We start from the raw sequence: 71,359 nt of genomic DNA, 5'->3' as shown, positions 1-71,359 counted from the left end.
TTCAGGTACTTTTATATCATTCATCATTTGTTTATTTGTTTATCTAGATAATGGGATCTTGCCACATCAACCAGGCTGGTCTCGAACTCCTGGCCTCAAGCGATCCCCCCCCATCTTGGCCTCCCAAAGTTCTGAGATTACAGGCATGAGCCACTGTGCCCAGCCCATTCATTGTGTGTTCTTTACAGCATGTATCAGTGTCTGAAATGCTTGTTTAATTGTTCATTTCATCTTCTCCCTACCTGCCAGAGAATGTAACACCCATGAAGCAGAACTTTATCATTTTCCTCATAATATCCCTAGCAACTGGACAAGTACCTGGCAAATAATAGAACATATATACCAAATGAATGAACAAATGAAGTGAAAGTTAGTGGAAATATTTATATTCTTTCATAAAACATTTACAAGACTTATACTTCTTATGTATCAATCTATTTTATTGTGCTGATTCTGTAGTTCTTGATGGATTTCTGTCATCTTCAAATTAGATTGTAAGGTAACTGTCTTAGTCTGTTTTTTGTTACTATAAGAAAATACCTGAGGCTCGGTAATTTATAAAGAAAAGAGGTTTATTTAGCTGACAGTTCTGCAGGCTGGGAAGCTGAAGATTGAGCAGTTGAATCTGGTGAGGGCCTCATGCTGTTTCCACTCATGGCAGAAAGTAGAAGGGGAACAGTCATGTGCAAAGAGATCACACAGCAAGAGAGGAAGCAAGAGAAACCAAGGAAGCCAGACTCTTTTACCAGACTCTTTTAACAACCCACTCTCATGGGAACTAATCCATTCCTATGAGAGCAAGACCTCACTCACCCCCGGCCCCCAAATTAATCTACTCATGAGGGATTCAACTCACCTGCCTGACCCAAACACCTCCCACCTCCCAACTCCACCACATACTGGGGATCAAATTCCAGCATGAGTTTTGTTTTGTTTTGTTTTTGTGGTGGTGTTGAGACAGGGTCTTTCTCCATCACCCAGGCTGGAGTGTAGTGGTGTCATCATGGCTCACTGCAGCTTTGAACTCCTGGGCTCAAGTGATCCTTCTGCCTCAGACTCCTGAGTAGCTAGGAATACAGTCACGTGCCACCACATGCAGCTAATATTTTTTAAAACAATTTTTGTAGAGACAAGATCTTGCTATGTTGCCCACAGTGGTCTCAAATTTCTGGCCCTAAGTGATTCTTCCACCTCAGCTTCCCAAAATCCTGAGATTATAGGTGTGAGCCCCTGCACCCAGCCCAACATGAGTTTTGAAGGGGGCAAACCACATAGAGACCAAAGCAGTAACCGAGGTAAAAGAAAAATATTCCTAAGTAACTTGTTTACAAATGTGCCAATCTGATTTGAGGGGAAGCATTTTGAATTTTTATCTTACGTCAGTACAGTGTCACAACATATCCAAAATGCTTGCGGCATTGCTTATTCTTTAGGCATTTTGTGGCCTGTTAACATTCAGAGGAAGAAAATCTGCAGCACCAATTCATAGGGATGACCAAAAGAAATGAAGATGGATATGTGTAATCCTCTAGTTACCCTTTCTTAATCTGCAGTAAACTCTCAGGGCTTCATGCATAAATAACCAAATAGCATCAGAGGTTTGGCTGACAGATCTCAGGAATTACCTGTTCTTTTCATTTTCATTTGGGTTTAATATTCATTCTACCATGGGAAAACCACCATATCTCAATCTGATGATGCTTACCTGATTAAGGAGAACCCTCCATAAGAAGTTCATAGTGTACCCTAAAGCTGACATTGAAGACTAAATAAGTTACAATGAGATTTTAGTTGTCTTTTAAAGGAACAGGGAAGCTTTGAGGAAGAAACTGTCTGAATAAAAAGCCATGATATCACAGGCCATGTTATAGCTAAATCTAAGAATTTAGGAGGTTTGTTCATTCAGGATCATCAGTACCCCTGTCCATACTCTTCATCCTATTTGCACTCATTAATCAATGAAATAGTAAGGTGTTGGCATGACCTGACAATAGGCATGTGTGTATAATAGGTATGTAGTAATAATAGCTTAAAAAATAATCTGCAAATTATTGTTTACATTATTTAACCTACTTGCTTCTCACAGTCATCTGAAAAGCATGCTATTATCCCCATCAATTACACAAACTGAATTTGACAAAATTGAGGAATCTAAGGTTAAATATTGGCTAGGATGTTGGAATTCAGATGAGGAAACTGAAACTTACAGATGCTTGGTTATGTCCCAGTATGAGAGATTTTGTGAACCTTAAACCCAATGTTCTTTGTTACCTCACACAGAGCTAGCTTCTAGGAACTATTTAATAAGTCTGCCAATGAGTTATGTCTGTGTAGACAGTTCAGTTCCAGACCTGTGCCGTCTTCAATAACAACACATTGTAATGATGTTAATGAACCCAAATATCCAACAATATGAGAATATATAAGAATGCCTACTCAATAGACTTCAGAGGGGAACCCTCTGAAAAAGTTTCATGTATTCAATAAGGTCTGTTTGTTTGTTTTTGTTTGTTTGTTTCGAGACAGACTTTCACTCTTGTTGCCCTGGCTGGAGTACAATGGCATGATCTTGGCTCACTGCAACCTCCACCTCCCGATTTCAAACGATCCTCCTGCCTCAGCCTCCTGAGTAGCTGGAACTACAGGTGCCCGCCACCATGCCTGGCTAATTTTTGTATTTTTAGTAGAGACGGGGTTTCGCCATGTTGACCAGGCTGGTCTTGAACTCCTGACTTCTGGTGATTTGCTCGTCTTGGCCTCCCAAAATGCTGGGATTATAGGCATGAGCTACCACACCTGGCCTCAATAAGTATTTACTGAAGGCCTTCTAGGTATTCTGGAGGGAACAACACCCAGTCTCTGCTCTTGAACAGCATTGTTGTTAAATACAGGGAGATAAACACTGCCATTGTGGGGGTCCTGGGCGCTAAGGGAGAATGTGGGAGGGCAGGAGAGATGGTCTAGGCATCCAGGAAAAGCATTTAGAGGGAAGTGAAGTCTAAGCTAAGAAGGTAGAGGAAGTGGGAATTAGCTGTAAGAAAAGGGTGTGTAGAAGACAGTCTGAGCAGAGTAACACAACTTGCAAAGGCACAGAGACACAATCTGAGTTCAGAAAGTTAAACAGGTAAAGTTGGATTATAAAATGAAAATGAATCAGTTAGAGTGGAGAAAGACGAAGCTACAGTGATAAAAGAACTGAGTGATGGGGGGTCTTAGAAGCCACGTTAGAGTTTGAACTTTATCCTTAAAGTAATGGAGGCATTGAATACTTTTAAGGAAAATAATTGTATCTTAGAAAGGGCATTCTGGTAGCCAGGTAAAAAAGATGTCTTCTTAAACTACACATTACGATCCATTGGTCAGTTATGAAATCACTGCAGTAAACCCCAAATACCTGGGGTTTTAGAAAGTTAAATGCATAGAATAGAAAATATCAGCATATACTGCAAAAGAGTATGGCAAGTATTGTTTTATGAAAGTTTTGTTTCAGGAGTGTGTATTCCCTAGATTTTGACGTGAAATGTATTTCTTCCTACGGATCTCAATGAAAAATAAAATTTGAAAGTTTAGAGAACAGACTAGAGTTGAATACAGACTCTAGCAGTTCAAAATCGTGACCTGAAAAGAGATAGTAGCAGGGAGATGTAATGGAATGGAGGGGTTACTCTAGAGGTAGAAAGAATTGGCAGGAATTGGGGATAAAGTAAATGTGGTAAAGAGGTAGAGGTCAAGGATGACTCTTAGTGGGAGGACGAGGTATATGGTGATGCCAGCCCCTAAAGACAGGAACACAGGAAAGCAGCTTTGTTGAAGAAGGTGAAGGTTCACTTGCACAAGTTGACTATGGGAAATGTATTAGTTTCCTACTGCTGCTATAAAAAGTTACCACAAACTTTGTGGCTTAAAACAACACAAGTTTATGTTCTGGAGGTTCTAAGTCCAAAATGGGTCTCGCTGGGCCAAAAGCAAGGTGTCAGCAAGGCTGCATTCCTTCTGGAGGCCTTTTCCAGCTTCCAGACCCCACCCATATTCCTTGGCTAATGGTCCCATCTTTCCACCTTCAAAGCCAGGAATGTCTGGCCAAGTCCTTTTCATGCTGCCATCTCTCTATTCTCTCTCCTGACTTTTTCTTCTGCTTTTAAAGATGCTTGTGATTATCTTGGGTCCAACTGGATAATCCAAGGTAGTCTCCCTATCTTAAAGTCAGCTGGTCAGCAAGGTTAACTCCATCTGCAATCTCAATGCCCCATTGCTATGTAACCTAACATATTTGCAGTTTCTGGGTATTAAGACGTAGACATCTTGGGAGTAGAGGGGTGCATTATTCTGCCTAACTCAGGAAGTATTGAGTAAGTGTTAACTAGTTTTCATGGTATGAAGCTTAAAAAAGACACTTGGGCTGGAAATATACCTTTATTAGGAGTCATCAATTAGAGATAGTAGTCAAATAAACAGAATGGAGGACCCATGGAGAGATTGTAGTCCAAATAGCAGAGGACCAGGGATAGAATTATAATGATCACCAACATTTAAGTGGTAGTCCATGAAAGAGAAGTGCACGTAATAGACTGAGAAGGAACAACCAAGAGGAAAATTGGGAAAGCAAACATAGTGGGCACTGTTGGTTTCCTACTCAGCAACTATCCTTTCTTTGCAAAAAGCAAAGACAGTCCTGACTCTGTTCAGATATTTGCTCCCCACATACATAGCCGTGAGACTCAGCCAACCAGTCTCTGGCATTTCTCTGGTGACTGTTATTGTTCCATAGATGGACATGTGACCTACTTCTTCTAAAAAGATCGAGGACTTTATTTCACGATTGGGAGGAGATGTTCCCCCATTCTTCTGGTTAAGAACCAGGAAGCATGCTGCCCTAGTTTCTGCTGGCAGTCATCTCATGATCATGAGAGAAGATAATCTTAGGAAGAAGCTGACGCTGTGGATGGAAGAACAAAAAGAACATAGGTCCTTGCTAATGCTCAGCCGCTGAGTCGATGGGCCTGGGAGCCACCCCTCTGAGTTTATGTTATGAGATAAACTTTATCGTTCAAGCCAGTTGGATCAAGGTTTCTTTTACCTGCTGCCAAAAGCCTCCTAACTGATATTGAGCAGCACCACAGCAACCCAGAAAAAGAGTTTCAAGGAGCCTGCAAAAACCTGCTTTGCCAAAAGTTGCAGAGAAGACAAGTAAGATAAGAACTAAAAGGGTAATTGGGTAGCAACAAAGAGGCGGTTGGTGATATTAGGAAAAGCTGTGTCAGTTGAGTGTGAATTGGGGGTGCCGTATTTCAGTGAATTTGAGTGCATTGGAGGTGAGGAAAAGGAAAACAAGGAAAGAAAAAAGATGAAGTATCATTGGAAGACATAAGGTAGGTGGAGTATTATTTGTAAAACATTTAAGATGAGCATGTTTACCGGCCTGGGCAACATGGCAAAAAACATCTCTATAAAACATATAAAAATTAGCTGAGAGTCGTGACACATGCCTGTAGTCTCAGCTACCTGGGAAGCTGAGGCAGGAGGATCACCTGAGCCTGGGAGTTTGAGGCCGCAGTGAGCCATGATCTGATTGCGCCACTGCACTCCAGCCTGGGAGACTGTCTCAAAAAAAAAATAGATGAGCCCGAGCCTGTTTAATAGGATGGATGATAATAACAGCTACTGATAGCCTGTTATGTGTTAGGCACTATACTAAGCACTCATATGTTAATGTTTTTAATCCTCATAACACCTGTATGGGATAGACATTATTATTCACAATTTACATACGAAGAAAGCGAGGTGTAGAGAGGTTAAAAGTAACTTTCTAAAGATCACATACTTGGGAACTGGCAGATTCAAGTCCAGGTCATTTTATTCTAATACCCTGCCCTTCACGCTATGGCTTCCTCCCTAAGAAGCCAGTAGAGAGGAACAGATTGGAAAAAGGGATAACTTACAAGGCATTTATCTAATAATTTAGAAGATCCATGTAAGAGAACCTTAATACATGGCAGTGTTTAGTTGAACCACTGCCCCGGCAGTCCAAGTGTGGAATCAGAGCTGTCTCCTCTTCTCCAGTATTGGTCCTTTCATAGCCTTCAATTACCCTATATTATATACTAAACAAGGTGATAACCCGCCTTTATTTATTTATTGAGACAGGGTCTCACTCTATTGCCTAGGCTGGTGTGCAGTGGCATAAACACGGCTCACCGTAGCCTCAAACGCCTAGGCTCAAGTGATCTTCCCACCTCAGCCTCCCGAGTAGCTGGGACTACAGGTGCACACCACCACCCCTAGCTAATTTTTTAATATTTTGTAGAGACTGGGTCTTGCTATGGTCCCAGGCTGGTCTTCAATTCCTGGCCTCGAGGGATTCCTCCCACCTCAGCCTCCCAAAGTGTTAGGATTATAGGTGTGAGTCACCATGCCCAGCCTGCATTTACTTTAATTACAATGTTTATTTCCCTTCAGCTTGATCCTGGTGGACATGTAAGATAGATGTAATTTTGGTATTTGCCTGAAATATTGATGTTGGTCAAGGGGGAGCACGGGAACAGAGCTCATGGTACCAGATGTGAAGTCAAGCCTACAGCCATTGGAAACGCTATGGGGTTTGGGGCAAAAGTCCTATACCATGAGGTCTTGAGAGTTCACAAGAGGCAAGTAAGATAAGGCCTCCAAGGCCAGAGTAAGGAGTGCAATGGTCTTTCTGACTGTCTCTCCTAATAAGCCCCCCCGTTCTCATAGGATATGAGTTATAATGGAGCAGGGGGAGCATACAGAGCTTGGAGGAGCTTGGGAAGTAAAGTGCTGGGAGAAGAGATTGGCTTGCATAGCCTGTTCAAAATGTACCCTTCTGAACAAAGAGACAACTTATGACACATACCGTGGTTGGTTCCCCCTATGTCCATTCCACCCCAGATGATAAATCTAATCATGGTAATCCTATCCCCTTTGCTACTAGTTATTTCTAGGCATGGGCAGAACTACACCAATTTCAGCTGATAAAACATCAGCAGGAGTTGGATATTAACAAGAAGGAATGGAGCCCTCATGGCTGCTGGCAGCCATCTTAGAACCAGGAGTAGGACTTATGCCGAAGCCAAGGCTAAGGACAGCAGAGCAGAGCGAAAAAGGAACCTGGTCCTTGAAGACATTTTCTTACTATGTAAGACAGTACATTTTCTTGCTATTTAAACTATTTTGCTTCAGATTTTCTATCACTAGTAGCTGAGAGTATATCCGATGTATCTGCCACAGCGCAATAAGCATGATAATGCCAATAACATCTCCTAAGAGTGTGTAGGTCAAACTGGATGCTTAGGTTACCCTCAGTTCCCCAAGGATTCATGGCCACTCGAAGCCAAGGAAGAGGAATTGGTGGGTCCTTCTGTCAGTCAGGAAAAGCAGAAACATGAAACTGGTTACAATGGTTATCTCTGGGTTGTGCAATTGAGGGGAGGTAAGTAAGAAGAGTTGTACTTTTCATTTTACACCTTTTATTTATTCCCTTAAAATTTTAAAATCATGGGCATGTATCACTTTTATAACTAAAAGCTTTTTTATTGTAAACCATACACAGCATGCAATTTATCATTTTAAGCATTTTCAGTGTATACTTCAGTGGTATTACGCACATTTACATTGCTGTGTAACCATCACCAGCACCCATCTCAGAAACTGCTTCATCTCCCCAACTGAAACTCTGTCCTCATTAAACAATAACTCCTCATTTCCCACTCCCACTAGCCACCATTCTACTTTTTGCTTCGACGAATTTGACTACTCTAGGTACTGCGTATAAAAGAAATCTTATATGTCATTTTGTGACTGGCTTATTTCACTGAGCATAATGTCTTCAAGGTCCATGCATGTCATAGCATATGTCAATACTTTATTTCTTTTACTGCTAAATAATATTCCACTGTGTGCATATGCCACATTTTGTTCATCTATTCATCCACTGATGGACATTTGGGTGGCTTTCACCTTTTGGTTATGGTGAATAATGCTGCTATGAACACAGGTGTACAAATATCTGCTGGAGGCTAAAACCTTTTAAATTAAGCCTATACATGGGGTAGGGGAAAATATGGGGGTGGGGGGGTTACTGAAAATGCTAACCATGGTTGTGTTTGTGTGATGAGGTTATTTCCTTTTTCATCATTCTAAAGTCATAAGCTTTATTTAGCAATCATATATTACTTTAAAAGAAAGAAGATGTACATTTTTTCAAAAGAAAAAAACTTTAAAAGAGAATTAAGGTAAAATTGACCTTAGAATCAGAAAAGTTAACATAAGGAAGGAAATCAACATTCACGGAGTACCAATTATGTGAGGTGTTTTAGCAGGCCTTAGTATTCTTTCTGGTGTGATGGAAGCTTTTAATGGGATAAATACTAATAAATAAGCCAATAAGTAGTTCATTAAGTACAGTAAAAGAAAAAGTCACCTGAGATAGAAATTTGCTGATTTTCATAAAATATTAACCAGTTAGTACATTTACAAATTGCTTACCCTGATGCCTAACTGGATATTTAAGCAGGGTTAATTGCAATCCATCACAAATAGCCCCCAAAGTCCCTGTTTTCTTAGGATTTATTATGTAGTTCCTGTTGTTGCACAACAACATATATTTTAATACTGAATTTTCATAAACTCCTCTCCCCGCTTTTTAATACTTCAGCTATTTTCTAACAAGGCTTTTGGTGTCCCATGCTCTCAGGTCCCTAATGTATCTTCATCTCTAATAAAGTTCTAAATGTTTTTCCATAAAAAGACTTGCTTGAAAGTGACTATTCTTTAAGATGATAGATTTCACAGTTCCCTGACTACCACTGGATAATATGTTAAGAGGAAAATCTCTTTCCCAGCAAAACATGCATCAAATTCAGTTTCTTCCAACTGGCATCAGAAGAACCCAACTAAAGGTGGGAGCAGAGTGTTTTTTTTTTTTTTTGAGATGGAATCTCGCTGTGTTGCCCAGGGTGAAGTGCAATGGAACAATCTCAGCTCACTGCAACCTCCGCCTCCCAGGTTCAAGCAAGTCTCCTGCCTCAGCCTCCCAAGTAGCTGGAATTAAAAGTGCGTGCCACCATGCCTGGCTAATTTTTGTATTTTTAGTAGAGGCGGGGTTTCACCATTTGGTCAGACTGGTCTCGAACACCTGACCTCAGATGATCCGCCCATCTCGGCCTCCCAAAGTGCTGGGATTACAGGTGTGAGCCACGGCACCCAGTGGGGGGACAGAGTATTTAAATCAGCAGACAACATCCTCATCTAAAGCCACCTTCTGTTAGCTCACAACCTGCCAATGAAAGAAAATAAGAGAAAAAATATTTAAAATCATATGTCACTAAACAAAATTAAGGGAATACTTCAAGAAACTTATCTCAAATGAAAACTTGCTAAATTGAGCTTTCTTTGAAAACCTGTTAAAGCAGACTGGGCGCAGTAGCTCACACCTGCAATCCCAGCACCTTAGGAAGCCGAGGTGGGAGGATCACTTGAGCCCAGGAGTTCAAGACCAGCCTGGGCAACATAACGAGACCCTGTCTCCATAAAATATAAAAAACCAAAACCAAAAAATTAGCCAGGTGTAACTATGGGAGCCTATAGTCCCAGCTACTCAAGGGTGGGGCTGAGGTAGGAGGATCATGTGAGCCAGAGAGGTCGAGGCTGCAGTAAGGCATGATTGCACCACTGCACTCTTGCCTGAGTGACAGAGTGAGACCCTTGGCCTCCCAAAGTGCTGGGATTCTAGGCATGAGCCACAGTGCCCAGCCCGCAATTTTAAATATAAGGATAAAAGAAAACCTCACTGGGAAAAAAACACTTGAACATTTGAGTAAAGACAGAATGAGAAGGAACAAGCCCTACAAACGCCTGGAGGAAGAGCTTTCCAAGCACAGGGTTAGTAATTACAAAGTCCCTGGCCCATTCTAGTTCATGTTTATGAAACAGCAAGGAGGCCATTGTCCCTAGGGTGGAGTGAGGATGGGGCAGAGCAGTATGAGAAGAACTCAAACAGGTAACAAGGTCAGAATGTGTAGGGCTCTGTCGGTATTATAAAGACTGTCTTTTCCTCTGAGATGCGGAATCATTAGAGGGTTTTGAGTAGAGGAAAGCCATGATATGAGTATGACCTAGTATTTTACATTGTGTGTTAGGGAAGGAAACGAGGGATAGTAAGAGCAGAAATAGAGGGTAAAGTTGTTAAAGTTTGAAAGCAGCTCCACCAGAATTTACTGACAGATTGTAAGGAAGAAATCAGTGAGAACTCCAAGGTTTTGGACCAGACCAACTGGAAGGTGGAGTTGCCTCTAGTTATGTACAGAGATGGAGAAAACTGTAATAGGAGCAGGTTTGGAAAAAAGCATCAGGAGTTCAATTTGGGACACCTTAAATTTCAGATGCCTATTAGAAATCCAAGTGGATGGCCAGGTGTGGTGGCTCATGCTTGTAATCCCAGCACTTTGGGCAGCCGAGGCAGGTGGCTCACTTGAGGTCAGGGGTTCAAGACCAGCCTGGCCAACATGGCAAAACCCCATCTCTACTAAAAATACAAAAATTAGCTGGGCGTGGTAGCACATACCTGTAATCCCAGCTGTAATCCCAGAGAGGCTGAGGCAGGAGAATTGCTTGAACCCAGGGGGCAGAGGTTGCAGTGAGCTGAGATCACACCACTGCACTCCAGCCTGGGCGACAGAGCAAGACTCCATCTCAAAAAAAAAAAGAAAAAGAAAAAAAAAATCCAAGTGGAAAATTCAACTGGACATATCAACCTGGAATGCTGGACAGAGGTTCAGGGTAAAGATACAAATTTGGGAGTCAATAACATCTAAATTTTTTTATTTTAATTTAAATAAAATTTAAGATATTTAAAACTGCCAGATTGGATGAGATTACAGAGGGAGACAATGAAGGTAGGAAAATTGAAACGATCAAAAAATTGAATCCCAGCCAAAATCCATAATTATGTGTAAATGTCACTCATCACAAAACTGGCTCCCTCTCTCCCTTTCCTAAGAGTCTGAATACTCCATCAGAAAACTTTCTCTACAAATCAAACTATCTTTGTGGACTAATAAAAACCTCTAAGGCACTAAAGAGGAGGGCTTTGAGTCCTATATCCGGGAATGATCAGTAGCTCTACTAAAAGAAATTGGCAAAATACAAATATTATGTATTTGTATTTTGTATTTGTATTAAAAATTGGCATAATACAAATATTATGCTTAGCTTATACAACCAAGGAGAACAAATTTAAATTGATCAAAATCACTGTTGAACTAAGGGGAAGGAGCAGAAGCAGCAATTAAACATATATTGAACACCATTAACTAGGCACACTTGAGCTTGCTAAAATGGGTTCTCTTTTTTTTTTAAGACTGAGTCTTGCTCTGTTGCCCAGGCTGGAGTGCGGTGGCGCAATCTCGGCTCACTGCAACCTCTGCCTCCCAGGTTTAAGTGATTCTCCTGCCTCAGCCTCCTAAGTAGTTGGGATTACAGGCGTGGACAACCATGCCCGGCTAATTTTTTTTACTTTTAGTAGAGATGAGGATTTCACCACGTTGGCCAGGCTGATCTCAAACTCCTGACCTCAGGCGATTTGCCTGCCTCGGCCTCCCAAAGGGCTGGGAATTACAGGAGTGAGCCACCACGCCCGGCCTAAAATGGGTTCTATGAGCATCAAATAAGATAGCCCACAAGGCTGATATTAACCCCCATTTTACTTAGAAGTAAACTTGGAGCAGTCAAACAATAGCCTATAAGTAGAATCTAGATTTAAACTTAAGTCAGACTGACTTCAACGTTTTTGCTTTTCTCCCAGTAAAAGCTGCCTTGAGGGCCTCAAGAGGTTCTTGAGTCCATGGTATTTACAACATGAGAAGAATCACCAGTGAGAAGAATCACAAAATACCTGTAATAATAAATTGTTTCAGATGAATGAAGCCTCGTCTGGTCTTATCTTGTACCCTAACCCTCCCATTATGGGGATCTGGAGAGATTCTGTGATTTTTCCAAGGTCAAATGATTATTATGTGACAGAGCCAGAAGGCTTCACTGAACAAGCACAAGGCACTGGGACTGAGGGAAGAAGAAAGCATTTCCAGCCCCCTGCGCACTAAGCGTGTGGTCTGGGAAGTCTTGTAGCCTCTCTGGACGTAAGTTTCCTCATCAAGAAAACAGAAGACCTCAGGTGATAATGAACTGAGAATTCATACAATAAACACACCACACAATTTCCCTGAGACTTATTTCCTACCTCTATGAGGATAATTATTAGTCATGTTGCTAAAGAGAGAGAGACTGCGAGAGAGACCAAGATATATAGAGAGAGGTCTCTAATGTCCCTCACAGACCCCAGCACCACCACTGTTGGCCAGACTGGGCTCACAGTAAGCAATTCTGGGCAGCCTATGTCAGACTTTACCCTGAGTTCCACCTTGCTCCTGCCTTGGCTTTTTTTTTTTTTTTTTTTTTTTTGAGACAAGAGTCTCACTTTGTTGCTCAGGCTGGAGTGCAGTGGCACGATCTCGGCTCCCTGCAACCTCTGCCTCCCGACTTCACACGATTCTTGTGCCTCAGCCTCCCAAGTAGCTGGGATTACAGGTCGTGCAGCACCATACCCAGCTAATTTTTGTATGTTTAATAGAGATTGGGTTTCTCCATGCTGCCCAGGCTAGTCTCGAACTCCTGGCCTCAAGAGATCTGCCTGCCTCGGCCTCCTAAAGTGCTGGGATTACAGGCGTGAACCACCGCGCACAGTCCCCCCTTGCCCTTCTTGGTATAAGAGAGTGTATTCGTTAGCTATTGTCACAATATTTGATATAGTTTGGATGTTTGTCCCCTCTAAATCTCGTGCTAAAATGTGACCCCCAATGTTGAAGGTGGGGCCTAATGGGAATGGCAATCAATCATGCACCCCTTCTGTTAAGGTTCCAGTTTCCTCCCCTGAGTAACTGGACAGGATTAGGGGAAGAAAACTGGCCTGGAACAGAAGTTTAAGTTATTAGATTCTGCACAACTAAGTCAGAACTTTCCAGAACCTTTTCACAAACAACAGTCCCAGATACCTATGTTTGAAAATGGGAACTAAATATCTGTTATTTTAAATAGTTCAAGAGCTTTTATGCTAAAAGAAATGAATAAAATATTACTCTCGTCAGTCTCCCATGAATTCTGTATTTCACTAAAGCATCTCAGGTGGGAAATCCTCCTTTTTGCATCCCACCCTTTTGGGGAAGGACTGATTTTGCCTTGGTTTTTGTTGAGATCAGAAAACACAGATATACCTTTAAAGCTCCCCATCAGAATTACAATCGAGAACTGTATTTCCTTGGTTTCCAGTTTTGCAGTGAAACAGTTTCTTGCCTAATATTCAAAGGTTCACTACATTTGAGACACAGCTAGGTGGGAAAAAAACAGATGCCATGCATCCCGTAGTCTTTCACCAAAGGGACACACCACCCTGGGTGTTTCAGGTCACTTCCGGAGCACTTCTGACCATTTGAAAAGGCCCTGCTTTGTGAAATATGGCAGGGATGAGTATGAGCCTGCATTCTTCCTTGAAGAACTGCTCCCTGTTGTTTCTTCTCAGAAATTGTAATCTATTGCCACCTGGTGGTCATTCTGTGTTCGTGTTTGGAATAGCAAGAATTGGACGTTTTAAGATTTGCACAAGATTTGCCCAAACACATATCACCCTGTCCTCCTTGATTCATTTCTTTGTATTAGAATATTTTCATCTTCTGACTATCAAGGGGGAAGGACCATTTGCCAGTTATCCGAAGAATCCAGCTCTCTTCTTTAGAAAAAGTGACTGTAATTCCTAGAGTCCTCTCCAGCCTTCCAGCATTCTGCTGTCACCCCTCCCAACCCCTCGCACGCTTTTAACACTTTCCTGCCTCCCAGCTGTGAGTGTTGTGTGGTCTCTTGGGATGGGAGTGTGGATTTAGCTATGGTCCTTCAAGAAAGTCCAGAATAATTCAGGGAACTATCTTTAAAGTACAAAAACAGCAAATGGACCTTAGCTCCGACTTAAGCAGAATGAAAGGTTAAGTAACGCTTCCCCCAGTTCTCGTCTCGGGAGACAGACGATTAACCGGTGAGCACTGCCATTTTTTTTTCCTTTTTGGTCATAAATTAGACACTTAAAATAGATTTTAAGGAGCCAGCTGAAACGAACCAATACCGTGGCTCTAAATTACGTTTCCTGGAGGCTAAAAATTCTAAATGCGTCAAAAAAAAAAAAAAAATTGACCTGTCCTGTCTACTCACCTTGACTGACTACGTTTTAGGCATGAAGATCTCCCCGCAGCCCGTTTGGGCGCTCCTTCAACGCCTCACGCTCCTGCTACCCACCCGTTTTTCCCTTTGCAGAAAAGGCTTGGCCCCAAATCCGGTTGGAATATCTTTAAACAATCCCCCACCCACCCACGACGGGGAAAGGAATAAAGGGCATTGTGGGCGGAGGGTCGTGTTCCCAAGTCCCAGCCGTGGTTGACCTAAGGAAACGTTATCCTCGGCAGACAGGGTGGCGTAGCCGGGGCTGCAAGCTTGCAAATCCCTAACGCCCGAGAGAGACTGGAGGGGTCGCACATCGCCCCCTCCTTCTTCTGCCTTTGAGCGCCGCGTTCCCATTTCTTCAAAGCGCTTCAAATACAATCGAAACAGCTGGGCGGACACCACTCCCTTCCGGGCCACCCCTCATCACCGGTTCGAGTCCCTGGAGAGGATATCTTTTTTCCACTCCCATTATCCCAAGAATCCTCCCCCAGGAGTGATAAAAGATTAAAGGAAGAGTGAAAGACATAAACAAAAATAAAGGTTTCAAATGTTTTTTAGAGCCGAATGACAACCACGGCCACTCTTAGTTCAAATTCCTACCGGCGAGAAGAGCAGTGGGCGAAATACCTCACCCCCCAACTAGGCAAAACAAACACAGCAGTTACTGCCAGGAGGGAGGAGGGCTGGGGCGAGCCTGGTGGGTTGGCCCATAGCTATTGGCGGAAGCAAACGAAACAGAGGCGTGGGGACCAGAAGGGCGGGCGCTGTCCTTCGTGCTGAAAGATCTATGCCCTACCTCAAAACTCAGTATCTGGATGGGGTGGAATTCCAGGCCTTCAATTCCTTACCATTCCTGCTGTGCCCAAGAGTCTGAGTTGGAGGAGGAAATCATTGCAAATTAAATCAAATTTATGAAGTTTCTAAGTCCGCTCCTCTCCCTGCCTCACTGGAATGTCCACTCCCGGCGTGCAGGATAATATAAACCGCAGGGACAATGCAAGCCCCCAAAAATAAGTGGTTGTCACATAGTAGGGGATTAATAAATATTCGTTTAATCAATTGTTGCTAATATTCAATTAAACATTCTAAACAAGGACGGGCAAGAGGCTTTATTCCTCCCCTACTCACCATAAAGGAGAAAGAGAGGGATGTCCTCGAAGCTGGACGGACTCAGCTTCAGCTTGCGATACCTAGCCTTGCAGAAGATTCCTTCTCCAACGAGATTATTTTATTGGCTAAAACGTAAGGGGTGTTTTGAACTCTGGGGTCAAAGGAGGAAATGGTTGGAAATGTCTCAATCTCGTGCCACAGGTGAAGTAAACGAATCTTCCTTTCCAGGGAATCACGGGTTTTGGGAAAAGGTTGAGGAGACAGGGCGAGCGGGCGTCTATGCTGGACAATGAAGAACGAGCGGCACCAGGAGATATGTTGCCTCCTCCCTCCTGTCTCCTGCCCCGTGCGTCTTGAATGATTTAGCACTGGCACCTGGCTCCCTGATAGGTGCGACCGTCTCGTTTAGGGGAAGGCTCTAGGAGGGCCGGTGGATGGAATTCCGAGCTTCACCTGGTTGTATGCCGCCCACTTCAAGCGGCGCAGAGCAGCTGCCGGTTGAGTGGTTTGGGGGGACGTTTCCTACGTGGAGCAGGCACCCCCAGCCTGTCCAGCCCCAAGCCTCAGTGCCCAGGGCTGCAGTCACCGCGCGCCCCGCCGTTTAGGATGTTTTTTGTGTCCTAAAAAGTGCCCGGGATTTTATTGTCAGGTGGAGACAAGGCGACAAAACAGTAGTTTCTTTAGTACCAAAGGCAACGAGATTATTTCAAACCCCACAGCGAGATCCCTCTTGCTGATCAGGCCATGTCTGCCCAGGGCGGACCCTTCGATCTCCCTTATGGAACTCTCGGTGATTTATAATATTTTTGTGTGTGTGTTTCCATTGTGTTGTGGTGAAAGGCGATAAGGCATTCAAAGAAAACGCACGGGCCTTGGTTGAACCAGTGAGGCCCCAGACGTGCGTATAAATAACCCCTGCGTGCTGCAACACCGGGGGAGAGGGGGAGGACCATGGTAAATACCAGTAAAGGAATCATTACCTACACGGTGTCACCCAGACACGCACAGACATCAACTTTTTTGCCCTAAAGAAAAAGAAACTGGGGGAGAAGAAAGGGGAGAACTTAAACTAGTGACAGGGCGGTGAGGGAAGGCATGAAGAGGCAGGCCGGCGCGTAACCGCCTGGCCGGCAGCTCCAGGTGTGGGCTCTGCTCGGGCGCTGGAGGAGAGACCCGGGAGAGCAGGGCTGCTGGGTCTCTGGGCTCTTGGCGCCCTCTGGTGGGAATTTCTCTATCAACGCATTTTTACGGTGAGGGGCTTTTCCCAACGCAGCGGTTCTTTCAACTACGCCTATATGTTGCAAAGGGAGAATCCTTAAAGCACGTGAAATCGAAGGGGCAGTGGGCCAGGGCAAGGGGGGCTGGTCCTCCCCTCCCGGGGCACCTCTGTGCTCGGGTTCCCCATGCGCGTGCAGCGGCGCTTGTGCGTGTCATCAACCTTCAGACGTGATTCATCAGGAGGCCTTCTTTTCCCATCACCAGGGCCAAAGCGAGGGGCGAGCGCATAGCGAAAGGGACGCGGGGTCCTTTTCTCTGCCGGTGGCACCGGGTAGCTGTGGCCAGGTGTGGTACTTTGATGAGGCCTAGGGCAGGATGAGGAAACTGTAATTCCTCCATGGTCTGAGAGGTCTCCCCTCATTTCTGCCTCCTTTGCCGTTACAACAATCCCAGCTCCGTACAGAGTCAACGAGGACACGACCCAAAGCGCGCTTTCGCTCAAGGAAGCGTCGCAGGGTCACAGATCTGGGGGAACCCCGGGGAAAAGGACTGAGGCAAAACCGCCGCTCGTCTCCTACAAGATATGGGAGGGGGAGGGGAAATGGGAGAGGGGAAAGGAGGGGAGGGAAGAAGAAAAGCTCAGAAAGGCAGAACTCTTCGTAGGAATTATCTTTTCCCTCCTCTCACCCGACAGCCTGCCTATTTCCAAAGGAAAAAAAAAAGCGTGTTGAGTACGTTCTGGATTACTCATAAGACCTTTTTTTTTCCTTCCGGGCGCAAAACCGTGAGCTGGATTTATAATCGCCCTATAAAGCTCCAGAGGCGGTCAGGCACCTGCAGAGGAGCCCCGCCGCTCCGCCGACGAGCTACCCCCGCGAGCAACGGCCTCGTGATTTCCCCGCCGATCCGGTCCCCGCCTCCCCACTCTGCCCCCGCCTACCCCGAAGCCGTGCGGCCGCCTCTCCGAATCTCTCTCTTCTCCTGGCGCTCGCGTGCGAGACGGAACTAGCGAGAACGAGGAAGCAGCTGGAGGTGACGCCGGGCAGATTACGCCTGTCAGGGCCGAGCCGAGCGGATCGCTGGGCGCTGTGCAGAGGAAAAGCGGGACTGCCCGGCTCGCTGTCGCCGAGCCGAGGTGGGTAAGCGAGCGACCACCTGGATTTCCCAGCGCCCAACCGTGGCTTTTCAGCCAGGTCCTCTCCGCCCGCGGCTTCTCAACCAACCCCATCCCCAGCGCCGGCCACCCAACCTCCCGAAATGAGTGCTTCCTGCCCGCCCTAGTCCCTGCTCTCCATGGGTGCGCTGCGCAGGGATCCCCCCGCCCTCGTCACTCTTCTTATCCCTGCCCTCCGGATTCACCCCCCGGGGACGCACGGAGGCTGAGGCTCTAGTTGAAGTGGGGCAAGAGCGATTTTCTCTTGAGCTTCCATGCTGCGAGCGCCTGTCCCTCCAAGGGGCGCCTGGGCAGTAGCAGCCGAAGGCGCTACTAGGAACGGTAACCTGTTACTTTCCCAGCGGCCGTGGTCGACCCGCTGCCCGAGTTGCTGTGCCAGTGCGCGCGGGGGGCTAGGTGTGAGGTCGGAGGGAGGGTGTGGAGGCGATGGCCGGTGGGCGCTCCTCTGCGGGGTCCTCGATCTACCCAGATTAGCCCGCACTCTCTCTGTCCCGGGGCCTTCGGGCGCCATCGCGCCAGCGCCAAGAGTCCAGCAGGGGCGCCGCGCAAGATCTTTGTCCGCCGCCTCCTGCGCGCTGCGCGCAAGTTCGTTTCCCCGGTGACGTTCCCCATTCTTACTTACCCCACCCTCTCTGGATCTGTACCGCGAGAAATCTGGGGTCCTCAGGGGACTAGGTAGAGGAGAAACGCTGAAACCGGACTGAAACCTCGCCCTAGGCTTAGCGATGGCTAAAAACCGGCTGGGATAAGAGGGAGACAAGCAAGGTGCCGACTCGCTGCTTTCTGGCTGTCTGGAGTGCAAGGTGACTGTGGTTCTTCTCTGGCCAAGTCCGAGGGAGAACATAAAGATATGGGCCTTTTTCCCCCTCTCACCTTGTCTCACCAAAGTCCCTAGTCCCCGGAGCAGTTTGCCTCTTTCTTTCCAGGGAATTAGCCAGACACAACAACGGGAACCAGACACTGAACCAGACATGCCCGCCCCGTGCGCCCTCCCCCCGCTGGCCCACACGCCGGCTGCTGAGTGCCCAATGGGGCTTGTAGCGGCTCGGCTGGAAAATCGCTCACTGAGCGCTCCCCTGTGCTCCTAGCCCAGTCCCCCACACCCCTGCGTCTTGTACTGGCCTTGGACCCCCACCCCGACACCGCCTCGTCTCGGCGCTTCACTCCAGGTCGCGCCGATGCACTGCCAGACTCGAGAGCGGCCCAGGGCTACGCTGCCCGCGCCCCAGTACCGGAGCTAGCGCGCAAGTCTCCTCCGCTGCCCCCACCCCTGCGCACCCCTACCAGGCAGGCTCGCTGCCCTTCCTCCCTCTTGTCTCTCCAGAGCCGGATCTTCAAGGGGAGCCTCCGCGCCCCCGGCTGCCGAGTCCCTCCGGTGTGCAGGACCCCGGAAGTCCTCCCCGCACAGCTCTCGCTTCTCTTTGCAGCCTGTTTCTGCGCCGGACCAGTCGAGGACCTCGGACAGTAGAGGCCCCGGGACGACCGAGCTGATGGCGTCTTCGACCCCATCTTCGTCCGCAACCTCCTCGAATACGGGAGCGGACCCCAATACCACTAACCTGCGCCCCACAAGTAGGTCCCGCCCCAATTTTCTATCAAATGAACTGCAGGGAAGATGGGGGCGCTGGGACGTCGGGAGGCTGAGCTGGCAGAAAGGGAAGGGGGAGCGCGGAGATAATGGAGGCTGGGAAATAAATGGGGCTCTGACCCCGTCCCTGCCAGAGGTCATTCGGCTGTCAGGGACGCTAGGTGACTCCCAGGGCACCGGAGAGCGAGGACCACGCAAGGTCCGAGCGGCGGCGATCGTTGAGGGCTTCGCGGCGGAGGAGGGGCGCGCAGCCAGAGTGTCGTTTTTATTCTGTTGTGTGTGGTTTCTTTGCTCCGTGGGACGACAGGGGTCAGGGCAGGGGGCGGAATGAAGAGCTAGGAGCCCCAGCAGGAATAAGAGTTTTCAGTCCCCGGCTTTCGTTGAGCCAAGATCTGACCTCCTCCTTTCCCCCTGCGCTGTGTTCAAAGTCTATAATCAGCGGAAATTTCGACGTTAATTGCAGCTTTTAGAAAACTCAAGGTCCCTAATTGCTCCAAATTTGCATCAAGCTATTGACGAGTTAGGGAGAAGTCAGGGGCGGGAAAGGTGCATAAAACTGAGACTGAGCCTTGACATTTCATATAATTAATTACATCTCAGAGAAATAAATAAATAAATAAGGGAGCGGGCAGCATCCTGAGTGGCAAGAGATGGGGAACTGGGAGGGGGCAAGAAGATTTATCATAGAGAGGAGAGAGCACCTCTCTCCTTATCCTAGGCAAGATATCTGTCAGGAGGTGACACGTCCCGAAAAGAGAGAAAGAAAAGAAACACCAGATAAAAGAGAGGGGAGGATTTATGCTTCCCTGTCTTAAGTGCGACAGGCTCCTCAACCCATTTCCAGAATCTATCTTTATTTCCTACCTCTGTAAAGGCTTGAGATGAGAAAATTGTTTTTCTTTTTCCTTGTTGAAGTGAAGAAGTGTCTCCTGACCCCATCCCCCTAAAAAAACTATCAGCTTCAGACTGTAAGAGTTCCCGCTCCCCCCTTTATTTTTGTTTCTGAGATGTAATTAATTGTATGAATTTCCAGAATTTGTGTACAGAAAGGGCTTAAGAAGGATAGTGTGGTTACAGGGAGTGCTTATTGATGCGCTTTTATGGCACTTTATGTATGAGAAAATAAATATCCTCATCAATAAAGTGGGGATTATTACCAGAAAGCCCCTTTAGACGCTGGCATTGGCTCCCGGGCAGGAGGTCTTGTGTTAAGTCCTCAGGTCTCATTCCAATTTCCTTTGCAGCTCCCTCTTCCCACCACCCAGGAGGGATACAATTACCCACACAACAAAGAGGGCCTCGGGAGAGTCGCCAGCCCTGGTAGCATATGAACCAGGCACCGGCATTGGAGCTGGCCAGGGCAGGGCGGGAGGAACGCGAGGCCTGCTCGCCTTTGTGTGTTGCTTTCGCCTTGATGGATTTCTTTTCTGACGCTTTCCACATTTCCCGCCCCCTTTTGCCGCCTGGGGGTGGGGGTGAGGGGTTAGCAGGCAGTTGTGTTAATTTACCCTCCACTCCCGGCACCCTTACTTCCGGTGGCCGCCAGTCGTCGGGCGCAAATGCCCAGTCACAGGTAGGAGACCCAACAGAGGCGATGACCTGAATCCGCATGTGGCCTGGTTCGCCTGGAAGCTACCAAAGCAAAGGCAAGAGAGCCGGGGACCCTGCTGTAAAACAGCAAGCAGCACGTGTCCCGGGCACACTGTTGCAGGCCTTTAGCCTAGCTACCGCATCAGCACCCCAGGCTTCAAAGGCGCGCTGGGCGCTCTATCCACTCTCACCCTCCCTTGCAGACAATACCTTTGCCCGCCCAGCTAGCTCTACTTCTCTGCCCCTTTAGAGTCTCCTGGGAGGTGGCCTTAGTGCAGGCAACCTTAGGTACTCTCTTGTTCCAGCAACCCTTGGGTGGGCTTGGAGCCCTCCTTGTCCTCAACCGCTAGGTCTTCCCGACCCTTGCTACATCAAAGGGGCTCTCTCGCTTGCTCTCCCCGTCTCCCTTTCCCTTTCTTTCGTTGCAGCCCCCAATTCTGAAAGGCAGTGCAATGTGTCTGAACTCCACCTTCCCTGCTGAGTGACCTTGGAAAACTCATGTAACCTCTCTGAGCCTCGAGGTTTTTTCTTTGTCAAATGACTCTTAGATCAACACTCCTGCCAGTTTCATAGGACTGTTACGAGAATTAGATGAGATGATGTTTAAAGTGAAAGCACTTTATCAGGTCCAAATAGCTCTTTATCCGCCAGGTATTATTAGGGTTTCGCTTTTGCACTGATTTCCTGTCTGTCACTGGAACTCCATCTGTGACATGTCTCACCGACCTCAGGCTGTTTCGTCTCCCCGCTGGGGCTCTGTTGTGCCTCGGGTTTAATGGATGTCACTCTCCTTATCGCCTCCAACACTTGTGTGAAGCTGGAGGCACCAGTCAGGGTAGGGTAAGGGAGTGCTTGGAGAGCTTTGCTTTGAGCGATTGGAAGGGGATTTCATGCTGGGCTCACCACAGCAGCCCGCTTGGGGGCTTAGCGGGGATGGGGTTGCTTTCCACACTTCTTGCTGGAAGTTGAACCCCGAAGGCAGCAGGTAGACCTTGAGGGGTTTGAGAACAGCCTGGAAAAGAAGGAAAATCCAGCAGCACCTCCACCCTCAGTTGTGACTCAGAGGAAAGGTGCTTGATTCCATTTACCTTTGCCTGCTCCAGACCCAAGATGTCAGAGGGAAGGGTTAATGAGGGGCAGGTTGGGAAGAGGGGCCAGGGATGAGGACCCGAGGCGCACTATTGTCTTCCCCACTCCCCAGTCTGACTGAAGAGCAGCCATGCGAGCCCGATCATCTAGTCAAATACTATTTTTCACCCAATTAATTCTTGAACTCTTCCGCGACCCCATTTCATGCCAGTTTATTTTAAGCTGCCACTAGGCTGGAGACCCGCCAAGAAATTATGAGACGTTTCGGTCCCAGATGCCTGTGTTCCCTTTCTGGGCTGCTGTGGTCGCCCTTTGAGTCTGCGGGGCCTGGCCAGTGGGTGTTGGGCGGCTCGATCGGAGCCTGGCCCTTCGCGTGTGGGTCAGCCTTCACCCAACTCCGACTCCACCTCCGGGGCTGCCTGGCGGGGGTCGTTTGGGGGCCTGGAGGGGCGCCGGGTGCCCTGCCTCTCAGAGACACCGTTCTATATTTGAAGCCAGGAGCAGGAAGGGAGTATGATGGGGGCTTAGAGGATATGCCTGTCGGCTCACAGATTTGGCTCCTAGCTCCTTTCAGGAAGTAGATTTTAATGAAAAGCTCTGGCAAAGACCTCATCCTCCCCCAAGAAAACCATTGCCCTCCACCCATTTCCCCACGGTCGGAGCCTCCCTGACCGAACCTCTCTCCGTCTCTCTCGTCCTAGCGTACGATACCTGGTGCGGCGTGGCCCATGGATGCACCAGAAAACTGGGGCTCAAGATCTGCGGTAAGTGACAGGACTAACTGGGGCCCGACTGGGCTGCGTAGGGGGCGGACCTTTGGGGCTTGGGAGACTGGGACGCAAGCGGAGGGGGATCCGGGCTCTTGGGTCTGATTTTCTAATGTAATTACAGCCAGGACAGCCAGCGACCACGCTCCCCTACAGGCCCTGACCCTCCTCTGCCTGCCCCAGACCTGGTCCCCTGGGGTCTTTTCCTCTGGAGTCCCCAATCCCCAAGACCCCGTGGAGCGAACGCCGGGTGCCCTGCCTGGGCGCAGAAGCGGGAGGAAAGCGCCCCCGCGCGGCAACCCCGCTTTCCTAGCCCCGCGCGCAAGCAGCTCCCACCCGGTGCCGTGCACTCTGCCCGCGCGTCCCAAAGGTGGCGTAGAAAAGGTAAACTGATCTGGCTTGCTGGAGAGCAGACCAAAGGCGCGTGTATCTGCCTGAAGCTGTCGCTGACACATTTCCCCCATCCCCTACATCATCGCCTACCCCTCACTCGCATCTCCACCCGCGCAGTCGGGTCGCATTGAAAGTGGTCTCTCCACCTTGAGGGGTTTTGCCCTGAGATGTCATAACGGATTCAAGTTTCTTTCTTTGGGGCCTCGGAGGCTAAAGAAAAGGATTGCCTGGAGCCCTCCATGGCCTGCCTGAGGGAGGCACGAGGGTTTGCCTGGCGCATCCTTGAAGGCGAGGAAGGAAGGGAAAGGGGACGAGCAGGGACGAGGAGCCGCCGGGGGCGAAAGAACCGGGAAGGAAGAAAATAGATCAGGGAGCTGGAGAGGAGAAAGAACTGCTCTCTGGAGACAGGAGGGTCTGAAATGAAATCGCCCAAAGGATGTAATTTTTTTTTAAAGGAAAAAGGGAGATTTGTTCGAAGGGGCACAGCTGAGTGACTCTGGCTGAACAATGAGGACTTGCTTTCCTTGCTACATTTCACCAACTAAAATTCTCTAGCCTTATCGCGCCAGAAAATACGGATTTCCCCGGGCAGAGGTTGGAGAGGCGCGGGAAGATTAACGAGGGGCTTATTAAAGAGTCATCCGTCAGCTGCTGCGCGCGGGAGATAGCGGCAGAGCAGGCACGGGACACGCCCGCCCGCCCCAGCCCCGGAGCGCCGAGAGCCGCCGGCCGCCTGGGTGCTCTCTGCACCTGATCTTCCCAGCCTCCCTGGGTCCTGGGGCGAGGGCGGTGGCAGTTTGCAGTCAGAGCAGAGTAGCCGCTTTGGGGAACTACTCCCTTCCCTGCTTGGCCGCGCCGCGCCGCGCCCTCCCTGCGTTTCTGGGGCTCTGTCCTCTAGACCCTGGGACTCGGCGTTTAGGGAGGAAGGGGCGCTCGATTCCTAGACCCAACCATTTTCCACCGAAAGCCCAGCCCTGCCGCCGGGCGGCCTGGGGGTTTGGCCTTCTCCCCTGCGCGGGACGCCCGTGGGGCGAGGCCAGGGCTGCATCCCTGTGCTGGGGCAGCCGGCGGCCGCGGATCTTTGTTCTATAAATAGCCCAGTCCCACTCCCACCCCCACCTCCACCCCCACCCTGCCGCCATTCTGGGCTTAATGGCGCGTTTCGCGCGAGGTCCCTTCGGCGGCCGCAGCGCTCGGCTTCTGCAGCCGTCATTGTCATGCAGCCAGCCGGGCAGGCAGAACTGAGCGAGCCCTGGGCAGCCGAGGACAGGGTAGGGGCAGGCTCTGGGTGAGGGCTTCTTATCCGCGGCGCCTGGCCTGCTGAGGGTGGGGGGCAGCCCTCATTCACCCCCATCCTGCCCCCTGCTGTCCCCTGCTCCTCTGGCTGCAGGCGCTCCACTTCCGCGGGAATAAAAGGTCTAAGTGCTTCTTATGGGGACATAACCGACGAGTTCAGAAAGGGTAAAGAGGCGGGAAAGAGTGGGGCTTCGCTGGGTCCGGAAATAGGGAACCCGGAGTTGGCCTCAACTCCCTCTCCCCCACTGTCAGCCAAAGCTAGGAGGGAGGGCTCCTGGGGGCTGCAGTCCTCAGAGAGTTTCCTCCCTGTGTCTGCTCCCCACAACCCACGGTAGTCTGTTGAGGAGAAATTGCCTTGGGCTAAAATGCCCTGCTTTTGGGGCCACAGGTTAGGAGGCTTCCCATTACGTTTGATTCTGAAAGGAAACCAAACACCAAGATTTATTTTCCACACCTTGAGACAACTTTGGCTTTCCATTTTAATCTAGTGGAGGCGGAGTGCAGTCTTTGGTGTTGGCCCTGGGTCCACAGCTCCCTGCCTGCCTACACACACACACACACACACACACACACACACACACACACACACACGTGCACGCGCGCGCGCGCACACACACACACCCCTCCCTTCATCCCTGGAGGGATGGACCTGGAGAGTCCCTTCTTGGCTTGACACCATCCAGGTTGGTTTACCCTTTCACATTAAGAGAGCAGAGGAACTCATGGTCCTCTTCCCTCTTCCACACCCACTGCCCTGGATGACTCTCAGAAGCACCCTCAGTGCCTTGCCAAAATTCAACCCCCACCCACTCTCCCCCTGCCCTTCCCCAAAAGCCACAGAATGAAGCTGCAAGGAAGGCCCTGGGCCCCACTAGTGGTAGGTACCCTTAGCTCTGGAGGCAGAATCCCCTAGGGAGAGTAATCAGCTAGAAGAAACCCATGATCTTGCCAAGAGCTGGAGAGTGCTGCAGGTATGGTGGCATGACCTAAATATGATGAGTTGCAGGGATCCCTAAGTTCTGGCTCTGGGCTCTGCTAACTTCCCAGGGTGTCCTTGGGCTTCCATCACTTATCTCTTGCTGCCAACTACAGCCCCTGAACTGTTTTATGTAGCCTACGCTGTGTGTGTGTGTCTGTGTAATTTTGTATCAAGTGCCAAACCTTAAAAATAGAGAGATTTCAAGTGCTCTCTTTTTCTGGTTTCTCTTGAAAAAACTTGGGGGTGGGCAATGGGGAGGAAAACATGGCAGGTGCTGTTAGCCCAAGAAAATCAGAAAAAGAAATCATGGTGGCTCACATCTGTAATCCCAACACTTTGGGAGGCCAAGGTGGTAGGATCATTTGAGGCCAGGAGGTTGAGACTAGCCTGAGCAGCATAGGGAGACCCCATCTCTACAAAAACTTTAAAAAAATTAGCCAGGTGTGGTGGCCACATAGCTGCAGTCCTAGCTACGCAGGAGGATGGGGCAGGAGGATCGCTTGAGCCCAGGAGTTTGAGATTACAGTGAGCTATGATGGCGCCACTACACTCCAGTCTGGACAACAGCAATAGAGTATGACCCTGTCTCAAAAACAAACAAACAAACAAATGAAAAAGAGCCCCTCTGTCTATGCATATGCAATTCCATGCCATAGCTTGGTGAACAGAGAATGTGCTGGGCTTCAGCTCCCACGTGCCCTGTTGGCCATAGGTGCTTATGCCATGCACAGCTCAAAGCCCCACTTGGCAACAACTGCCTGGAGCCAGGTGCTTTCTAGCTACACATACATGTGCACACATGCACACACACATACACAGACACACTCTCTCACTGGGCCCCATAAGCCTTTGAGTTTGGCAGCAGGGGTGAGGAACCCACAGCAGGAGCTCCCCTCAGCTCAGAGGTGGAGTCATGACTTTTTCTCCCCTTGCGGCTGGCCAGTGTGCTGGCACCCAACCGAACACAACTGCAGCTTTGCCTCTCCTCTGCTTTCCTCTTTGCCTCTAAGAATGTAGAGCTCTGTGACCAGTTACCCACAGGCTTAAACTAGGTCCTCGAAGCTGGGGTGTAGAGCAAGAGGGAGTACACTCGGCTTCATTCTCTGGGACCCCTTCTTACAGGACCCCTTGCTAGCCAGGGAAATTGTCAAGGCACTGACCTCCAAGTCATCCACCACCTCTTCATCCTTGGAGAAGCAGTTCCTTCCAGGGCCTCTCAGAGCCAAGGGAGGCCTGGGTCACCTACCTTTCTGAGGATCCCAGTATTTTAGAAAACAAATACCTTCCTAAACAAAGTGAAAGACATGACAACATAGATATGTTTATGTTAGCAAATTAATTGTTTTAACATAAATTATAATGCAGTGTAAGTGTGCTATTCATAACATAATTACAGGATTTAGAGAGGATTCTGATTCCTAGTACATTACTGGAAGTGCAGCCCAAGGAATGGGATGCAGGTTTAAAGCTGTGTTGCAGGGCCGGGAATGGTGGCTCGCACCTGTAATCCCAGCACTTTGGGAGGCCGAGACAGGTGGATCACCTGAGGTCAGGAGTTTGAGACCAGCCTGTACAACATGGCGAAACCCCCATCTCTACTAAAAATACAAAAATTAGCCGGACGTGGTGGTGGGCGCCTGTAATCCCAACTACTTGGGAGGCTGAGGCAGGAGAATCACTTGAACCCAGGAGATGGAGGTTGTGGTGAGCCGAGATCATGCCACCGCACTCCAGCCTGGATGACAGAGCGAGACTCCGTCTCAAAAAAAAAAAAAAAAAAAGCTGTGGCGTAATGATCGTTTCTCAGCCTCATCAGGGCATCTCTGCGAAAGCCTGTGGCAAAACCTCAAGCTGAGTTTCTGCTTCCTGCAGCTGCCCAGAGGGAAGGGGCTTCAAGGTGGGGAGACTCAGGGAGTGAGTCAGAAGCCTAATCAGACATCAGGGACAACAGAGTGGAGGTTCAGCTGGGTAGGATCTCACTGCATGAGGCCACAAGGGTTTGATCTTTCAAGTCTGGCAAATTCCACAGCTCAATGTTCTGGGATGAGAGGAGCAGTCTCAGAGTTCAGGTGCCATCTGATCCTGCATCCCTCTGGCAAATGAGTGCTGGCTCCTGGTTCTGGACTTTGAGGATTTGGAGGAGGAATTCAGGAAGTAGGCAGAAGATATGGAAAAGGATACAACCCCATCTTTATACCCAAGTGTGGAGCTCTATCATAGTGTATTTCCCCCCTTCTCATGTCCTTTGGGCTTTAGTGATAAATGTAAAAGGTGCTGGGAGCAACAAAAAGCTTGGTGGCTCTGCTTTCCCATTCTTCCCTCCAGAAATAGCCCCTGGCTCCCTTGTGTGGGAGGATTCTAATCACCACAGCCTTCCCATGCATCCCTCCTTCTCCCACCCATCACAGTTGAATTGTAGTCCTGGGAAGCAAAGTTGAATTCTCCAGATTAACTTGCCTTTTTGCACCTCTTGGGACTTTCTTCCAAGTCTGCCTTGTGACACATGTGACTCCCGAAGGATCTTGGTATTTACAGAGACAGCTTTGGGGTCACCAAGAAGCTTAGAACTTTTTCGTCTTTTCAGTGTGCTGCATTTTGGGCTAAGACTGAGGCTGAATTGAAGGAGGAGAAGCCAAGGGAAAGAGCAGACGTGTGGGCCAGGAGCCCCACAGGGGATGGTGGAGATGTGGAGGGAGTGTGCTCCACTCTGGCAGGTTCTCCTGCCCTTTTGGCTCAACTCTCCTTCCCCGTTTGCTGCTGGAGTTTGTCCTGCTCACCTCAGGCAGGAGAACTTTCCACTCCCCCCGAGGGGCAGAGGTGAGGCACTGAGAATCCCGCCCTGGGCTCAGATCCCTCCTGTCATCTCTGGAGTTCTTGGATGACTAGTTTTATTCCAGCATTGGTCACTATCTGCCAGGCTTGTAGGCTCCTGGAGGGCAGGGGATCTGTCTCACTAGCTTTATCAGTCCCCAGTCCTAGATGCTTATTAGCAAACTGTTTTTGTACAACAGGTGCTCAATAAGTACTTATAGAATTAAATGGCAACACACATAAGATTGAAGCTTTTTTTTGTCTCGCAATACCTTCATTCAAGGAGAGGGGGTGGTGCAAGAAAAGCTGCATTCAGGTTTGCATTCAGAAAAATACCACTTATGTTCAACCTTGTGAGCATTACCTGGTGCTGGAGGAAAGTGTCTGCCCGAATCCTCTGTGTTGGACCTCACTCCTTCTCCTTCTGCTGTCCTCACCCCTCCTCCTTCTGCTGTCCTCCCTCTGCTGTCCTCACCCTCCTCCCTCCGCAGTCCTCACCTTCCTCCCTCTGCTATCCTCATCCCCTTCCCTCTGCTGTCCTCATCCTCCTCCTCTGCTGTCCTCACCCTCCTCCCTCTGCTGTCTGCACCCTCCTCCCTCTGCTGTCCTCACCCCTCCTCTCTCTACTGTCCTCACCCCTCCTCTCTCTGCTGTCCTAACCCCTCACCTCTCTTCCTCTGTGTCCTTGCTCTCCTTCTCTGTGTTCTCACCTCCTTCTTGTGTCCTCACCCCTTCCTCTGCTGTCCTCCATTTTCACCCTCCTCCCTCTGCTGTCCCCACCCTCCTCCCTCTGCTGTCCTCATCCCTCCTCTTCCCTCCATGGTCCTCACTGTCCTCCCTCTACTGTCCTCACCCTCCTCCTCTGCTGTCCTCACCCCTCCCCTTCCCTCTGTTGTCCTTGCCCTCCTCCCTCTGCTGTCCTCACCCTCCTCCCTCAGCTGTCCTCCCCTCTCCTCCTCCCTCTGCTGTTCTCTCCCCTCCTCATTCTGGTTATACAGCCCATAAACAGTGTTGGCAGCATCTTCTCTGATTGTGTCCCCTCCTTTAAAGCCCTATCCTGGGGCTGGTCACTGGAGTGGAAGCTGTCTAGCTTACTTAATTGTGAGTTCACTGTCACATTCGGAGAGGAGAACAGGCTTCACTTACTGTTTTTCTCTCTTGCATGACTGGGTCTCTGCCACTGATGACACTTGGCACTGCCCCCCTCCCTGCCTGAAGGCGAGCAGTGCCAGAGCCACTGTATTTAAAACACAGACACTCGCTTCTTTTCTTAGGAGAAACAAGAGCCCTGCTTGGAGAGTTAATCCGCTCCGCAGCTGACCCTCAGGGACCGGGCAGTTTGCAGCACTCTCTCTGACCAGCTTCTTGTGCCATAGGCTTCTTGCAAAGGACCAACAGCCTGGAAGAGAAGAGTCGCCTTGTGAGTGCCTTCAAGGAGAGGCAGTCCTCCAAGAACCTGCTTTCCTGTGAAAACAGCGACCGGGATGCCCGCTTCCGGCGCACAGAGACGGACTTCTCCAATCTGTTTGCTAGAGGTAGCCCCTGCCCCACTCCCACCCCATGCTAGCCAGCAGATTTCTTATTTGAGTTTCTTGACTTTTTCCTGCAATTTTACTTCTTTTATCAAGAAATGTCATTATTCTCTCTGAATCCACATGAAACTGCTTTTGCGACTTTGGGAGAATATAATTGACTCCCTCCCTCCCTGCTGCCCAGGTCTCCATCATTTTGGAAACTGGATGAAGGCAGTCAATAAAAGTCAACTCTAAAGACACTCAAGGGAACAAATATGGATTCATAGACTCTCAGAGTCGAAGGAACCTTGCATATAAGAAAATCTAATGATTTCCTTAATAACATTTATCTTGCAAGATTGGCCACACACATACACACAAAATCACACTATGGGAAGTTGCATGCTGAGCCTCATAACCAACGAGTGTCCTGGAACTTGTTTTCCTTTCAGAGATGTTTCACTAACCCCTGCTGCCCCACAACTCTCGTCTTAGGAGGTGCTTTACCAGTCTCTCCCAAAGAGCTCACAGGTAGATCCACTGCCATCCCCTTCCGTGAACTTCCCATAGGGCCACAGAAGGCAGACCAGAGTATTAAACAGTATGTCCCTAAAACCCTGGAGCTAACCCAGGGAGTCACAGAGAGTATCATGCACAGCTGCACAGCCTGCTTGTGAGCTACAGAATTGGGCCCCTACAGCTTTTTTCCCTGCCTAACCTCCAGCCTGACTACTGCAGACCCTGTCACCCAAAGTCACCTCTGGATATCTCAAAGTCCAGGCCTAAAAGGATGGGGTCAAGAAAGAGGCAGGGGTTCCCTGTCCCACCTTCTTGAGCCCCATCTTCCAGCTCCAGTTTCCTGTCTAAGGACACCGCCAAGGACCACCCTCTTCAGGGGGGACCTCAGCCTCTACCCATAGAGGCCTTACCCTCTGATGCCAACAGACCAAGCACATCACAACACCAAACCCTGATCCCACGGGAGCATGACAGATGCCCCCTCAATCACACTCCTCACAGGTGCCCATTCAACCTGCAGATGACAACCACAGTCGCAGGTTGTTCACGGCATCTCAGAGCACTTAATTCCATATCTGAGCAGCCTGTCAGAAAGGCTGTGAACCCCCAGGAAGCATGTGCAAAACTTCTGTGTATATGCATTTTTCTGGGGATGTGGTATGTCAGATTCTCAGTGCACATACATATCCCGGAATGAAATCAGGCCTATACAGATAGCATGGTTAATATTAGGGGTCTCTGGGCTGAAAAAATCTAGATATGAGTCAGGTGATAACCATTCATTGCTCTCCTCAATTCAGATCTGCTTCCGGCTAAGAACGGTGAGGAGCAAACCGTGCAGTTCCTCCTGGAAGTGGTGGATATACTCCTCAACTATGTCCGCAAGACATTTGATCGCTCCACCAAGGTGCTGGACTTCCATCACCCACACCAGTTGCTGGAAGGCATGGAGGGCTTCAACTTGGAGCTCTCTGACCACCCTGAGTCCCTGGAGCAGATCTTGGTTGACTGCAGAGACACCTTGAAATATGGGGTTCGCACAGGTAAGGGGGAGAGTTGGGTAGACAGGTGGTGGCAACTTTGCCCTCCATCTCACCCTTGCCAGTTGTGAGGATATCAAACTTGTGTTGGAGGAAAAACACAGCCCTGGTGAGAGAAGGCGGCAAAGTACCCAGTGACCACAAGAACAAGCTTGGGCAGTAATAGTTGGTGGAGGGACCCAACCCAGGCAAAAGTTCATCAGCATATATCATGGTAAAAGTAGATAAAAAAGATACAAATGCTTGGTGCTAGGTCAAGTTCTGTATAAAGAGTTTTCATTCTGGCCAAGCAGAATGGCTCATGCCTACAATCCCAGCACTTTGGGAGGCCAAGGTGGGCAGAATGCTTGAGCTCAGGAGTTCAAGACCAGCCTGGGCAACATGGTGAAACCTTGTCTTTCTCTATATATACATATATAATATATATATGTTTATATATATATGAAAATGAGCTGGGAATGGTGGCTTGCACCTGTAGTCCCAGCTACTCAGGAGGCTGAGGCCAAGAGGCAGAGGCTGCAGTGAGCCAAGATCGTGCCACTGCACTCCAGCCTGGGCAACAGATCGGGACCCTATCTCAAAAAAAAGAATTTTCATTCTTGGATTTAGGCTGTTCACAACCTAAAGAGAGCAGAATGACCCATCCTCTGCTTCTTTTCTTGCCTCCATTTTCAGGTCTATTTCATTCTGATAAATCCTGCCCTTGCCTGTCCCTGACACTGGGGAGAATTGGGCTATTTCCCCTCCCTTTCCGTATTAGTTTCCCAGGAATGCCATTATAAATGACCACAAATTGGATGGCTCAAAACAATAGAAATTTGTTCTCTCACAATTCTGGAGGCTAGGAGTTTAAAATCAAGCTGCTGGCTATGCTCTCTCTGATGGCTCTTGGAGAGGATCCACCCTTGCCTCTACCAGCTTCCAGGTGTTGTGGATATTCCTTGGCATTTGTTGGCTTGTAGATGCATCGCTCCAACCTCTGCCTTCACTTCACATGGCCTTCTTCCTGTATGTGTGTCCAAATTTCCCTCTCCTCATAAGAATGCCAGTCGTTGGATTAAGGCCCACCCCAATCCAGCATGACCTCATCTTAACATGATTACATCCGCAAAGACCCAATTTCCAAATAAGGTCACATTCACAGGAACCAAGGATTAGGATTTGAACACATCTTTTTGAGGAACACAATTCAACCCATGATACCTTTTACCGGCTAGGCCAAAAAGACACATGCACACCCACCCACACACACACACACATACATGCCTTCTCATTCTACTGCAACTTCTGGAACTTAGGACACTCTGAGTCACCAAATTCTATTTCCAATGGGAGTCCTTGAGGATGTCCTCTTGCCTCCTTTTCATGTTCCAGGAGCCCTCTCTAATCAGCAATCCTCATCAAAGCAGTTGCTTTCCAATTGCCTCAAGTTCAAGGACTTTGGGGCCTCTGTCTGAGATGCTTAGAAACAGCTCAGACTGTGGACTAAGCCCAGGAGTGACGCAGTGGTTTCTTCTCCCTATAACTCTCTCCACATTACAGTCTGGCTTTCCTGAGCTCTCAGGCAGACAGATCTAGAAGAATTGACAGTCCCTAGCATAGTTGCCACCACAGGGGAAGCCCCAAGGCCACAACTGGCAATCCTGTGTTCTTTCTTCTTCTTTGTCTCTCCTTCTGTATTTTCCTTCTCATTCTTCCTCGTCATTTGAAGATAGATTTAAGACTGAGACTAGGAGGCTGGTGGTGATAGAGCTGAGTAAGACTATTGGATGTCAAAAACAAAGTGTTATAATGAAATAATGATGCTGGCCAGAGACGCTTTTTAAAATGAGGAATCCCAGAGAGCTGCTGAGGTCTGCCAACACCACTGGAATAAGTGTAGCTTCATTAAATGACTGCTGGTACACAAGACTCAATTATATGTACAAAATTTATGTTGTTTGATTTTTAAAGAAAAGCACTCTATCAATTTACATTTAGTTACTTCTCATCTTGGTCAGATGGCTAATATATTCCTGATGGAAAACAAATGTGTTATTTGGCTGCATTTTAAAAAGAGTCAGAATTCCCCATGTATGTTTAGCTTGACTTGCTTTGGTGTGATATTTTGAACTTTGAGAAAGAGAGATGAGAACTACATCATTTTATTATGAAAGCCCAGAATGGTGTTGTCCCTCAAATAAAAATACGTGATTTTGTCATAATATCATCTAATATTATCTACAAAACCAAAGCATCTTGTGGTCAGAGAAAGTACTGACGGGCCTGGCCTGGTGGCTCACACTCGTGGCCCCATCACGTTGGCAGGCTGGCAGGTGGATCACGTGAGCTCAGGAGTTCAAGACTAACCTGGGCAAAACCCCATCTCTACCAAAAATACAAAAATTAGCTGAGCGTGGTAGTGTGCACCTGTGATCCCAGCTACTCTGGAGGCTGAAGTGGGAGGATCACTTGAGCCCGGGAGGCGGAGGTTGCAGTGCGCTGAGATCACGCCACTGCACCACTCCAGCCTGGGTGACAGCAGGACCCTGTTTCAAAAAAAAAAAGCAGAGAGAGAGAAAGCATTGACTTTTATTAGTCCACTGTATGAACCCACTTAGGTACTTAGCCTGCAAACATTCATTTTTGTTTCTCAGAGTTGCTTCTTGGGACAGATATTTGTCTTTACAGAGTTCACAGTCTTCCAAGCAATGTGAAACCTCCTGCTATATCTCAGGATTTTGGCCCTGATAAAAGCATGCTGTTGCTGCCATGTCAAAACAGCTCCTGGTTACTGATGTGGAAATTAAGCATAGATAAGGAGCAATAGGGTAAACCCCACAGGTAGCTAGACACAGTAGAAAGTATTTTTTCAAGGATATTAATGCATTAATAGGCTCAGCCAAAATAATGAATTGGGTTTTAATAGTGAAAACATACAGATCCGGGTATAGTCTGTGAAGAGATGATGGCATTTAGAAATTTCTCTATAAATTAATAAAAGACTTCTTTTAAAAAATGAACCAGCCTATAGAGATTTCCCATGAACTAACAGGCACCAGTCAGCCTTCAGCCACAGAAGCTACTTAAGTGATTTGTAGATATGCTGGATTCCCTTCGTTGTTCTTTTTAAAACTTTTTCTTATGGAAAATTTTAAACTTATACAAAAGTAGAATCCTATAATGAACCCTATATACCTAATGCCCTGCTTTATTATCAGCTTTTACCTGTACTGCCATCCACTCCCCATCACCTACATTACATGAAAGCAAATCCCCAACATAATATTATTGTATCCATAAATATTCATTCATTTTTTTTTTTTTTGAGATGGAGTTTCAGTCTTGTTGCCCAAGCTGGAGTGGACTGCAGTGGCGTGATCTCGGCTCACTGCAACCTCCCCTCTTGGGTTCAAGCGATTCCCCTGCCTCACCCTCCTGAGAAGCTGGAAATATAGGTACTTGCCACTATGCCTGGCTAATTTTTGTATTTTTTTAGTAGAGATGGGGTTTCACCATGTTGGCCAGGCTGGTCTTGAACTCCTGACTTCAGATGACCCACCCGCCTTGGCCTCCCAAAGTGTTGGGATTGCAGGCATGAGCCACCATGCCTGGCCCAATATTCATTCTTAAGAACTTTTTTTAAAAATCCACAATGTCATTGTCATACCTGAAAAAAAATTTATAGCTCCTTAATGAAATATTTAGTCAGTTTTCAAATTTCCAATTGTATCATGAACGTCATAAATGCTTTAATTTAGTTAAACTCATTTGAATCAGGATCCAAATAAGTTTCTTACATGCAGTTGTTTGCCATGTCTCCTAATCAAGAGCTCTCCCCCTCCAACTCTTCTTTTTTTTCTTGTAGTTTATTTGTAGGAAAACTTTACTTTAAAAAATAATTCTTTCCTTCTCCCCCTACCTGAATTTAGGCCATGAGCGGCCCAGCACCATATCTATCATCTGTTATTTTCATCCAATATAGAGAATTGAAATTGAAATTGAAATTGAAACTATTTTGTTACTCAATAGAAATTCTGGTAGATATAAGATTTGGGGGCACAAGGTTGTAACCATAAGCTAAAAATAAGATTTTGAAGGACTTTGTGTCCTTTATATTTTAATGGACAAAGAGATACTATTTCACTTTGTGTTAATCTCTCTGTCTTTGTCCATCTTTTGTTTCTGCCAAGCTGTATGGTTTTGATACATTATTAAATAGCGTTATTGCATTTATTTACCATTCAGTCTTGTCTTAAAATGAAGTGTTATTGTTAAAAGTTTTTAAATGGATATTGCATATATATTTTAATGGCTTTCAATAAATGTGTTGTTTCAAAAGACCTCAGATTCTGTTGGCAATGAGCAAAGTAGAGTAACGTGGAATCATTTAACTATCTAGGATAGTCCACATGAATATCTAGAATATGGCCCCATACTTAAACTAACTTTACTAGTTATGCTTCTTTTAGTTTTCTCTAAAAGCCAGTATTATTTTGTGAGGGCTCTTAAGATGCAGAGATTGGTATCTTCTGATATAAGAAGTCATAGTCCAGATGTTCTGAATCACATCTAGGGAAGAATAGAGATTCTCAGAGAGGAGAGTCAGACCAGGAACATTCTAACACTAGCTATTTGACCGTTTTTTTTTTTTTTTTTTTTTCAGAAGCAAAGGCAATTTCTACTGGAAACACAGCAGTCAGCATATCTTTCTAACACCAGTTCCCAGCTACACGTCCCTAGATAATCTATTGCGTTGACTCCTTCCTGACAGCTGAGCCAAGCCTGCTGATGTGGAGTTGAGTTTTCTGTTGAATGCTAAGTTGGCAAAAACTTGGCAACAATCCTGAATTTGCCGAGAGCAAAGCCTGTTAAAGCATACTGTGGGTTGCACAGGGATTTAGATTTACGTAGCAAAAGCAATTATTTCACCAACAACTGAATGAGTGAAATAGGCTGCCCATTTCACAGAGGAGAGCTAAGTTATCTCAGCCATAAATTTAATTTGAAGGTCATTTGACTATATATACATTGGCAAAACACATCAAAACACAAAACACTGGAAAGCATGATTTGTTTCATGATATTGGATATTATTCTTTAAAAGCATGATGCTTTAGAAACAGAAGTTTGAGGGACATCATGAATGTTAATGGTTGGTATAGAGTGGGTCAACCTGCCCTTCCTTCTTCAATATCCTTGAGCAGCCTTATTCGACATATCACTGGGATGGAAGCCCCAACAGTGTGACCCAGTGGGGCAGGCCATTTGCCTTGAAGATAGGTTGAGAAATCTGCATTTGCCTTGATGCTTTTCTGTTTCCTCTCTAGGTCATCCTCGATTTTTCAACCAGCTCTCCACTGGATTGGATATTATTGGCCTAGCTGGAGAATGGCTGACATCAACAGCCAATACCAATATGTAAGTCTCATATGTTTTCATATAAGCAACCCTGATGTATGACTATGGCTTGTTGCTTTAAAAGTTCAATCCCAGTGGTTCTATTTAAGTTTCCCTGGTCATTTTTTCTCTTAAAATCCTTAGGTTTATCATAGTTCTGATTTAATGGTAAATACTTGATAAACTGTTGTTGAATTTAATAATGGAATTCAAGAAAAGCATGGTCATGAGAAATAATAACTCTAACTTCCAAAATGTAGTGTTGAAATTTCATGTTAAGAGACCTATTTCTCTTGATGGTGTATCTAAAGAGGTTATGTTTTGAGGTATGATCTTGGTTTTACCTTTTTCCACCCAAGCACATTGGTCCTTATCATTTAGGTCATATTTCTTCCATAATTAAAGCAGCCATAAACCTACAAACCAATCTGATCAACCTATTGCTTAACTAAAAATTCTAAAACAAAATTCAGCCGGTACTGATACAGTATATATTCTTTTCAAAATAAGTGATTGTTTTTCTAAATGTGACATTTTTTTCATACTTGTGTAGGCAAAGCCTTTCTTTGTTTCTAAGTTCTTGAAAATTTACACAAAACTGACTCTAAGGTCCTGTAGGGTATGGGGTGCAAGTACTACCTGGGTAGTCTTATAGCAACCATCCCAGATTTTCCTCTACATACATGTGCCCTCTTTTAAGAAAATGTCAGATTACTAATCGATGGAGGGTCATCAGAGTACTGCCTTTGCTCTCAACACTAATGACAATGTTTTACCAGTATCTATACATCCAGACAATGGCACTACATTCTATTAAAGTATCCAAAGGAAAATAATAAAACAAATATCTTATAATAATTTAAAAACAACTATATAAGAATTATATGGGTGTCCATCACTGTAGAAATATTCAGAAAATAGCCACTCACTTTTTATGTTCATAGAAAAGTAGATTCCAAAAAATGAATTTAGGTAAAATGGTAGTATTGCTTAAAATGAGAAAATCCATTTGATATCAAGATAGAATGTAAATTATTGAAGTTTAAGGTAGTCTGTTTTTCTTAAACGGCTCTCAGCCAGAAAACCTGAAGGCCATTTAAAATTATATAGTGACCCATATGTATTCTAAAGCTGTTTAATGCTGTGACTCAAAATACTTAACTATATTCAGAAAAGTTTCTATTAATTAAGGATTCCTGTTTTCTTGGCTAATTTAAAACAACAGTGACAAACTTTAAAGAGCAAATGTGACAAGAGAAGCCTTTGGTAATAAAAAAGCATAAAAGATTAAACTGATTGAAAAACTAAAATGATTTTCATGCTCTCTGCTTGCAAGTCATGGTTAGCTTCACAGAGTGTCCATGTTGGGTCACTGAGATTTGGAAGGGCCAAGAGGAATACAGGTCAAAGATACAGTTGTTTGGAATTTGAAAAAAAAGCTCCATTTAGCAATCTTTACTGTATTGTGATTTTTGAGATAAAAATATACCAGCCAGCACAGACATCATAGTAGAGTTAATTATAATTTGAGAAAAGACACTAATGTTTAATTGTAGTATCTAGCACTAAGAACAATTTAAATTAGGAAATACAGTTGTTGTTTTTAACTCAACTATTTGGAAAATAAGTGAGAAAAACAGAGTAAAAGATACATATCTATTAAAGTCCAAGTACCCATATTAATACAGGCACTGAATTTACTCAGCACCCTTAAGTGTGTGTTCTGCAGGGCACTCAGCTGCTTTTTCCATGTATATATATGTCTCCAATCTCAAGGTAAATAAGGGACCTCCCCCCTTTCAACCACTTATGACCAGATATTCCTAAACCAGAAAAATCCCACAAATTCTCCTTTTTTGGCATGTGTTCATAAAACCAAAGTCCCTTACTATTCTCTTAGCTCAGCTGCAAAACAGTAAAATGTGTCCCAGCCATCTGAGGTCAAGGCCAATCCAACTAAATGACATGTAGTAATTGCAGCTGTACTGAATGGGAGATATTTATAAAATATGACCGATTCCAACAGATCAATAGAGAAGGTTATTTAAAATAGCAAAATAGTTTCTGTCAGTTCTAGAGACAAGGCATTGTCTGAAGAAGTAATAACTATTATCTAGAAATTGTTCTAAGCCAGTTGCCCTGGAAGATCATGAAATGTGGCAGCACTGTCAGGAGCTGAGGCAAAATTTGCTCCCTTGTGACAATTCCTTCTCCAATTGGGAACAGTGTTTAAAATAAGTCTGGGAAAGAATGGCAAAAGGATCTTTCTATGGCAGTGCAGGATTTATTTAGTGATAATGCCTGGTGTTAGGTCCTGTACTCCCACTGAGTTTAGGTGGCACCTGACAGAAAATAAGAACTATATTCCTCAGTCATAGCCTCTTTAAAAGAACGATCCAATAACCTGACTCAGGTGCAAAGTGCAAGGTGTCTGACTATTAGAATAGAAAGACCGTAGGTCAGGTGCGGTGGCTCACACCTGTAATCCCAGCACTTTGGGAGGCCAAGGTGGATGGGTCACCTAAAATGGGAGTTCAAGGCCAGCCTGGCCAACATGGTGAAACTCCACGTCTACTAAAAACACAAAAATGAGCCGGGTGTGGTGGCGGGTGCCTGTAATCCCAGCTACTCAGGAGGCTGAGGCAGGAGAATCGCTTGAGCCTGGGAGGTGGAGGTTGCAGTGAGCTGAGACAATGCCACTGCACTCCAGCCTGGGCGACAGAACAAGACTCCATCTCAAAAAAAAAAAAAAAAACTATGTCCATGCCTTTACACCTGCTTTTGCACATAGCTGTGCAGTATATTCTTCTAAGCAACAACCCAGTGAAGATCCAAAGAAAACTTCACAAATATGTAGTTGTCCAAGGCACATACAGCTCTTTTCTTCCAGAACAGGGCCACCAAGCACAGTTGTGCAGGTTGAGCAGGGCCCGAGTGTAAACAACAGCCTGCCCTCAAACATCTAATGGCAATACATAATCTTAATGGCAAGATCTATCATAACCCTTTGCTATGAGGTTATGATTTCAAGCATCTAGCACTTTATTTTCATAGAAAATATCCAGGAGAAATTCTCTGTGGGAGTTATTCATCATTTTACACCACCGGGCAGGTCATTAGAGAGGAGCCTGCAGTAAGCAGTTCTCGTATGTCATGGAAAAGCAGCTGTGACATAGACTTGGAATTCTGGTTAAACACACTAACTCGGAGATCTTAAAACAAATCACTGAATTTCTCTGAACCTCAGTTTCCTCATCAGGAAAATGGAGGATAATAGTATCCATCCTACAGAGTGGTTCTGAAGACCAAAAATGGCTCCAGTCCTAAGTGCCTAGTGTATACAAGGTACAGTGTGTGCACCTAGGAAAGGCAACCACCGCACAGTCACTGTTGCTATTCGAGACCTTCCTGACTCCTTTATTTCTGGACAGTAGAGTGTTTCCCTAAGCTCCCCTCAGCTATGTTACCTTTTAAGGTGAAGACGTACTACCTGTCACATCTGTAAGGAGAAGAAGTCAAGAGGAGTATCAGGATAGAGTCAGCATGGAGGATTATTTCTCTCATTAAAGAAGTTCCCAGTTTGACAGTCACCAGGGATCCAGATTTTGTGTGCCTTTCTAATCCCTATTGTAGCACATGGCTCCCATCCTCAAAGTTGCATTATGGTGCAGCCTGGCTGCTGAAGCTCCAGCCATCACTCTGGTGTTCCAGAACTCAGAAAGGAAGGGAGAGAGGGAGGAAGGGAGGAAGGAAGGGAGGAAGGGAGGAAGGGAGGAAGGGAGGAAGGGAGGGAGCTGGGGAAGGGAGGGAGGGAGGGAGGGAAGGGCAAAAAGAGACATACTCCTTTTTGATTTAAAAAAAAAAAAACCTTCTCAAAAGTCTCACACATTTCCATAAAGCCTCTTTAGCCAGAACTTAGTCCAAGACCACACCAAAAAAGGGTAGAAAATATAATTTTTGATCAGAGTGAACAGCAACCCTAAATAAAATTTAACAAAGCAAGGGAAAATTGATATGGCTAGCAACAAGCAGACTCTGCCACGCAAGAACTACAGCTTGTTGACAGTCAATTTGCCTTCGCTCTGAGTGAACCCCTCTGGGAAGGTGAGTTGAACCACTGCAAAAGGGCTGACTCACTTCCCTACTCAGAATATAGACATGCTCAGAATGCTCCTCTAGTGTCACTCCATGAACGCCACCATCCTACTGTTTTAAATCTTTACTTCCAATCCCATGTTCTTATGCTTCAACCCAGAGCTTCCGTCAGGTTTAGTTTCTGGTTCTGACTCTGAAATGTAATCTTATACTTCGACTTTAGCATCTAACCAGCTTCTTCTGAATTCATATTTGACCTTTGATCTCTTGACTTCATTTGCTTTCCTCAGTCATTTAGGAAAAGGGTACCCAACCTGGAATCCAGGTTGCAAGAGAAGAATCTCCTATAGTTCTATACAAAATGATGTGCCTATCTTCATTTTTTACTTGAAGAGAAGGACTACAGATTTCCTAGGATTCCCAAAGGGATCTGTAATCCCAATTAGGTGAAGAACCACTGGGCATGGTGGCTCACAACTGTAATCTCAGAACTTTGGGAGGCGAAGGCGGGAGGATCGCTTGAGGCCAAGAATTGAAGACCAGCCTGGGCAACATAGTGAGACCTCCATCTCTACACAAAATAAAATAAAAAATAATTGAAAATAAAAAAATTTAAAAAACTGTTTTGGTGGACTTCAAGGCCTTCTTTAAGGGTGCAGCTGCACAGATTGTAAACATGGCCCAGGATGGGGCAGCAGGGTCAGAAGAAGTGTCAGGAATGAAGAACACCATGTCAGCCCATTTGTCAGGCCTGGCTGTGGATCAGCAACCATGGACTGATATACTAGCTTTCAGGAGAGAGTGTCAGGACTAAACTAATAAGTCAGGAAAAGAGTGGAAAATTGGTCCTTTAGACTCAGGCAGGGACTATCAAACAGGATACAGCTAAGGCCAAGAACCAGATGCTAGATTCATCCTAGTAGGTTTCCTCCTCAAGGTTGAGAATGGTGTCTTCTAATATTTTAGTTTCCTTAGTACATAGGATGTCACCTGGCAGAGAATAGTCACTCAGTAAGTATTTGTTGAATAGAACTGAAAGAAAGTTTAGGAATCAGGTACCTGGCGTAGATAAGGAACTGGAAATAGATTAGATCAATTAATCTCATGATAAGCTCTCTAGACTCTTCCTCCTAATCCTGAGAGTAATGGCCATGTTCCTGGTCCTTGGGGAGGCTAATTCATGCAAACCTTGGGCCTAATTGGTTTTAAATCTGAAGCATGGAGTGGGACCTATGCCTGATATTCAGTCCCACTCCCTCTCCCTTGTCCATGTGGTTCCTGCCTGGCCAACATTGACTTGATCCTAAGCCAACTTTCATCCAGTCTTTGATATGGTTCTGATATTATGGTATGTGATTTCATTTGTTCCTTGCCTTACCCCAGAGAGATTTCTTATATAGTACTGGGAGATTCTAGCACAGACACTGCCACCAGTATCTCCTCGCCATGCGAACATTTTTGTCATGTCAACATTTCCAAAAACCAGTGGAACCATTAATAACACATTTGTTCAAGAATGGTTAAAAGCCCATCATGAGTTTGCCTCTTGGTACACTTGGCAGCACAGGCTAAACCAGGAATCCTTCTCTTCTTCTTCCTTTATCAGGCCATCAGACATGAGGGAGTGTTGGTTGCTACGGTGATGGGGCTCAGAGCAGAACCAAAGCATGATTGTGACCTCCAGAGGTGATGGTAACTGCACACATGGTTTCCAAGGGTCTTCCTCCTAAGTTTCCAGGGGCCTCCCAAGGAAAATGGACATATTCTTTTTGGAAATAAAATACTTCTACCAACATATCTGAGGATCCTTCAGGATTTTTTTGTCTTCTTTTACCTCCATGTGATTAATTTGACTGCTTTTTTCATCCACAATTAAAACTTAGTAGCTTCACCTGTGTCTTATGTAAAACAATAGTTATCTCATCCTTACAAATAGCTTTGCCTTACATTAAGCAAGCAAGAACTCCCATTAGTCTTCAACGTTAGCACTTGGCTCAAACACCCTAACCAGTGATAAAGCTTCCCCATGTCACTTAGCTGAGTCAGTCTAGGCATCTCTTTTCGGTGAGGATGATCTGAGCCCAGCCTACAGACTCTAATGCTAAAGAATGCCAAGCAAAAACAAGAAAGACAAAGAGCCTCAGAGCTTAGTAAATATCTTTTTGTTTTCTGGCTTAATTTTCTGTGGACAGACCTTCCTTGATTTTTCTTAGGCCCCACGTTTGGTCTCACGATCTTGTTTCAATGACTAGTCTACCAGACTATGCCTCTGTGTTGAATTGCTTTGAAAAGAGCATGGCTTGCTACTTTTAAATCAGTTTGTTAGAAGATAAATGTAAACTTCCAAGATATCTGATGCCCACAGCTAGTTGTTTATGCCAGTTGACCGTCTTCTTGTTATTTATAATTTGTAATTAGAAAATCATCACTTAGAATTATTCTTGACAGATATTGACTTCAGAGAATTGTAGAAACATAGCTGTCCTTGAGGATTATTAGTAGAAAAACCATGTAGATAATTATATTGAGATCTTTAAAACCTGGGTCAATATTTCCAATTATCTTCACAGTTAGCTTTCAGATGTTTACATTATTTTTAAAAGATAGACTTTGGCTCTGGCTTTTATATATTCTACAAGTGTGAAACTGGCAGTCAGTTTTTTTAAAAAACAAATTGTAAACCAATTTTACATAGAACTTGGAATGCTTTTTTCAATTAACATTTGCATTGTCCTATATAATCTTAGAGGTAAAAGGGACTCAGAAAAGTCGTTTTCTTTCCTTCTATTCCTCTGGGTGGACCATGCCTAAGACATTCCATTCAGATAAGAATCTATTTTGTTGATGAAGTATCACAGGGCTGGCACTTCCACCACCTCTCTCAGTAACCCAGGCTGGTTTCTGACATTTTATGATCGGCGACTTAATGCATTTCCAGGAAATGAATCATGTTAGTGGTTTGGAACAGCTTTTTTTTAGAACCCAACTACAAATACTAAACCAATCCTCTGTGTTCCTAAAATAAGTGGTTTGACTTCTTTCTTTCATCCTTTTTCTTACCACCTTTCCAGGTTTACATATGAAATTGCACCAGTGTTTGTCCTCATGGAACAAATAACACTTAAGAAGATGAGAGAGATAGTTGGATGGTCAAGTAAAGATGGTGATGGGATATTTTCTCCTGGTAGGTTTCTCTTCTCTTCCTCTTCTCAAGGTTTGGGATTCTTAAGAATACAAAATATGAAGTAGGTTTGTGGAAGAATAATGCCTTAAAATTTTTTTGGATACTCTGACTTCCTATTTTTTCAAGATGAAGGCTAACAAAAATGCTACATTTATATGAATTAACTAACAAAGGCTATGCCTAAATCTGTAAAAACTGACAAAGGCTGTGTCTAGATAATGCTAAAGAACCCCATTTTTTTTTTTTTTTTGAGACAGGATCTCACTCTGTCATCCAGGCTAGAGTGCAGTGGTGTGATCCTAGCTCACTGCAGCCTCGAACTCCTGGGCTCAAGTAATCCTCCTGCTTCAGCTTCTCAAGTAGCTGGGACTATAGGCATGTGCCACCATGCCCAGCCGTTTTAAAATTTCTTTTGTAGAAACAAGGTCTCACTATTAAACAACTCCATTCTGTCAACAGCAGTTTGATTATGCTAGGGATCAGTGAATCAAGATTATTAATTAATTGATTGATTTCAGCCAAAATAATATATCTACTTTGAATCTCTAGTTTGAAGTAGATAAAATAAGAATTTTTAAAACAAGGATAGGTATTCTGATGGTGTCAGAGACGGTGTGATTGTGTACAAGGGGAAAAGAAGAAATAAGAATTGCAGTTATCTAGGTAATTCAAGCAGACCACAAATTTGCCTAAGTTTAATTGTCAGATAATTAATGTAAAATTAACTAGTTTGTGTTGGCCAAACATACATAGTTATGTCAGTTCTCCTTGTGTCTTTATTTAGGTAAACATGAGTTTGTTCTAATTTTAATAAACTTAGAGTTCTCCTAAATGACTTAGTAACTCAGTTGGGCTGAAGAGAGCACCTAGGCAGGTAACCAAGAAATGTCATTGTTTCTTTCTGTAGGCTCCATTACTTTCTTTCTCTGTCTTTCTGAACTCAGGGAACAGATTCATCTTTGTTCAGTAAATAGATTGAGCAGAAAGTAAAGCAGGAAGGATATAACTCACCTATCCCTTTGCAGCCACTGATGCAGCTACCTCTTATATTTCTGTCTAGACTTCAGGTGGAAAGGGCACTGAAGTACACGAATCACCTCCAGCCAAATTGCCTAGATAGCTTTGGTAATAAGTGTGACTACTTGTATTCCCAGGGTAAAGGGCCTAGTGGGAAGCCCCAGCAATAGGGAAGCCAGCAAAACCTATCAGGATATTATCCTTCCGCTTCCTGACCTCCCTTGTCTCTTGAGACACCAGCTCAGCATTCGTTTTTAGAAACAATAATGAAAGAGCCCCAACACCTCCCAATATGTCCACTTGCTGACAGGGGGCGCCATATCCAACATGTACAGCATCATGGCTGCTCGCTACAAGTACTTCCCGGAAGTTAAGACAAAGGGCATGGCGGCTGTGCCCAAACTGGTCCTCTTCACCTCAGAACACGTGAGTCGGGGATGCTTTCTCGTGGATAGTGGTGTTTTTTAGGGGACTTTCCAACTTCTAACCTCGAGCCTCTGTTTGTTGCAGAGTCACTATTCCATAAAGAAAGCCGGGGCTGCACTTGGCTTTGGAACTGACAATGTGATTTTGATAAAGTGCAATGAAAGGTAGGCAGGGGAGAGTGAATATTAGGTTCTTGATGTATTAAATGTGTTCATCTGTTAAATTTGTTTTATTGTGCTTAAGGACTGGCTCAGTACATTGTGCCAAGCTGCTAATGGTCTGTTGAAAATATCCGATTAAATTGCTTTTTGCTGCTGCTGAAGCTTTTTTCATGTGCAATCTCATTGATTCTTCATTTTAATTTCCCTCCTTTTCCAATAATTATAGGGGGAAAATAATTCCAGCTGATTTTGAGGCAAAAATTCTTGAAGCCAAACAGAAGGTATGTACTCTGTGGTGCATCTAAACTCCAGTTTAAAAATACCTTCTTTCTGCCCTAGACAAAAAAGTCCTTGATAATATGAGACAATTTTCTTGTGCTTCTAAAATTCTATTCTTAGATATTTGCTTATTTCCAACTAGTAAAATAATTTGGCTTTAAAGCTGTGTCTACACAGTATGAGGGTTTTTTTAAAAAAATGAAAAATTTGGTCATTAAACTTATTTTTCCTGTCTTCATTGTGCCAAGTGATTGGTTTGATGTTCTTCAATAAATCAAATCCCTGAGCATCATGAAGATATAGCCTAATTGAACTTTTTACTTACTACTTGATTGGTATTATCTCATTTTAACAAATGCCATTTTAGCTTAGGATTCTGCTTAGCAAAGTGCTTCCATGCCCTGGCAGATGGCCCATGGTACTTGGCACATCCAGCCTCAACAAACTCTATTAAACAAAAAAACTCATAGAACAGATGTATCCACAAGTCAGTGCCAGGTAGCTGTCAGGCCACTTACCAACACATGGTTGTTTCACTTACATTCTTACCTCCTTCTCTAATTGTAGTTATTTACTGGGGTCTTGGCACAGGAAGTGAATCTAAGTGTTGTATAAGACTGAGCAAGGAGCAGAGGTGGAGCTGAGCTTCACAAAAGCCTAAGAGGCAGGACATAGGGGCTCACACCTGTAATCCCAGCACTTTGGGAGGCTGAGGCGGGAGGATCCCTTGAGCCCAGGAATTCAAGACCAGCCTGGGCAACATAGGGTGACCCACATCTCTACAAAAAATTTTTAAAAATAGCCAGGCGTGGTGGTGCATGCCTATAGTCCCAGCCACTCAGAAAGGTGAGGTGGGAGGATTGCTTGAGTTGGAGAGGTAAAGGCTGAAGTGAGCCATGATCGTGCCAATGCACTCCAGCCTAGGTGACAGAGCAAGAACCTGTCTCAGAAAAAAAGAAAAGCTTAAGATTCACAGATTTCCCCAAACTTGTCTTAGATCTATTACTCTACTCCTTCATTTATTTTTTGTTTATGTCAACATTTCACCACGTCCAGTTAGTGAATGTATCAGCTTTCACAGTGTATAGACCTTTTTTAAATAATCGAACCCCACAATGTTTCAGTATAATTATTATATCAATACCCTTAAAACAACACAGCCTCTTAAAAGAATGATGCACAGGTGATATTCAGAACTATCTGACCATCATTCCAAACACTTATTATTACTCTTTCCTGCTTTATTTTTTGCCATAGAAATTATTGCTATTAAACATACTGTATATTTTGCTTATTTACTTTAGCTTATTATCTGTCACCTGCCACTAAAATGTAAACTCTGCAATGACAGAATTCTTTATCTGTTGTGCTCACTGCTGAGTCCCTAGCATTTATGGCAGGGCCTGGCACATAAAAGGCAATCAAAAAAAATTTGTTGAATAAATGAATGAACGAGTGAATGAGCCAACAAAACACTACTAGACGTAGTATCTGGTAACACATAAGTTTTGTCATTTACTGTTAGAAATAAATATTACACAATTCTTCTTCCTGTGAAAATCAGCAAATGAGAAAGGTTAAAAATACTCATCAGCCTATATCTGTCTTACCTTGTAGGGATATGTTCCCTTTTATGTCAATGCAACTGCTGGCACGACTGTTTATGGAGCTTTTGATCCGATACAAGAGATTGCAGATATATGTGAGAAATATAACCTTTGGCTGCATGTCGATGTAAGTGCTATAACTCAGAGAGGCCAGTCCATGTGGGGGGTGGAGGCACCTCTTTTTTATGATTTGCCTCAAGCTTCTCCCCACGCCCCAGCCAGCCCTCTCTCCATACCACATTAGTTCCAGTTCCTGTCTGGACCCTAGCCAGCCATTCACAACTGGTACACACCACAAACCTGGAACATCCTCTGGGACTCATCTAGTTCCTTACTGGTCGATTGCTGTCTTCTGTGGTTCATCCTAGAATATGGTCTCATTGCCTTCCCAGGTAGCTTTGTTGGGAAAAATGGCTACAGAATAAAATATAACTGATTTCAGAGGGAAAAAATTAGAAGACACAACATATAGAAAGTGGCCATGAATGTGAACCCTCAGCTACCTGCCTTCAGTCCAGCCATCTATGACACGTCTCTTAAAAAGGACATATCTGGCTGGGCGCGGTGGCTCACGCCTGTAATGCCAGCCCTTTGGGAGGCCGAGGCAGGTGGATCACCTGAGGTCGGGAGTTTGAGATCAGCCTGGCCAACATGGTGAAACCCCGTCTCTACTAAAAATACAAAAAGTAGCTGGGTGTGGTGGCATGCGCCTGTAATCCCAGCTACTCTGGAGGCTGAGACAGGAGAATCACTTGAGCCTGGGGACGGAGGTTGCAGTGAGCTGGGATCACGTCACATCACTGCAGCCTGGGCAAAAGAGCAAAACTCTGTCTCAAAAAAAAAAAAAAAGAAAAAGGAACATCTGCTACATTAAGGAAAAATAAGGCAGTATACGGAAGGCATTGTCAACTAAGAGACTTAATCCCAAATTTTCCCAGGAACACAAAAGATGCATTTTCACATGTGTGACTGGGTGTCCTTTTTTTTCTTTCTTTCTTTCTGCCCATTTTCTTAGGGATTTAACTTCTCACAATTGGCCAATAGGATAATCTGCCTTGCTACTGAACTAATGACTAACAAAGGCTGTGTCACGTGGCATCCCAACTATTCAGTAAACATGCATCATGGTACCCACAAAAATGTCTTGTTGTTATATAAGTTGTTGTGAGACCTCCAAACCCAGCAGGAACTGCTGCTTGTTGAGTTTTTCAGGAGCTGTTAGAATTCTGCTCTGGGAAGAACCAGACAGCAGACCTCAGTTTTTTTGGGCAGCTTCCAGAGCCACCCGGAGGGGGACTCACTATGTTGGCTTTCCACAGCACATTGGGCTAATGAGCCATTGGACCTTTGGGTCTTGGCAGAACAGGCACCTCAGGCTCAGACCTGGCCTAGCTGTATCACTGGTGCAGCTATACTCCAGAGGAACTTTAAAAAAGAAATGACAAGCAATGAAGAATCACAACTGATTGAACAATCAGTGTGGGCTGAACTTTTCTGAGAAACTTATGTTTTTCACCTTGTACTTTCTTGCTCATGTTTTAGTAGAAGTGAGGAGTGACTAGTTTTTGATTCTTAAATGTCACTGCTCCCCTCTTCCTCTCCTTTCTCTGTCCCCACAGGCTGCCTGGGGAGGTGGGCTGCTCATGTCCAGGAAGCACCGCCATAAACTCAATGGCATAGAAAGGTAACGGCCAGAACTCGCCAGGCCTCTTTCCACCCAGCACATCAAACAGACCATGCTCTGATGTCAGCCTGCACTGCCCTGCCCTGATCCCCAGCATCATATTTCGGTCTAAGTTCGCTTCAGTTCAGCAGGCATTTGTTGAGCATTTATTGGATGATTGATTTCCCAGTCAAATGAGTCCTGAAGGAGTTCACAATTTAGAAAGGAAGAAAGACAGGCCAGGTGTGGTGGCTCACGCCTGTAATCCCAACAATTTAGGAGGCCGAGGTGAGAGGATCATTTGAGCCCAAGAGTTCGAGACCAGCCTGGGCAACATAGTGAGACCCTGTCTCTGATAACAATCAATCAATCAATCAATGAGAAAGACAATAAACAAGTAGTTAGAACACAATGTGATAAGTGTAACAGGAGACAATTGCAGGTACCCAGGTAGGAGATGAGAGAGACTAACCAGTGAGGGGAATTGGAGGCCATCAGAGTTTGCCAAGGGCACAGGCAGGGCCACTGGTTCACTTTCCTCTTCTTTCTCATTAAGCTTTCTTCCAGAAAGGGCAGGACACTCAGCTCCTAATTTATTTTCTTTTTCACTATTCAAATTCAGTGGATGTTCTAGGCCAAATATGATTTTGACCTGACTCCTAAATGTTGATCCATAACAAAGTCACAATGATTCATTGATTCATTCAGCATATATTTGCTGAGCACCTATCATGAGCCAGGTAGGGGTGGATGTGAATATTAAGTTATGTGTCTTCCACCCAGCCACCTATGGTGCTTTTCTAATAAAAATGCATATCTGATAAATGCAGGAAAAATAAGGCACTATATGAAAGGTGTTATCAACTAAGAGATTTGCCCTCCTGAAGTTTACATTCCAGTGGGCTAGATGTTCATAAAAAATTCTCATAGTAAAGAAAAATAAAACAGGATTAGGTAACAGTGAATGACAAGGCATGCTGTTTCAGACAGGGTAGTCAGAGGCCTTCCTGAGGAGGTAGCATATCAGCAGATACTGCGATAAAGGGAGACAGGAAGCAAGGATATGAGGAAGAGTATTCTAGGCAGTGCAAGTGGCAAGTGCAAAGGCCCTGAGGCAGGACTGTTCTTGGCAAGTGGGAGGATGATCAAAGAGGCCATGGGGCTGGAGCAAGGTGAAAGAGGTAGAAGCAGACTAAGGAGGGAGAGGCAAACATGGAGCAGGCAGGGAGAGCCCGCCCAGGGCTTCTCCCACAGCCATGACTCTGGCTTTTGTTACCTCTACTGTGCCTCTCCAAACTTTTGTCTCAGTTTTGAAAGACCAGTGTCAACGTTCTTAACCATACCATATTGATATAATACCTGAAAGCTCTCAAAACAATAAGACATATAATAAGTTATTCATAAATGTTAGCTATTGTTAATAGCAGTTACTTCTAAGATACAGTCCGCAATGCAATACTCTGAGACTGCCTGCAAAACATTTGTTTGCTACTTGATCAGTCAATTCAGGAGAATAGGCATGGATAATATTTACTGACTTGAGTTGGAATGGGTGGTGTTTTCCTCAAGAGAACAGTTGCCTCTTTCCAACTCCTGCACCTTCTCGAAGTCTCATGTGCTTCTTTCAGGGCCAACTCAGTCACCTGGAACCCTCACAAGATGATGGGCGTGCTGTTGCAGTGCTCTGCCATTCTCATCAAGGAAAAGGTCTGTACTCCCTCCAAAGCTACACTGAGGCCCGTACATTCTTTAGAAAGCACGAAAAGAGACACACGTGGGGTCTCTTTGCAGTACTTGTTGGCTGACTCATGAGACTGGCAGCCCCACTGCGAGACTGCTGCTGCTGTCCTTTCCTGCCCTTGCAGCTAACCTGGTTTCTTCTCTTGGCTCTTGCTGACTACTGTGCTTCTTCCTTGATCAGTACTCAGGGTCTGTCAGCAACTGAACCTTTAAGGGAATTATTTAATTGAGTATTCCTTCATGTTTGCACAAAAAAAGTGAGAGCAAGTAAGTGAGGCATCCAATCAGTTTTGTCCTCGGTGAGGACAAAAAGCACTCATTGGAGCATACTCGGAGTTCTTAGTATAAATGTGTGGTCCCGAGAACTGAAATAAATGAGACAGAACAACAAGTACAAATATCAACTTAGGGCCACAAGGAATATTGCCCCAAAAGCTGTTGTAAATGGTTGAGCCTCATATTCCCTTCTTCACATGCCTAATAATAGGACCCTGCCCTCCAAGGCTTTGTTGCTCCAGTGAAACTTCTGCACACAGAAGCATTCCAAAAAGTCTGTCTCCAGCCTGTAGGAGCCAGAATCTGCACAGCCTCTTTAGTCCACTCATACATGGAATCCATGTTAACGTCATAGGAGGTCCTGGAAAGGTTGGAAGACTTTTGCCAGAGCGCTTTTGGAGAGAAAAATTCTTCACAGCATGAAACTATCCCACCCACTGAGGAAGTTTCTATCTCTAACCCCGGCCCACTGAATGCCATAGCACTTCCCAATCTTAAAACAATCCCAGACACCCACACACATTTCCCCTTAGAGGGATGGCATCTGAGACGGAAAGATCATTTTCTAATCAGAGTCAGAGACAAAGGGATGGCAGTTTTTCCAAGAGTGATTTTAGAAAAGGGCATCAGAACAAGTGTAAGGCCTCATAAAGACATCAGAAGAAAGATTGCATATGACCCCAAGCCCCTCCTTCCAAGCCAGCCCGGTTTTAAAGCCACCCACATCTCTGATCTGTAAATGCAGATGTACCCATCTTGATTTTCATGATAGGGTATACTCCAAGGATGCAACCAGATGTGTGCAGGATACCTCTTCCAGCCAGACAAGCAGTATGATGTCTCCTACGACACCGGGGACAAGGCAATTCAGTGTGGCCGCCACGTGGATATCTTCAAGTTCTGGCTGATGTGGAAAGCAAAGGTATGAAGGGAATAATTCAGGAAATAGAGCAGAAACGTAATTTGCACAGACTGGCTGGCAAAAGAGGGGCAAAGATATATCAGATAATTCACTATATGTGGAATCAATATCTAGATAATTGAATTAACTGTGTTTTCTTTGTGAATGAAATTACTTTATTCCTTATGTCAAATTCTCTCTTCTTTCATTCAGTCTCCTCAATTTGAACTATTATGAAGTCTTCTTATAACATTCTCTTATAACAACTAAAAATTATGCCAAGATAAGGATTTCCACAGCAATCCTTGGGGATGCTGGAATTATTTAGTGCAGGCATAGAGAAAGATAAAAAAAAAAAAATTACTGCATTATTCTGAGTAGAACCTTGAATTCTTTTTTTTTTTTTTTTTTTGAGACAGAGTCTCGCTCTGTAGCCCAGGCTAGAGTGCAGTAGCGTGATCTCAGCTCACTGCAAGCTCCGCCTCCCGGTTTCACGCCATTCTCCTGCCTCAGCCTCCCAAGTAGCTGAGACTACAGGGGCCCGCCACCACGCCTGGCTAATTTTTTAAAAAATATTCTTAGTAGAGACAGGGATTCACTGTGTTAGCCAGGATGGTCTCAATCTCCTGACCTCATGATCCGCCCGCCTCGGCCTCCCAAAGTGTTGGGATTACAGGCGTGAGCCACTGCGCCCGGCCCCTTGAATTCTTTAATGAGGTTTCTCATCATGGGATATGTATGACAGTTTTAACATCAACTTCAATAATGCCTTTCCCATTGTTTGTACTTAATACACCACTCTGGAAAATGTATACTTTATTGTGAAAAATCCTACTGTTAGATGGTAGCATGCTGTGTCCGCATTCATCAACCTTTTGGGTTTCATTTCTGTACCTAAGGAAAAAAGCTAACTATTGGAATTTCCCCCAAAATATGAGTGAGGGAGAAGATTACCATTTGACTATTTGTTTCAAAAATATTTGTGTGCAATCAAGTAAAAGAAATTTTGATTTCATAGTTTTATATTACATACCTTGTTTCTATTTATTATAAATTAATTTTAATAATTTCTATGTTTAAGATTGAGTCTAACACCAAACAACAAGATTTTCTGGCAAAATTTTGAGTCAAATATTTCTTCTGTAGGAAAAATTTGGTAGATTATTAGTTTTTTCCTCAGTAAGTCGTTTTGTCTTTTTTTTTTTTTTTTTTTTTTTTTTTTTTTTTTTTTTTTTTTTTTTTGAGACAGAGTTTCGTTCTTGTTGCCCAGGCTGGAGTTCAGAGGCACGATCTCTGCTCCCTGCAACCTCCGTCTCCCAGATTTAAGCAATTCTCCTGCCTCAGCCTTCCAAGTAGCTGAGATTACAGGCATGCGCCACTGCCCGTCTAATTTTATATTTTTACTAGAGACAGGGCTTCACCATGTTGGCCAGGCTAAACTTGAACTCCTGACCTCAAGTGATCCACCCACCTCGGCCTCCCAAAGTGCTGGGATTACAGGCGTGAGCCACCGCACTCAGCTCTATTTTGACTTAATATATAAATAGTCCGAATTTGATTTCTATTACAAAGTAATAATAGGAATTTTAAACATATAAATAGCCATAGGCTGGGCACGGTGGCTCACGCACGTAATCCCAGCACTTTGGGAGGCCAAGGCAGGCAGATCATTTGAGCTCAGGAGTTCAAGACCCGTCTGGGCAACAAAGTGAGACCCCATCTCTACAAAAAAATACAAAAGTTAGTCATGTGTGATGGCGCATGCCTGTGGTCCCAGCTACTTAGGAAGCTGAGGTGGGAGGATCACTTGAGCCCCGGAGGCAGAGGTTGCAGTAAGCTGAGATCATGCCACTGCACTCTAGCCTGGGCAACAAAGTGAGACCCCATCTCAAAAAAAAAAAAAAAGCCATAAACAGCAACGACAAAAAAGGAGTCCTGTCATTTTGAAATACAATGACCACACAGCCTGTTTCAGTAATTTGTGTCTTCTTTTTCATTTCTAACAATAACCTCTTGAACCATCTGCTGGAGGTTTTGACCATAGTGATCGGTTGCTGAAATGGGACCCTGGTACAGGCTTCATTCCTAAGTGGACTGACTAGGGTGTATAGTCAGCAGTGACACTACCTGGGGAGGCTGATGCTTTCTCGGTGCTGGACTTCGCTCAGGCCCATTAGCAATCCAGAGCCAGCCTTGTGCATCTGCTCTCCTTGTTAACACCGACCCACTCAACAACCCTCATACTGCTGTTATTAATCAGCCATGCTGGCTTTTGAAACTCATGCTCAACCAGTTTGTCAATAGTTGGAACTATTGCAATATCAGGGCATATACTGAGACCAATGGCTTCCCCATCTGCCTGCCTGCCTGTCATCTAAAAGGCATAACACTGTTATGTGGAAGGTTGCCTGCCTGAGAGGACATGGGACATGTTTCACAAGGACTTACTGGTGGGGAAGATGAGGTCTACAACAGTATCTTTCGAAGTTTCTGTGATGAAGAACCAGTTATTTGTTGTTGTTGTTGTTGTTTTTCACCTATCATGGACCCATACCCTAAAGATGGATTGTTACAAAAATGAAATTTAAAAACATACAAAGAATAAGCCACTATTTTTTATTAGGGTCAACAGATAAAATCCCTTTGTCCAATTGCCATAAAATTTCCTATGCTTAATCCCAATTTCTACACTCATTTGATTGTAGACCAGTTATAGGTGTGGAGTGGCCTCAGTTCATAGATGACACTTTGAGTAGCACCATCCTAAAGCAAACCAGAATCAGGCGTAGGTCCAGTTGAGAATAACTACCCAGAGACTGGAGTGCCTTTGAAAGAGGAAGTGGGCACACATCATTTATTGCATGCACATCTGTGAAAAAGCTGACATATTTGATTAGATTGTTCTTCCTAACCATCTCCAAAAATAATTTTTTTGTTTATTTCCCATAGACAGGGACAGCATAGCCTACCCAAATGCTCATCACAGGGAAATGCAACCACAAACATGACTTTTCTCTTTAAAACAGGGCACAGTGGGATTTGAAAACCAGATCAACAAATGCCTGGAACTGGCTGAATACCTCTATGCCAAGATTAAAAACAGAGAAGAATTTGAGATGGTTTTCAATGGCGAGGTAGGTAATCGTCATGGACCAGGTACACAGTATTTCCAGAAAAACTACTGAAGGAAGCTCCTGAAGCCGGATTTTCCCATGTTGCCAGAAACTGCTTCAAAATTTTTATTCTTATACACCCTTAATTCCTCTCTTTAATTCCTTCCATGTCTATGAACTTTTCTTCTGGTAGCACTGGGATGACTTTTTCCTTTATGTCTTTTAAAAGTGTGTTGCTCTTGGCCAGCTTTTGGTAGACAAGAGGTCTTTCTTTGACAGGTCTGAATCCTTCATCATTCTTGGGTTTGTTTTATGTTGAAACTTTATGAGAAAGTGTTTTTCAGGCTGGGCATGGTGGCTCACACCTGTAATCCCAGCATTTCGGGAGGCCAAGGCAGGAAGATTGCTTAAGTCAGGGGTTCAAGACCAGCCTGGGCAACATAGCAAGACCCTGTCTCTATAAGAAAAAAGTATATAATTTATAAAAAGAAATTTTAAAAAATGATAAAGTGGTTTTCATTTCCAAGAAGCTTATAGGATGGGTATATTCTTACCTCCCAAGACTTGTTCTAAAATAAAGTTCTACTTAACATAGACTCGTAAGGAGGAGAGCAAGATAAAATTATCTCTGCCCTGAGTTCATGTGCATACTGCACACAGCAAAGTATTTGTCAATGTTTACTGAGTACCCACTGTGTGCCAGGCCTCCTGCTAGGTCCTAGATTCTAGAGTATTGAACAAAACAGATACATTCTCTGACCCAATGGAGCTTACACTGGAATAGGAGCCAGTGTTGAATAAAAGAAAATCCACTTATAAGCCAGTATAATATAACACTGCTTACAGTCAACATTATTCTATTTATCAGGCAACCTAAACTACTAGGAACACATGTGAATCACCAAATAAACAAAAAAGAGCCCTGGGCAGTTTAAAATCAATGACACTGCTCTGATCATTTACACACTAAACACTCTTAATAGCAGATTAAAAACAACAAATGTGATATCTCAAACCAATTAGAGGCAGGCACAGTAATGGCAAACAGCAACCAGCGAGAAAACTTTATAGCAAGAATACACAAAACTCAAAAAGCACAGGAATCTTTAGAGGAGGGACACTAAACAGTTTGAGGCATCTCAACAGGCCTTGTCTTATGCAAGCCTATTAATTGATATAACCAGTCTTAATGTTTATTATGATGGTCCTGAGTCATCAAGAAAAGATTCAATATCAATATAATAAACTCAGTAAAATATTCAGCATCCATAAACTATGTTTCAATTATCTTCTATGTGTGAGGCACTACAAAATGACAAGATGGACAGACAGATACCTTTTTAAAAAAATTGCCCAAATGTAATTATTTGTAACATTTCAGTGTTTACAGTCGGTAACCTTAGTTACCTAGAAAATTGGTTGTAGGGAACAGCTCTCTTGCCAGATATGATTGGATAAATGAGGCATTGTTCTCCCTAGTGTGGAAGTAACATTGCCTTTGAGATGAACATTCAACCTCTTTCTTTGGTCTAAGAGACTTCCACTAATGATGCATAGTGGTTTGGGAACAACTTCCTCTCAAGTTATCCTAATTTTCTTTGTTTGTCTGTTAAAATCTCTGCAGCCTGAGCACACAAACGTCTGTTTTTGGTATATTCCACAAAGCCTCAGGGGTGTGCCAGACAGCCCTCAACGACGGGAAAAGCTACACAAGGTATGGACTAGCTTTTTGTCTCATCTAATCCTCTGCAATTTCTCTGGCTGGCCAGGACATCCTCATTCCAGTGTGCCTTTCTAGTGGGGGAAATATAAAAAATAAAGCCCTGGGGTGGGTTTCTAGTAATGGGGTGGTGGGGAGCCATCTTGTTATATTCCTCTTGAGCCTGCATTGCCCCCTTACTGTGGTTACCATGGGAATGTCTAAAGGACATGTCTTATAGACAACACCACAAATTCAGGGTTTTGCATAACCCAGAGCCCAGGATACTGGCTGGCACATAGACTGTGTTTAACAAATATTTGTTGAATGGTTGTATGAATGAAATATTATATAAATTATATATAATCTCTGTGACTCGCTTAGCTGAAACCTAAGGCAACATTTCCGAAGACCTTCTGAAGATCTCAGATAAAGTGACCAGGTTCACAACTGTTTTTGAAGAAGGGAAATTCACACTGTGCATTTTAGAGTATGCAAGAAGAACATAAATAAATAAAAATATTCTCCATGGAGAATTGTCTCCTTGTCCTTGGTTGATGTTCTTCATTAAAGGAGCCCTATGCAGGGTAAGGGAATAATGTGCATATTCCTAGGGACATCTAGATTAAACTGTGTCTGTTACAATAACATTTTAAGTTCTAGCCCACTGTAATGCTGATCCATTCTAGCTGTTTTCTATATCCAGTTTATATCTTATCCAGGGTTCTTAAGATTATATGTAATTTATATAATATTTCATTCATACAACCATTCAACAAATATTTGTTAAACACAGTCTATGTGCCAGCCAGTATCCTGGGCTCTGGGTTATGCAAAACCCTGAATTTGTGGTGTTGTCTATAAGAGTTTTTTGGTTTTGTCTTCATTTTTTATTGTACTATCATTGTTCCATGACTGACTTTCAAAATTCGATTGCACAGTACTTTCTGAGGGAACTTGTGACCAGGTAGTCATTTGATATTAGCCCCCGAAGATTCCTGGATGTGAAATATTTCTTTGTTTTTATGTCAATGTAAACACAAATAGTAAAATGCAAGTTGGGTTGAATTGTTAAAAAGAGAGGGTGTTAATATCAATCTTGAGTTTTGTTTTGTGTTTTCCATCACAAGGTGGCTCCAAAAATCAAAGCCCTGATGATGGAGTCAGGCACGACCATGGTTGGCTACCAGCCCCAAGGGGACAAGGCCAACTTCTTCCGGATGGTCATCTCCAACCCAGCCGCTACCCAGTCTGACATTGACTTCCTCATTGAGGAGATAGAAAGACTGGGCCAGGATCTGTAATCATCCTTCCCAGAACATGAATTTATGGGAATGCTTTTCCCTCTGGCACTCCAGAACAAACCTCTATATGTTGCTGAAACACATAGGCCATTTCATTGAGGGAAAACATAATATCTTGAAGAATATTGTTAAAATCTTACTTAAAGCTTGTTTGTTATAGTTAGCAGGAAATAGTGTTCTTTTTAAAAAGTTGCACATTACGAACACAGTATATATGTACAGTTATACATACCTCTCTCTATATATACATGTATAGTGAGTGTGGCTTAGTAATAGATCACAGCATGTTTCCCGCTCCAAGAGAATTCACTTTACCTTCAGCAGTTACCGAGGAGCTAAACATGCTGCCAACCAGCTTGTCCAACAACTCCAGGAAAGCTGTTTTTCAAAACGCCATGTCCTAGGGGCCAAGGGAAATGCTGTTGGTGAGAATTGACCTCACTGTCAGTGTTTCTCCACCTGAAGTGATGATGGATGAGAAAAAACACCACCAAATGACAAGTCACACCCTCCCCATTAGTATCCTCTTAGGGGAAAATAGTAGCAGAGTCATTGTTACAGGTGTACTATGGCTGTATTTTTAGAGATTAATTTGTGTAGATTGTGTAAATTCCTGTTGTCTGACCTTGGTGGTGGGAGGGGGAGACTATGCGTCATGATTTCAATGATTGTTTAATTGTAGGTCAATGAAATATTTGCTTATTTATATTCAGAGATGTACCATGTTAAAGAGGCGTCTTGTATTTTCTTCCCATTTGTAATGTATCTTGTTTATATTTGAAGTAAGTTCTGAAAACTGTTTATGGTATTTTCGTGCATTTGTGAGCCAAAGAGAAAAGATTAAAATTAGTGAGACTTGTATTTATATTAGAGTGCCCTTAAAATAATGATTTAAGCATTTTACCATCTGTAAGAGAATTCTAAGATTGTACATAGAGTCATATATATGGAAATCCTGTTACTTAAATAGCATCTGCTCTTCTCTTACACTCTCTGTCTGGCTGTACGTCTGGTGTTCTCAATGCTTTTCTAGTAACTTGGATAATAACTAGATCTCCTGTAATTTTGTAGTAGTTGATGACCAATCTCTGTGACTCGCTTAGCTGAAACCTAAGGCAACATTTCTGAAGACCTTCTGAAGATCTCAGATAAAGTGACCAGGCTCACAACTGTTTCTGAAGAAGGGAAATTCACACTGTGCGTTTTAGAGTATGCAAGGAGAACATAAATAAATAAAAATATTCTCCATGGAGAATTTGAAGAAAATTTTCTTCTAGTTTGTGTTTCATACAGAGATGTTTCTAATTAGAGTTCCTTGGGTTGCCCATAGCCCATTTGCTTTCTATTGGCTGACTTTAGGTGATGCTCAGTACCCTGATTAAGCTGAAGGAGACTCGATCCATTGTCACAGGCTCTGAAGCTCCTCATCTATAAAATCATTACGGGCTGGGCATGGTGGTGCATGCCTGTAATCCTAGCACTTTGGGAGGCTGAGGCAGGCAGATAACTTGAGCTCAGGAGTTTGAGACCAGCCTGCGCAACAGGGCGAAACCCTGTCTCTGCAAAAAATATAAAAATTAGCCAGCTGTGGTGATGCGCACCTGTGGTCCAAGCTACTTGGGAACCTGAGGTGCAAGGATCACTTGAGCCCAGGAGATCGAGGCTGCAGTGAGCTGAAATCATGCCACTGCACTCCAGCCTGGGTGACAAAGTGAGACCCTGTCTCAATCAATCAATAAAATCATTATGATTATAATTAATTAAATGTGCAGTTCAAGCCTTGAGAAAGAAAAGCCATCCGTTTCTCCTTTTCGTACTTGCATCTTGGAGTTACATTCATTCAGTCATTCAACAAAAGAGAAGTATTCCTTCTAGTGGGCATCTTACATCACTTGGTGTCTCTGCTAACTGAATGCCTCTAAGGTCACAGAAGCATAACTTCCTGCTGCTTTATGCTTGTAGAGTGGTCCCAATTCACTTCCTAGGGAAATATATATTGGTGCTGGATCATTAGGATATGGGACTCATTTTCTACAATATTCTTTGTATGTGTGTGTGTGTGACAGAGTCTCACTTTGTCGCCAGGCTGGAGTGCAGTGGCGCCATCTCGGCTCACTGCAACCTCCGCCTCCCCGGTTCAAGTTATTCTCCTGCCTCAGTCTCCTGAGTAGCTGGGATTACAGGCATGCACCACCACACCCAGCTAATTTTTGTATTTTTAGTAGAGCCAGGGTTTCCCCATGTTGGCCAGGATGGTCTCAATCTCTTGACCTCATGATCTGCCCGCCTCGACCTCCCAAAGTGCTGGGATTACAGGCGTGAGCCACTGTGCCCGGCCTATTTTCTACAATATTTTATTCAGCTATATTAATACAATATCACTCATTCAGAATACAAGAAGCTCCCTATTTAGCACAGGTAGGGAATACAGAAGAGTCCTTTGTAATTAGCACACTGACTGTCTGTAACCATTGTATTAAACGACTCTATAGGGAGTGATCATAAAGCCACTTATTCTTTCTCTCACTGTTTCTTTAAAACTCCTCTGGGGGGCTGATTTTTCGCATGCCCCCATTTGAATTTAGGCCAATCCCATACCTTTTCTGGCCTCTCGGGTGCATGAACAGACTCATTTTTGCAACTGAGGGTCCAGCTTGATTTAATAAGAAAAGTTTCAATTTTTATACGATATAGAGTTTCTCCCCCCTCCCCCTGATCTGGCACTGCTTCAGCTGCAAGCCTACAGCGGCAGGGAGAGCAAGGCTGATGTTGAGTGAGGTCACCTTTTTTCTTCATCTTTCAGCTTATCTCCCTAGCTCCTGTGCTTCCTCATTCAGGGTCAGGCCTAGAGGGAGAGAGGGTTAAAGTGACAAAGGTAAAATTTTACATGGCCATTAAATTGTCATTGGGCATCAAGGTCCCTGGAAGATGAGTTTTTGGTTTTTGGGGGGTTTTTTAGAAATTTTCTGGAGTGAATGAGGATTTTTTGAATTAAGGTAAAATTTAGATACAATAAAACTCTTTATAGTGTACTGTGTATAGTTTTCTGTGGATTTTGACAAACCCATTCAGTCATGTATTAATAACTATCATCATGATCAAGGTCTACAACAGGTCTATCACCCCAATGAATTTCCCATCCCCCTTTGTACTGAACACCTCTCCTCCTCAGCCCTTGGCAACTTCTGCTTTGTTTTCTGTCCTTTTGCCTTTTGCCTTTCCCACCATGTAAACGGAATCATATAATATGTGTCTTTTTTTAGTCTGGTTTCTTTTGCTTAACATAGTGCACTTGAAATTTATCCATGTTATCTCTATATCAGTGTTCATTCCTTTTCACTACTGCATAGTATTCCATTTGCATAGATGTACCATACTCTGTTTATCCATCCCTTAGTAGAGGGAAATTTCTGTTGTGTCCAGTTTTTTTTTTGGCTATTAGAATAAAGCTACTGGAAACAGTGTGCAGCTTTTTGTGTGAACAAAGATTTCATTTAACTTGGGTAAATACCTATGTGTAGGATTGCAAGATAATATTAATACTATGTTTAATTTCATTAGAAACTGCTTAACTATTTTCCAAAGTGGCTGTACCATTTTGCATTCTCACCAGCAATGCACAAATATTCCAGTTGCTCCATATTCTTGCTGACACTTGGTACTGTCATTTTCCCCCCATGCTGGCCATTCTAAAAGTGTTATCTTGTGGTTTTAATTTGCTTTTTCATGAAGCACTTTTGAAGGATCCCTCTGGGGTCCTCCCAGCTCAGTGCACAGGAGGCAGTAAAGATTTATCCTCCTGCAACCATTTAGGACTCAGACCCTCAGACCTGGGCCCCTGGCAGTCTACACTGTCCAGACCTTGTAGTTGGGATCCTTTCTTCTCCAAGTAGTACATTTGGCCGGGATGCCTTTTATTTACAATCAGTTACTGGCCAGGTGCAGTGGCTCACGTCTGTGATCCCAGCACTTTGGAAGGCCAAAGTGGAAGGATTGCTTGAGCCCAGGAGTTCAAGGCCAGCCTGGGCAACATTGGGAGATCCCATCTCTACAAAAAATAAAAAAATAGCTGGGAGTGTGGTGGTGAGCCCCTGTGGTCCCAGCTACTCAGAAGGCTGAGGTGGGAAGATCACTGGAGCCCAAGAGGTCAAGGCTGCAGTGAGCCGTGATCATGCCACTGCATTCCAGCCTGAGCAACAGAGTGAGACACCAACTCAAAGAAACAGAAACAAAAACAAAACCCTCCTTAGATAATCTACAATAACTGATTTTTTTTTTTGAGACAGGGTCCTGCTTTGTCACCCAGGCTGGAGTATTGTGGCACGATCACAGCTCACTGCAGCCTCGAACTCCTGGGCTTAAGCAATCCTCCCACCTCAGCCTCCCAAGTAACTGGGACTGCAGGTGCATGCCACCATGCCCAGCTAATTTTTTATTTTTTTGTAGAGATGGAGTTTCATTCTGTTGCCCAGACTAGTCTCAAACTCCTGAACTCAACTGATACTTTCACCTTGGCCTCCCAAACTGCTAGAATTACAGGCATAAGCCACTGTGCCTGACCAAGAAGGGCTTTATTAGACATACATGTATAGGACGAAGGGTGATGACATTATACTTGAGTACCCATTACTTAGCCTAAGATATAGAACATTATTATTATCATGACCTTAGCACTCTCCAACCCCGACATGAACCTTCCCTAATTGGATGCTCCCCACTCTCTAAGAAGTGATCACTATTCTGAATTTTGTGTTACTCTCTTATTTTTCTATATAGTTTTACCACATACTCATGAATCCTTATTGTTTAGTCTTACCTGATTTTGCACTTTATATAAACAGAATAGTACAGAATTTTATACTTCTGTGGCTTGTCTTTCTAGTCAACATTATGATTTTGTTTGCGTGTAGAACCAGTTCTCATCGTAGGGAGCAAGCTCTTTGTGCTTGGCCAGCTTGACGGTGTCCACCCATTCGGGGACTTTCAGCTTCCCGGACTTTTTGAGGAAGGCTGCCAGAGCTCTGACGAACTCCTGCTGGTTCATGTCTTTTACAGTAACTCCAGACATCGTGCAGCCTCCGCGCTGCCAGCCAGGGGAAAGCACATTTTCTTCTTTTAAGGATATTTCTGTATCCTTATGATTTAGGTTTGTGTTGTATAAATGGCCTAGAGCTAGATTTTATCATTTTCTTTTTTCGTTTTTTTTGTTTTGTTTTGTTTCTTTTGAGACAGGGTCTCGCTCTGTCACGTGCTGGAGTGCAATGCCATTCTCATGGCTCACTGCAGTCTCCTGATCCTGGGCTCAAGCGATCCTCCTGCCTCAGCCTCCTGAGTAGCTGGGACCACAAGCATGTACCACCACACCCAGCTAATTTTTGTATTTTTTGTGGAGACAGGGTTTCAAACTCCTGAACTCAAGCAATCCACCCACCTCAGCCTCCCAAAGTGCTGGGATTACAGACATGAGCCACCATGCCTGGCCCTTTTTCTGACCCTCTTTGTCTTTTAACTGAAGGATGTCGTTCATTTCATTTATTGTGATTACTGATATATTTTGATTTAATTCTATCATCTTATTTTGTGCTGTTTGTTCCACTTTTTCTGTTCTTTTTTCTCTGCTTGTCAAAAAATGTGGATTCATTGAGGTTTGCTTTTGTTTCTTTTGTTTTTCTGATTTTCCCCCTCTGCTTATAAGTTATATTCTCTATGTCTGTTTTTCATTGGTTACTTTAGATACAACAGCATAAATATTTTACCATTTCAAAAGTTAATAATTTTATTCTCCTCATGAGTCATTTAAGAATCCAAGAATACTTTTACTCTGATCCTCTTCCCAATATATATGCCAATGCTATCCAGTATTTTAAGTCTCTCTTCTTTTAACCCCACAATTTGTACATTATTAATAATTTTGTTCGATTGATTTTTGCTTGATGTGCCCACATATTTACCACTGCGTTTGTGCATGATTCCTTCTTACATCTCAGACCTTTCATTTGGGTCATTTTCTTTTTTCCTGATCTGCATATGTTTGAACTTTTCCTTTTTGAAGCCTATTAATAGCCCCTCTCTAGAAGGAGCTCTCTAACTTTGTCTGCTTTGTGGGCATCATTTCTGAGGCTGGTTTGAAAGCACAATGATCCAGGTGATTTGCTGCCTTGAGGATGGCAACAGTAACTCTTAGATAAAACATATTTTGTTAAACAGGAAATGTTCCAGTCACACCACAGGGCTCTGCCTCTAGGCGTTATGAGGCCTCTGTTATCTCTTACACATAAAGGATACCAGATACATGCATCAAAATGTACCTGCCAGAATCTTAAATCCTTTAATCTGAGCTAATGATATAAAGCAAATTTATAAAGAAAATCTCACTATATTTTGGGCTGAAAAGTGGAATTCTTTATAATAAATGTGGTATGCAAGGTTGCTTTAATATTCCAATAAAACCACTTCAAAATTCCTATTCCTGGTTCCCTCATTCTCCATAATGGACATTTGTGTTTTATGCCTGCCTGGCATCTATTGTTTCTTCTTCTGGTCATATCACCCTCATTTTTCTTTGAGAAAATACTCTTTCTTCATTCTTTCCCAATGAAAGTAAAGGGATGAGCTCACCTTCTGATTCCAGAGGTGGTCACCCAACTCAAGTGTGGTCAATCAAGGCATTCTAATCCTCTGGGCAAAATGGATGGACACCTGACCCTAGACAGGCTGATGAGATTCCTGAGGTGAGCTCATGAAGCCCCAGACCAGTACTGCAGGCTGTACAAGCTTCCTGCGGTCTCACCAGAAGCAGAGCAGATACTGGCACCATGCTTGTATAGACTGCAGAACTGTGAGCCAGTTAAACCTCTTTTCTTTATAAATTATCCAGTCTCAGGTATTCCTCTGGGGAGCCCTCAAAGCAACTGTGTGTGGGTGATATGGTTTAGGTGTGTTTGTTCCCTGCAAATCTCATGTTGAAATGTAATCCCGAATGATGTAGGTGGGGTCAGGTGGCCTAACACAGTGGGGGGAAAAGAAGAGGGCATGAGGGATGGCATTCTACTTTGTAGCAGGCTAATGAGTTGGGGTTTTCTGTTTGCCCCAAAATTGGTGCCTAGGATCCAATGCTGGAGACAAAAAGGCGGTAAGTACCCCACATTCTGAAGAAAGTGGCCGACCATTGGGATGCTCACCACACTCACAGCTTACTGAGCAGGGTGGGGTGGGCGTTGAGCTGGCCCTTCTTTTTTTTTTTTTTTGAGATGGAGTCTCACTCTGTTGCCCAGGCTGGAGTGTAGTGGTGTGATCTCGGCTCACTGCAACTTCTGCCTCCCGGGTTCATGCCATTCTCCTGCCTCAGCCTCCTGAGTAGCTGGGACTGCAGGCGCATGCCACCATGCCCGGCTAATTTTTGTATTGTTAGTAGAAACGGGGTTTCACCATGTTGGTCAGGCTGGTCTCGAACTCCTGACCTCAGGTGATCCGCCTGCTTCGGTCTCCCAAAGTGCTGGGATTGCAGGTGTGAGCCACCACGCCTGGCCGAGCTGGCCCTTCTAACACCAGCCATAGCCTCGAACCAGCCCCCAACCCCACCACCTTCTCAGAGAGGAGAGAAGGGATTTGTTAGGGTTGTGAGTTGGGGCCCAACACCCCATTGCAGCTAGAGCCTGGAGGCTGAAGAGGAGGCGGCATCCCAGAGGTGATACAGCCCTTCCACTCTGAGGGAAAGTGGAAGGAGAGGACCAGAGCAGTTCACGGCCCTGTCCCAACCACTGCTTTTCCTTTGAGCCATAAGCCTGACAAGATGGGAAAATAGACAGCTTTGAGAAGCTGGAACATCTTTAATAATCAAGGGTGTTCAGGAAGTTATGGAATCTAAGCTGGTGGTGGTGCTCATATTTCTAATGAGAAAGAGATAATAATTGGGAAAGGAGACAAAGACAAATAAAACCAGTTCATGTTTTACCCCACCCAGTTAGGACTGTACAAAAATGTTTATAACTAATTTACAATAATGGCAGAATAAGCACCAGGGATCTTCTTTTTGCGGGGTGGAGGGGCACGGAGTCTTGCTCTGTCGCCCAGGCTGGAGTGCAGTAGCGCAATCTCGGCTCACTGCAACTTCCGCCTCCCAGGTTCAAGCGATTCCTCCTGCCTCAGCCTCCTGAGTAGCAGGGATTACAGGCACATGCCACCACGCTAATTTTTGACTAATTTTTGTATTTTTAGTAGAGAATAATTTTTGTATTTTTAGTAGAGACAGGGTTTCACTATGTTGGCCAGGCTGCTTGAACTCCTGACCTCAGGTGATCCACCCGCCTCGGCCTCCCAAACTGCTGGGATTACAGACATGAGCCAGCACACCTGGCCATATCTTTTTTTTTTTTAGGCAGGGCCTCACTCTGTTGCCCAGGCTCGAGTACAGTGGTGCAATTATGGTTCATTGCAGCCTTGACCTCCTGGGCTCAAGTGATCCTCTCTGCTTAGCCTCCCGAGTAGCTGAGACCACAGGCACACACCATCACACCCAGCTAATTTTTTGTATTGTTTGTAGAGACAGGGTTTCGCTGTGTTGCCCTGGCTGATCTCCAACTCCTGAGCTCAAGCGATCCTCTCACCTTGGCCTCCCAAAGTGCAGGAATTATAGGCATGGACCGCCATGCTGGGCCAGTACCAAGGATCTTATTTTCTCCTGACAGTAGTCAAGCTGACTTACTCTTTCCTATTAGGGAAAAACAAGCTGGATTGTGAATATTTTCTCCCAGATAACTTCAGAAAACAAAAACAAAGTAAAGGGCCCAAAGTAGACTCAACCACTTTATGAGCAGAGAAGGACAAAGAACTTTGACTAAATTTCTTATGTTCTTACACACTGGAAGGAAGGAGTGAAAGGACAGGCCATGGGGTCCAATCAAGGCAATGGCTCCATGATGCCAGGGCATGGTGTTAGTGAAGTGAACAATGGAGCACGGCCTGCAGACCTAGAAGAGCATCTCCCATGTTGGGCCACTGTGCAGCCCGGGGGACCTTTGGCACATCACAGCAAGAGCTGGAGAATGCCTCCCGGCAGGGCTGGAAGAAATGGTGAATTTCTCGTGGTGCCTGAAGGCACGGCATCCCCACCTGGGCATTTGGTTTTTTTAAGTTTTATTTTCTTCTTAATTGACAAATAATAATTATATATATTTATGGGGTATAATGTGATGTTTTGATACATGTGTACATTGTGGAATGATCAAATCAGGCTGATTAACTTATCCATCACTTCAAATACTTTTTGTTTCTTTGTGGTAAAACACTTAACATCCATTCTTTTAGCTATTTAGAAATATGCAATACATTATTATTAACTATAGTCAGTCACCATGCCATGTAATAGATCACCAGAAAAGCAGACCTGGAGTTTCCTCAGATAATGCACACGGAGTAGCCTGAATAAATAGGTTTTTACTACTAATGTTGTGACCCTGTTTTTCCTTCCATGCAGATGTGGCCTGGGGAAAGACGGGAAAAAGGAGACCGGAGGCAAAACTCCAATCTCTTTCCTCCCTTCAAGCTGATCTAAAAACTCACTTTTTCCTGTGTGTCGTGGCTCACACCCGTAGTCTCAGCACTTTGGGAAACTGGGGCAGGAGAATTGCTTGAAGCCAAGAGTTCGAGACGAGCCTGGGCAATATAGCGAGACCCTGTCTCTACAAATAAATAAAATAAAACTCACTTTTAAAGTACAAACTGCTTTGCATTCCCTGGAAACGGCAATGTATTTGATAGGCATTAGCTTTAGTTTTTATTTCATGGAGCAAATCCTTGTAACCTCTCACTTCTTAGGCCACACCATGCCCTCCGCCTACGTAGACACTCGTGCACTGCATAGGCCCTGTGTTAAATCCCGCTTAATTGATAGTAGAGATTTTCTTTTCCTACTGCTCCTCCTTCCAAAGTAAATTTAAATTGGAGCAAACTTGAAAGAAAAAAAGAGGGAGAGAGAGACAAACGGAGAAAGAAGGAAAGAAAAGAAAAGGAAATCTATGGCTTAACTTCTTACTTGTGGGCCTTGGAGAAAATCAGCTGAAAGCAACGGATGGGAGGAGGTGAGAGTTACTGGTGCTCAATGGACTCCAACTACAACCTAATGGCAAACTGGGGAAAGCACAGACTTCTTGTCTTACTCCAGTCAGGGGGGTCTGAAAGAAGCTGCAATCCCCTTGGGAGGGAGACTTAGAAAGGAGCCTTGTTTTAGTGTTACTTTTAGAGTAGTGGGGGCCGTGATGCTGGTGAGTGGAATAAACAGGAAAAAGAAAAGCAAAAGAACCCTTCCTCTGTGCGTTTTTTATCGGGAAAGCCCTCATCGTCTCCTCAGGCTGCACAGACGCCACCTAGTGGGCAAACAACCAGCTGACACTCAGCCTGCAGCTGGGGTCAGCCAGGGTTGACATTTCATGTCGCCGTTACTTCACCTGCCCAGTGCAGGAGTGTAGACAGCGCTTTAGCTCCTCGAAGGTTGCCCATCACTTTTGGGGTACAAGCAGCAGCTGATCAGGACTGACGGAAGGTGGCTCGGGAGAACCAGGGAGCCCCAAGAGGTGGGACAGAGTAAAGGGGAGTCCTGGCTGCCGCATGCCAGCCAGGAGTCAGAAACTAGAGAGGCCGAGGACGGGCCAGGGTTCCAGCAACACCAAGGATCTGGAATCTAGGGTATCTGATGAGGCGAGTTGGAACTCACTGGTCCTCAAGACAGAGGTCTAATGCTTAGAAGGTCATCACTATTCAAGACAGTAGCACCAGCCTGCAGACATGCAGTGGTGAGGTTCATTCTAGACAGGAAATAGCTCTCCTCTGATCCACGCTATATTTTATACTACCGTGTGTGCCTTTGTGGGCCTGGAGAAGACTTCTGGGGCCCGAGAAAGTCTGGATATAAGGAATATTGAACATAACTTTACCAATCAGTTGACCTTCAGATAGGGAGGTTAGCCTGGATCAGGCAGGCAGGCCCAGGGTCATCACTTGAGTCCTTAAAGGCAGGACTCAGGCATGGCAGAATGAGAAGTCAGTGCATGGCTGCTGTTTTGCAGATGAAGGGGACCACGTAAAAAGGAATACTGGTGGCCGGGCGTGGTGACTCACACCTGTAATCCCAGCACTTTGGGAGACCGAGGCAGGTGGATCATGAGGTCAGGAGATTTTGACCATTCTGGCTAACACGTGAAACCCTGTCTCTACTAAAAATACAAAAAATTAGCCGGTCGTGGTGGCGGGCACCTGTAGTCCCAGCTACTCAGGAGGCTCACGCAGGAGAATGGCGTGAACCCGTGAGGCGAAGCTTGCAGTGAGCCGAGATCGCGCCACTGCACTCCAGCCTGGGCGACAGAGAGAGACTCTGTCTCAAAAAAAAAAAAAAAAAAAAATACTGGTGTCCTCAAGGAGCTGGGACAATGCCAGACCGAAAGTCAGCAAGGAAGAAAGGACTTCAGACCTACAGCTGCAAGGAACTGGTTTCGGTCAGCAACCTGAATGAGCTTGGAGGCACGTCTCCCAGCGAAGCCTCGCAATGGGAGCCCGGCCCAGCTGACCTCGGGAGCGTGCGCATCTAGGCAGTGAGGCCAGCCAAGCCCACCGAGATTTCCGACCCACTGAACTGTGAGAGAATAAATGGATGCGCTGTAAATTTCCCAATTTATGGTAGTCTGTCAAGCAGCAATGGAAAACTAAGACCAACCCTAACTGAGTTAGCTGGAATGAAGGGTGACTCAAAAGTTACATGGCATAGCCACTTCAGCAAACACTCTCCCCAGCAGTTGGGAGGCTGAGGTGGGAGGTTTACTTGAGTCCATGATTTTCAATACCAGCCTGGGCAACATAGCGATAATCTATCGCTACAAAAATTTTTTCTAAAAATTAGCTGGGCCTGGTAGCATGTGCCTGTAATGCCAGCTACTTGAGAGGCTGAGGTGGTAGGATCACTTGAGTCTAGGAGGTGAAGGCTGCAGTGAGCTATTGCACCACTGCAATCCAGCCTGGGTGACAGAGCAAGACCCTGTCTTGGGAAGATTTTATTTATGTATTTGTTTATTTAAACACTCTCAACTCAAACAAATTTGAAATGGTTCTATTTTTCTCTAACCACTGCCTTCAACTGTATGAAGATACATCTTACTGCCTACTGGATAACAGGTACTCTAACAATATCTTGGGTGGTTTCTTTAACTTCCTGGTCACTCTTAGTTATGAAAAGTCTATTTAATTTAAGGTTCCAACATAATACCTGATTGAAAGCATTCCCTCCCCTCATCACCTGAGAGCTTGTAACTGCAGGGAACTGAATGGAGGGTGTGACATGAATGACTCATTTACCGTTCTTCCCCCATCTCTTCTGGATGGGGTGGCTGCGGCACTGTCTGACCTTGAGATACCGTCTCCACAGGACACAGGCTCCTGTGGGCTCTAGCTCCTCTAGGGGGTTGATTCGGGGGAGGAAGAAGAGAGAAAGGGACAGGTGTCTCCTACTTCACTGGGCGGTGTTGTGGCCTTGTCCCGTGGCTGTCCTGCATCTCTGGCTCTCTTGGGTGCACAAGTTCTTCAGAGGGCTCTTAGCAGGGATTCTCCCTACTGCATTATTGCCCATATAAGAGTTCCAGCTCTGGCCCAGCCTCTCTCAATCCCCCTTGGCTCCTGCCAGCCCTCTTGTCCCAACCTCCTTTACCCTCCTCAGGGTCCATTTGACCAATGTGAATATCATACATTCTTGCCACACCAGCCAGTGGGAGTGAATCGTGCTCCACATTCATTCTCCTCTCTTGACCCTGCCATTGTTCTTTCATTCTCTTTCCCCTGCTTAGAAAGGCACAGGACAAATTCACATATCTACTCCCTAACCAGAAAGACAACAAGAGAATAAAATATCTAAATCCCCCCTTTTCAAGCTTCCCCACTATCTATGAGTAAATTGCTTAGAAGTCCTCTCCCATTATTTAGCTTGGAGGGGGACAGGCATTCCCTCCCCTTCACTAAAGCAATGTTCCTTGCAAAAATCATTGCCCAGCTCACAGGGATGAGGGCTTGAATGATGGATGCAAGTAGGAAAGCCAGTTAAGGCACAGCTTAATACTCCCAAGGGAGGCGCCTAACCCAACGGTTGGTGGCTCTCTTTAGAACATGAGGT

At 44.9% G+C, this 71,359-nt stretch overlaps 1 protein-coding gene across 2 annotated transcripts; it reads left to right on the top strand.

Annotated features, from left to right (window-relative positions):
• Positions 1–17,442: 17,442 nt before the first annotated feature.
• On the top strand, positions 17,443–59,475 carry GAD1 (glutamate decarboxylase 1). 2 transcript variants are annotated; one of them, XM_032755422.2, is made up of 17 exons: positions 17,443–17,740; positions 19,207–19,351; positions 22,748–22,810; positions 29,669–29,827; positions 31,126–31,368; positions 36,675–36,765; positions 43,911–44,023; positions 45,351–45,466; positions 45,551–45,630; positions 45,854–45,908; positions 47,524–47,640; positions 49,133–49,197; positions 50,805–50,883; positions 51,965–52,114; positions 55,120–55,227; positions 56,831–56,920; positions 57,290–57,713. In XM_032755422.2, the coding sequence occupies exons 2-17, from the start codon at positions 19,270–19,272 to the stop codon at positions 57,323–57,325; spliced, it is 1,647 nt and encodes a 548-aa protein (XP_032611313.1). In that variant the 5' UTR covers positions 17,443–17,740; positions 19,207–19,269; the 3' UTR covers positions 57,326–57,713. The 2 variants fall into 2 exon arrangements, with proteins under 2 accessions (XP_032611313.1, XP_032611312.1); XM_032755421.2 differs by lacking the exon at positions 57,290–57,713 and adding an exon at positions 58,036–59,475 and having other exon boundaries at positions 17,445–17,740.
• The last annotated feature ends 11,884 nt before the right edge of the window (positions 59,476–71,359 follow it).

The sequence above is a fragment of the Hylobates moloch genome, unplaced genomic scaffold, assembly GCF_009828535.3.
Source record: "Hylobates moloch isolate HMO894 unplaced genomic scaffold, HMol_V3 SCAFFOLD_1, whole genome shotgun sequence".
In the NCBI taxonomy this organism is placed as follows: domain Eukaryota; kingdom Metazoa; phylum Chordata; class Mammalia; order Primates; family Hylobatidae; genus Hylobates; species Hylobates moloch.
The sequence above is the reverse complement of the archived record's forward strand: the minus strand, read 5'-3'. Positions and strand labels throughout refer to the sequence as shown.

What these genes read in the sequence shown, in the direction of transcription:
- GAD1 (XM_032755421.2), top strand. Translation starts at nt 19,270, where the DNA reads ATGGCGTCTTCGACCCCATCTTCGTCCGCAACCTCCTCGAATACGGGA. An exon ending in CACTAACCTGCGCCCCACAA is followed by an intron (nt 19,352 to 22,747) that starts GTAGGTCCCGCC and finishes CTCTCGTCCTAG; the next exon opens with CGTACGATACCTGGTGCGGC. An exon ending in AAACTCAATGGCATAGAAAG is followed by an intron (nt 49,198 to 50,804) that starts GTAACGGCCAGA and finishes TGCTTCTTTCAG; the next exon opens with GGCCAACTCAGTCACCTGGA.